The sequence below is a fragment of the Watersipora subatra genome, chromosome 2, assembly GCF_963576615.1.
Source record: "Watersipora subatra chromosome 2, tzWatSuba1.1, whole genome shotgun sequence".
Taxonomy (NCBI): domain Eukaryota; kingdom Metazoa; phylum Bryozoa; class Gymnolaemata; order Cheilostomatida; family Watersiporidae; genus Watersipora; species Watersipora subatra.
The window spans coordinates 14,928,413-14,995,555 of record NC_088709.1 but is presented as its reverse complement, the minus strand read 5'-3'; the positions used below and the strand labels follow the sequence as shown (position 1 = coordinate 14,995,555).

The following is a 67,143-nucleotide window of genomic DNA, read 5'->3' as shown; positions in this document are numbered from 1 at the left end:
GAGTCAAAGAAGGAGAGACCAAGTGACCACCGAGTCAAGAACGGAAAGTACAGGAAAGACTCATTGCTTGCAGTTTTCTGTTGAATGAGTACGCTGTATTAATTCACATATACTTGTTGAAATGTTCTCTCGTGTTCAATGAATTTGTGCTGTCTTGTGTCCGAAACAACATGCTATGAAATTCAATGCCCAACAGTGTGGCAGCAAAACGGCAAAAAAATGCAAACAGCAAAAAAATGGCATCCCTGGGTGGGCTTGAACCACTAACCTTTCATTTAACAGCCGAATGCACTAACTGATTGCACCACAAAGACAGTACACATCCTATGTGGAAGTATCATCATATCGAGACAATATCTATTTCATCTTTCTCATGTGTTGAGTTATACTAGTTGAGTTGTATAAATTATGTAGCAACAAATGTCTTTTAATACTTGATGTTTAGTGAGCTATGTAAGAAATAGCAAAACTCACTTCAAATCAAGTTGATGCTACAAATATCATCAAACGATTTTGTTGCATAATTGAGCAGTAACTCTAGAAAGCACAAGTCACTGAGCATGCCAAACCTGTTTTAGATATAGGTCAGTGTCAGACGTTCAGAAAACGTCTATTAATAACGGTGACATTGTTTTGGTTTTCAAGTGATGTTTTGTAAATTGGCTTTCGTCATTTGGAAAATTAGGAATACCATCGTCACTAGACTCATTTTATAGAGTATGAGATCAAAGTACATGTACATCTCTGCCCAATAACTATAATCATTCTGGTAATTTCACTATATCGTTTTTGTTGGAAGAATTTATGCCATCTTGTGGTCCAAAGTAACATGCTGTGAATTCTGATGCCCAATAGTGTGGTGAGGCAACAAATCAAAGTGTCCCTGGGTGGCCTTTAGCACCAATTTTTTGGCTGACAGCTGAATGCAGTAATTGGTCGCACCACAAAAACAGTGCAAATGCAGTAAGAGGCATCTGTTTATATCATGGCATCAGGAGGTTATCTGTTTTGTATCTTTCAGGGATTGAGGCGGTATCTTGTGTACCAACATATATTTTTAAGTATTTGATTTTAAGTGAACTACATGTATATAGAAATGGAAAAATCATTTCGAACCAAGTCAAAGCGATGAATCTTCTCTAGCGTGTTTGTCACATCAGAGCCACTATTGATGCCCAATAGTGTGGCAAAGTAGCAGAACAGGGCGCTCCTGAGTGAGTTTGAACCACCAGCCTTTCAATTAACAGCTGAATTTCCTAACCGATTGTGCCACAGAGACATTGTCCATCTTGTGTGGAGGTATCATGGCATCAAGGCACTATTTATTTTGTCCGTCTTGTAGTTGAGTTGACACCTTTTTTGACAACAAATGTCTCCTAACACTTGAAATATATAGAAGTAGAAACGCTCAATTCAAATCAAGTTGATGTGACGAATCATATCATCCAATTTTTATGACAAACATAGTGTCATCTTTTGCTGTTCGCCATATGTCACTGTCGTTTTAGTGCACCAAAAGGTGCAATATGGGTAGAGGCTCCATAAAGTTTTAACACTGTGGAAGTTTTGTCAAAGGGTATGTTAGTGCACAACTGGCTGTACACTGAGATTGACATTGTTGGTATACTGTACTTGAGACAATGTCAAATTCTAGCTCCAGAGGGTCGCCATTAATGTATATGGTTAGCATGATGGGAGAATGTCTGGGGCGATTGATAGACCGGTTATTAAGATAAGCTAAATATGCTACCCCTTCGTCTTCATCCATTACTGCAGGCTCTTTGCGTGCTTTTATTTGCCATCGAGTACGTACTTTGGTGCTTTCCATCACACAGTCTGTCTGTAAACGGCTTTTGATGCCACAGTTGCAGCTGAAGCCTCAGCTAGGAGGTGAGGACAATTTTTGTGTGCATGTTCAGCACTGCCACATGATTGAAACAGCTTAGGCGCCAGAGTTGTGAAGTAGGAAACTAGGGCTGATGTTGCCATTGATGCTATGTGTTTTAGAATATCCTCTCTTTCAGGTCCTTTTTCGCCTGTTTCGTTCCATATTCTAACTCCACAACACGATGCTACACACCAGGTGGTCCCTCGAAGCCCATTCTCTGTAGGCCAAAGTTACAACGCTCTGATAACAACTCTAATCGAACTACATAATCATGAACAGACTCACCTTCCTGGTGATGGGGCTAGTGAAGTATAAGTTTCAGCTCTCTCAAAAGAAACTGACAATAAGTGTTCTGTTAGTGTGTGGATACCTATGCGAGTCTTGTCTTTAGGTTTATCTGGAGTCATGAGGCTGTGCAATAGCTGGTACGTTTTTAGCCCTACCTTGAAATTTCAATACCTCTTCTGTGTTCAATGAATTTGTGCCATCTTGTGTTCAAAACAACATTTTGTGAATTCTGATGCCTTATATTGTGATGCGGCAGTAATACAAGGTGATACTGGATGGGCTTGAACCGCCAACCTTTTGGTTAGCAGCTGAATGTGTTAACCTAATGCGCTACAGAGACAGTGCAAATTCAATGGGAAAAAAACGTGTCATACGGAGAATATCTGTTTCATATTTCTCATGTGCCGAGTTGATGCCTTGTGGATGGTTCATACATTGTAACGATCGCAGACTTTGAAATGTCTTGAGTTGTCTATAAGTAAGATTAATACAGAGTTGAGGCTATAAGAAGCCAGTTCTCCTAAAATGGATGGCAATTGAGTCTTTGAAAAAATGAATTAAAATGAGAGAGAGAATTAAAATTGGTTTTTTCACAAGGATTAGTTTTAAAAGCATGGAAAGTGGCTTGTTTAATACATGTTTAAATGTGATTGGCTTGAGCTGATTGCGCCAATTTTTGTTGACCAATGGGACGCGTCCCATTGGTCTTATATAGTAACTCAAAAATGTGTCAGCACACCAAAATGTGTGCTGACACGTTTTAAGTTCTTGCTGCCTTAAACCTGCAGTCAGTTTTTGCTACTCCGTGAGACAAATAATTTAATGTCTGCTTAAAACGTATTTAACTCAATGTTTCAGTTTATAGTACAAGTAATTTAATAATAATTTTGATAATCCAGATTTAATAGTGAAGGAGGCAAAGGTCAGTAGCGTACATTTATTATATTTTAAATGTATGGAAATGTTTACATTTTAGCTTGTATTGAATGTTGTTTGAAAAGTTTTACATGTGCGATTTTACATTAGTGTGATTTGTAATAGCATGCTATGTAATTTTAGGTTTCATGGCGGTGTTGGTGTGATGCCAGTGATGCAGTGTTAGTGAAATAGTAAAATATAATACCGCACACTCATCTGTCATGGTCCATGCCTTTCTGGTTGAGAACAGCTTAACAATTAGTTAAAGTGTCTTGCCACTAAAAATGGCTGTATTTAAATTTTCCAAGATTATGAGTAGTACTCAAAGTTAAACTTACACCCAAACTTTTTTCTATTATTTATAAATTCTGGCAGACCAGACTTCATCTCAAAAATAGAAAACAAAAACTACCAATAATCCATAGCCACACACTTGAGTCTGATATGGCTTCAGCATGCTCTAACGAGCACCTGCTTTAGTGTGTCAAATGACAATAGATCAATACTGAGCAAAGAGATTACTTCAGGAAGAAATATTGAACAAAAGTTGATACTCAAGGTGTCAACTTTCAAAATAAAAATGAAATAAAGGATACTTGCTATCATATTTTTGTTAGATTGAAACACAGGGTATAGTTCTAAGAGGGAGTTAAATGAATGCAAATTTTTGTAAGGAGTAGATGGTGACACTTAGCAGAACGCAAACACTCAAGAGCCTCTTAGAATGCAGTTTAAGCAAGCTGTACGCTTTTCTCCTTTGTCAATACAAATGTCTAAAAAAAAGCCATTAAACGCAAAACTTTTATAAAATGAATGCTAATTTATTTATTTATTTAAATGAATGCAAATTTTTGTACAGAGTAGATGGTGACATACAGCAAAATGCAAACACTCAAGAGACTTTTAGAACGTAATTTATGCAAACTGTATACTTTTCTCCTTTGTGAATACAAATTTCAAAAGCGAAGTCATTAAACACAAAACTTTCATGTGTAGGGTTCACATATTTTATAGAGAAACAATTGCCTTTGGTAATAAATATTTGTAGAAAGAAGAAGGTATGAAGTCTCACCAAGGTAGGTGTAGCTGCTGCAGATTTGAACTACTTGTGTAAAAAAAGTTGTATATTGCTGTACACTTGGGTAAGGGACTATTTATGCTGTAAACTTGGGTAAGGGACTATTTATGCTGACACTTGGGTAAGGGAATATTTATGCTGACACTTGGGTAAGGGACTATTTATGCTGTAAACTTGGGTAAGGGACTATTTATGCTGACACTTGGGTAAGGGACTATTTATGCTGACACTTGGGTAAGGGACTATTTATGCTGACACTTGGGTAAGGGAATATTTATGCCGTACACTTGGGTAAGGGAATATTTATGCTATAGTTGATTTCATGCGGACACCTTTCAAGGTAGGTGACAGTTGATAAGAATTATTAAAATAACATATTTTGAGTAAAACTTTTATGAAGTTTTGCCAATGCAAGTGCCCAATCTTGCCCAACCTTAACATCTTACTCTAAAGACTAAAAAATTCTATAGTGAAGCACTTTGAGTGATTTATAATTATCCAGGAACTAAGAAAAATACAGTTCATGTGTTGGCTCACCTCACAGTGTAAAATCTTGCCAATTGTTATGCCAGTAGATTTTAGTAAAATCCGTTTGACCTAATCTATATATATATATATTCGTTTATGGTTTGTAGATATGGCAAATGGAAGTAAAGGCGATTGCTGTAGAGACCACAGCAACAAACACTTGACTAAATTATTCTTGCGCGCAGCGCACCAAAAGTTTGCAAATTAAAAACATGAACAAAAGTCAAAGTAACTTTCACTATACACAGCGCACGGTATTTACCGATATTCATAGACTTATCAGCATTTTCGATGTTTATATTGTTTTTACCACAATAAAGATTCCTGGACTGGCGCAGACAAAAGTGGTCGTAGACAATTTTTCAATCACGATAGCAATTCAATTCATGATAGTGGTTGATATCAATATTAACGTTATTTGTTGCTGTTTACTATTAGGTTTATTATCTATAATGATGATTTGTCGTTACTTTTTTGCTATTTATGAGTGATGACTCATACTGCCCTTGAAATAATAATATAATTATTTTGTTAGTCTACCAATCACTGATTACGCTCTATCGCTAATTTCCGTGCCAGTTGCGTCTGTGACCTAACGCGTTCCTTTATAGATACGCACATGCACACTTGCTCGCGCTTGAGCATATGCATATACATACACGTACATGTATACATATATAAAACTATATATAAAATTTTAGCCATATTTAAAAAAATTGTGTTTCATTGCTAAATGAAAGTCAGACACCGTCCAATGATTATGAAAATCTCCTGAAGTAGTCATGCCAACTAATTTTGTCAAGGCTAGGTAGCGTTTTCCTTTGCTTTTATGCTGCTACCAAATGTAATTTTTAATTTGGTATATTAATTTTCTTTTGCTGTTTTGCAGTGATAATATTGATGTTACACATGCTTGGCTTTCACTCAGCTCAAAAGCTGTTTAGACAAAGCATCTCACTATTGGAAGAGTATGATGATATAGAGGTTGATTCGGAGACGGTAGCCTCTAGGTTACATACATGTGCTGCCGATTGTCTGGAGTATGACAACTGCATAGCATTTGCCTTTAATCAATCGCAAAACAGTTGCGTGTTGAGTACCTGTCTGAGACCTGTTAACTATACAGACATTCTCAGCCAGAAATCTGATGACGGGCTATTTATGCTTTATCCTATGAGGGAAAGCAGAATGCTTGCATACGGTAAGTTTTTATTAAAACGTTTATTCCCGTTTAAACGCCTGAAATAATTACTAGTTAATCTACTAGATTCACTAACAAAGGAACTTTTAGGTATATTTTGTCCAAAGTTACAACCAGTGTTGTCTGCACCCAATCATTTTTACTTGTTAAACGGTGCATCTTAAAAGTTGACTTGTAACAAAATTCACATTACCGTTATTTGATATGAAAAGTTTCACCCTGTCTTACTCTGTTGTGTTGTAGGTGCAAAATATGTGGGAATGTGATTACAAGCTCTTAAAAGCTCAAAAACTATCAGAAATTCGCAGCCACTCGAGACCGCCGTAGTTTGGATTCCCTTTCCAAAACGGCTCAAATGTGATGTAGTTGTGAGAGATGGTTTCTGTTTACACTTTCTTGCAACCTTATTCGTCGAAATATTTTCACAAATATACTTCACGCATTCAATAAAACTATGTCTATTGTTCTTACGCGTCTGTTTTATCGTCATTGTAATGCTGTCACTTTTAGCACTGATATCTTATAACTTACCGTAAAAAATCGTCAAACTTTTTAACCTTAGCTCGAAAGAGTACATATCATTGTCTGATAATCATGACGAGCCTGTTGGTCACCTGTGATAATCGAAAAGTGCTGCAGAAACTATTTGCGAATTCTTGGGTCACATGATCACATTACGACTTGACGATTGAAAAATGCCGAAACAAAACTGTTAGGTAGTGAGCATCTATATTTGATAAGGGGTCTTCGGTAAAACCCAAAGTGTTTGTCATAAACTAGTACTACGATAAGTTTTATATTGAGCTTTTTATTGGCCTTTCAATTTACGTGAGAACATACGTGACAAGACGATAACCAAATTTCGGGACTACGTCAGAGAAATAAAGAGATTTCAATTTACGGCGGCTTTTTGTTTTTGAGCGTTTATGAGCTTTTAATCACATTTCCACATATTTGGCACTTACAACACAACAGAGTAAGACATGGTGAATCTTTTGATACCAAATAACTGTAATGTGAATTTTGTTGCAAGTCAACCTTTAATTTAGCTAGATGCTCGAAAGATTTTCTAATAATGGCTTCTGAAACAAGTTTTTGTAAATAGTAACTAATATATAGTCAACAAAACATATTTTATTATAGCATTGTTTGGATGAAGAGAGAATCGTCCTACAAAATGCCAATTTTACTACATTAAAATCATGTAGAGTTGTGGTAATCGTTTATTTTTTATAAAATTTTGTATTTGTTGACTAGTGTAGAACAATATTGAATGGTGTTGATTAACTGTATTATTTTGATATTTTTGATGGATAGTATGATAGCTAGTTCTTTTGAAAAGTTTTAAATTTCAACGATGAACATGCACAAAATTTTAGTAGATTTTATCAGAAAGTGGCAGTATTTTTCTATCATTTGTGATTGTTTTCGATGTTTGAGGTGATCTGACTGCCAGGATGTTTCAAGATTAAAATCAACAAAACTTGATCACAGCTAAAATGCTCAGAAAAAAATACGTACGCAATGATGTCACTAGTTGTTATGGTTGTTATAGTTGATATCAGCCTATTACGTTCAAGTTGCAGCATTACGAGTCTCTATTCTGTCGGTCTCTTTGCAACTATAATTATGCTTTTGCGTGATCTGAGCAATTAACTACGATTAAGCTATATTGATTTTAATCTTGAAACATCCTGGCAGTCAGATCACCTCAAATGTAAAAACAATCGCAAATGATAGAAAAATACAGATACTTTCTGATAAAATCTACTAAAATTTTTGCACAAGTTGATCTTTGAAAATTAAATTATGATTTGGTTACACAGGTCGTGAAGCAGAGATGTCCAGTGTATATAGCCCTACAAAAGCTGGGTCTAAAGCGGTTGATGGTATCTACGTTCCTGAAGGGGATGAAAACAAATATGTGGCGCACACGAATATGGAAGATAAACCTTGGTGGAGAGTTAATCTTGCTTCTTCACACTGCATTTGGGCAGTTAGAATCTTGAACAGAGGTTTGTTTTTCATGCAGTCATTTATTTGTAATAATTTTCCCTTTTAAACAATGTATATTCGTGATGATTTTCATCAGCTAGTTGTTTTGCCTTTTAAACCAAATTAAGTAGAATCCATGTTGTCACCTAATTTTGCTTAATTTCTGGATTTCCTATTTATCCGCTAGTTACCACTTCATTTAAGTTTTAAGAACTGTTGTGGAATGACAACCAACCATAGCAAATGGATCACTAAAGTCTGCTTTCTCAAACAGAACAAGCTTGGTTCCACGTTGCAAATATAAACAAAAACTCCATCATTTTTTGTAGGGCACTAATTATAATAACAGACATCAGTTTAATTCACCATACACGAACAGTGCACTTAATTTGAAGTCTGATTTCTTATGTCACTTAGTAGATGTCTTTGCTGAAGTCTTAGGTGAATCTCAATGTATGCTAGTACCATGGCAGTCACATACAAGTATGTTGTGAGAGATTATGTGAGAGATTATCATCTGTAATAGCTATGTGCACACTTATTATTAAGGTAGTTAAGGGGTTGAAGATGATAGCACGCTTGGCTGGGAGTCCAAACATCTGCGTTCATTTCCTGTTTAGTTTCTTTAGTTTTTCTAGCTTTGGACAGACGATTGGGTAAATCTAATACCTAATAATGGCTAGTAATAAATAGCCAAATGGGTATTGAAAAAGCAGCTTATTAACAGTGGCAGGTAATGTAGTTGCCTGCCACTTGCCATTAGCCTGGCACATTGCCAATGACTAATTTGAGTGAGCTACTATCCTTACTGCTAAACTTACTAACAAGAGCTGTGAGAGCAAGATTTAGTGACATTGCGTAAGTAACTCGGAGCGCTATGTGTATTTTAACCTACGTAATGACTCATATCGCCTGATGAATCCATTGCATTTCGCGTAGCTTAATTAGTTAGGTTATCGCCTGGTAAACAGGAGGTTCTGAAATCAAATCTAACACCAAGTAGATCTTTCATTCCTAGGTTATAATAGCTATTGCTAGACAGACAGGATGACGACAGACTTTGAGATTTATATATGTGGATTTTATTTGTAGCTTTACAAGGTAACTGGCAAAGGAATGAAAATGTCATAGTGACTGTTGCTGACAGCAAGGCCGTTGATGTCATATTCTATGAAAATAATCCAAAGTCATTGTGTAACTATCATGATGGAGCGCTAAATCGGTACTATACTACCATCAGCTGCATTCAACCAATGAGAGGACAGTTTGTTCAACTGCAGCTGAATCTGACGAGTTTTATTAACCTTTATGAAGTTGAAGTACATGGGTATGAATAGGGAGGGGCTTATGTTTAGTTTAAACAGAAGTTTATATACCATATCATATCGGCTGTTGTGTTATCATAACGTAAATATTCTGCATTATATTTGTAGAGCGAATAACATTACATAGTTCCTTGTCAATGAACAAATAACAACACAGCTCACAGGAACTTTGTATTTCTATTACGTTAATAATTATCAGTATTTTATTCACGGAATAAGACAAACGGCAAAATAAATCTAATAGTTGTTTTATATTTTGCCCCAACAGGCACTTCAGATTTCCTTTTCAATAGAAAATATTTTTAGTATTTTAGGTTGCAGGAAATTTTACCATTTTATGATTTCCAAAGAGCATTTTTCTAAAACTCCATTAAGTTGTGAATGAATACATTTTAATATCACTTCTGTTTATATAACAGATAGTGCACAAGCTGCTATAGAACAGTACATGTTGTTTTGTGCCTGCCATGCATTTAAAGAGATAATGTCAGTTTTAGCAATACATTTACAAAATGTAAGTAAGTTTCCTTGAAAGGTAAAATGATAAGGTTCAACTCACCTTATCTTTAGAGTATAGATGTAGTAACGGAATGCCCAGCATCGCACGGGTATTAAAAATTAACTTATAAACAGTGAAAAGTAATGTAGTTGCCTGTCACTTGCCATTAGCCTGACACATTGTCAATGGCTCATTTGAGTAAGCTAGTACTTTGAGTAACTTACTAATAAGAGTCAAGAGAGCAAGCATAAGATGACATTGCCCCGTAACGCAGCACGGTATGCGTATTTTCACCTACATAGTGACAAATATCGCCCAATGAATCCATCGATCTTGCGTAGCTTAATAGTTTAGCATACCGTTTATGACTGGGAGGTTCCGAGATCAAACCTTCTGCGATACGGAATTTGCGTTCCAAAAGTTTAACAGCTATAGCTGGACAAACAGAAGCACCCACAAACTTTGAGATTTATATGGATATAAGTAAGAGTTACTGCAGTAGTTTCATAGCAGCAGTGGAGTTCTGTTGAAGAGTTACTGAAATTGTTTATTATCCTGTAAAACTGAAACAATACATCATCATGATTAGTAAACCAAATATACAAAAAAACATAACACGCCGATTAAACCGTAGTCTACATAGCATTAGAAGCAAAAATCATACAAGCTGTTTTAAATGGATATAACATTAGAGGCAACAAAAGGCGCAACATGCAGGCCACACTTTCATTAATTCAAAATTACATAACAAAAATTTACAAACATCTAATAATAAAGTGATATACCTGTATCCAGATGTACACTGGCAGAACATTAAGTGAACAAGTCTTCTAGGTTTGCATATACGCATAACAAAATAATCTTCATACATTAAAGAAAAGTAGATGTACATATGTACATATGTGTCTACAAGCATAGCCACTGTAGCTAACTGATAATAATAAAATGGGTGTTTGAATTTATACAACTAAAAAAAGGCTTTACAGTAATTGGCTATAGCTATAATTTTCACTGACAGTAGCAGGGTTCTAATCCGCAAGGCTTTATCTAGAGTATTAGTACAGTAAAAAAATGCCAGATTAATTTTTAAACTCACAAACACCAGTTCAGACAAAAGCACTTGTAAACCACAAGCCTTGCATTCCTCGCTACAGTGTACATGTATAAGAGTTACTGCTTGATGCAAAATAATAATTTTTTTCTTATAATGCTGTTCTTTTTATCTCCAAACTATACAGTAGTTAACAAAATCTCTTTTGACTTAAAACTATTGATTTACCAATTTTGAGATTTTAGTTGTATATTTAAGCACCATAGGCTTTTGTTAACAAAGAATTGTACTCCATGAAAGCTTCAGATTTAGTTGAGATATAGCTCAAGGTGTGAGCTCTTTGTTTCTTTATGTAGGCAATGTTTATTTTCTTGCATGTATTATGGTATCAAATCGTATTGCCAGAAACTATATCTGTCAAATAGAGCCTAAAATGAACTTTAGCACCTATGTGCTGTTTTTAGCACCTCACCTTTATAAGCTGTTTTTATTACTCGTGCAACGCGGGGCATTCACCCAGAAGGCCAGCTGGTAATCGTTACTCATGACGCAACGTCGTTATGTATATTTTGACCGATGTAATGCAATCTTTGCTATTACTAATCGCTATGCTCAGTTAGACACGCAGTCTAATGGGTTAGCTCGCAGCCTCCAGAACTGAAGGTGGTTACTTGAAATTGAGTACGAAGTGCATTTTTCAATTCTAAAACTTTATCGCTATAACTGAGACAGACGAATGGCGCCAGACTAACACAAAAAATTTGTACATATAGATGTGTGTATCTCCGAATGGCAGAAGAAACAATAATATTCATTGACTTATGGCTAAGCTACTAACAGTATAACAGCTCAAGCCACACAAAACTAAACTATGACACTGAGTTAGGGCAAATTTAAAAACAAAACAAGTTATAATCGTGGGTAAAACTTCAAAACTCATCAAGGTCGAGTACTCAATATCTGGTTGGCTGAAAGAATGAATTTTTGCCAATTAATACCAGGAGCACTGTTTGGTACAGCACAGCAGTAACACTGATTAAGTTTCTATGTTCAAATTTCTCGTATCAAAGTTTCAACAAGTTTCAAACAACTTTCAAAGTTTTTGAAACTTCAAATTTCGTGTTCAGAAATTCTGTAGGCAAAAAACTAGAGACAAAAGTACATTATTGAGATTTCAAGCCTTAGCTAAGAAGCCAGCTGACTCTTATAGTCTGGTCTGTTGACTCCCCAAACCTCATATAGATATCAAGAGCCACTGGTCAACTAAAATAACGTTACTAAGTGTAATTCAGTATACTTGAACACCAGCCTATCACCTCACTGCTTGGCCATTTATTATCTCTCAGCACTCATCATTCTACTGTACTGAATAGGGAGCGCAATGTTATCAGCTATAGAAAAAGCTCAACCCCTATTATATCATAGGCCAATCAAACAAACATTGGCAACTTAAGCACACTCTACCAGTTACTTGTCAGGGCAGTTGAACAGATCGACTCTCCTAGTAGTGAGATCATCAATCACCACAATGGTTGAAGGAGCGTACTGGCAGCTTCTGCACTATTCCATCCATCTTATAGCATACTTCATACTTAGCTGCTGGCAGAGCCTCTCATGGCGGATTACTGGAGTGCATAGGCATATAGAGGCTAGCAGGAAATCAGAGAATTATGGAACATCAGCTCAACTTCTTAAAGTGTGGTCAAGGTCAAGAATGCTGCATCCAATAATACCGCAGTTACGTCACTTCTTAACTTCTCATATGAAGTTTGTACATCCAGAATTCGCTCTACAAAGACACATCGCGATACTGAGTGTTAGCAGAGAATATGTATTGTTCAGTGTACCTAGGAGAGATGTTGATGTTTATGATATGAACAGATATTCATTTTTATTTGATGCTGTGTTCGAGAAAGCAGAGTACATCCTTGTGATGCCAACAGTCTCATTCAATAAGCTAGCCTCATCCATTCCTCCGACTAAAGCCAAAGTTTTGTGGATATACCACACAGGAAGGTGCGGCTCTACTGCCTTAGCCCAAGTTTTCAACTCTCTCCCTGATGTTGTGGCAATGTCAGAGCCTATGACTTTTACAGCTTTACTTCACTCCTTTAGGGACTACAAACTCTTTAATACGCTTGACGTAAAAACAATAAAACAGTATCGCACGCTGTTCCAAAGTCTTGTTCGTATGACCTTGAAGCCATCTTTAAAACGAGTTGATATTATTGCCATTAAATCTCCAGCTTTTAATGCATTCGCTGATTTTGACTTGATGACGGAGATGTTCCCAGAAATAAAGATAATATTTATGTATAGAGATGTGATGCCACAGGTAACTTCGAGGTACAAAGCGTTGCAAAGTCAACAACTGGCAACGACCATAAGCAGACTGGTTGCAGGCAGCGTTTTGCTGTCTAAATTATTTCCCAAAGTAACATCCATAAACTCAGAATATAATCGCTGCTATTTAACCAGAGAGCATGCTCAGTGGATGGCATGCAAAGAATCTAGTGCACCCCTTACTTTGTTTGCTGAACTTGTCATTAGCTATGCAGAGTCCTGCCACCACTACGGAGACATCATGAGACAACATGGCTCTTCTATTCCCGCTTTCAAGTTTGAGAGGTTCATGTCTGATAAGAGAACACAACTCTTGACTTTGTTTAATTACATTGGTGAAGATTTTACAGAAGAACGATGGCTTCTGATGCAAAATGCTTTCAAGTCAGACAGTCAGCTGAGATCATTTATCAGCAGAGAAGTGGTAGCCAAGCACATTGTGAACATAACTCCTGAGATGATCACTGAGGCTAACAATTGCTTAGAGTACTTTAATTTACCAAGATGGGGAGAAAGAGTAACTCTTCCCAACACGGTGATATAATCAATGACGCTGCCAAAAATCTGTTATAGCCAATCAGAATCTAATTAATTTTAATCTGTACCAAAAGTTTCACATCACTCTCTTTTTATCCTTCAATATAATATGCTCTGATGGTGAGATAACCGATGGAGCAGAAGCAGGTTTCACCCAGACTTGTCCTTACTAAACATAGACAGTGTCTACCGTGCTTTGAGCCTGATTCTTTAACAGAGTGTGTCAAGGTATGATAGTCCAAGCAGTTTGTTTAACTATTACTAACCAGTTTAGTGATGCGCTAGCCAGGAGAGAAACCCTTAACTCCCACATTAGATAGAAGCAACTTGGCCTTGGGTAAGCTCTAAAATAGTGGCAATGTTAAACCAGAAGGCCTCCAAGTTGTATGTCTGCCATTGGGTATATATATATAAGTCTATTTAACCTGTGTTTCTGCACAGCACTTTCAATAATAGAAAAGGTTATTTGTCTCTTGCTTTAGCAGGTGGACGTCGCGTCCGCCATATGGTATCCTAGGCGATGTCTGTAAATCACAGCTAACATTGATCATAGTCTTAGAGTTACCACTTTCTAGGAAAAACAGCTGAATCCAACAAAGAGTAGGATAACATTCTGTTAGAAAGTTGATAAATCCTTGGATTGAGTTTTTTCAGATGACAGAATTTACAAAAAATTGATTGATCAAGTTAGAGGCTACTTGTTTTTATTGGGATGAATGTGCTGGTTTTTACTATTTGAAAGCAGGCAGCGAAATCATAACTATATCAGTAATTATATACAAAGTACAAACAAAAAGTACGGAAATTTCCATTGCATGCTGTGACATAATACTGAGAGAAATGTGGCTAGAGGCTCTAATTCTGTAAAACTCAAGATGCATGGTACACAGGACCCATGCTTTATTTAATTCATCAACTGTTGTTCCTTGTACTTTATGTAATTCATCAACTATTGTTCCTTGTGCTTCATCTAATTCATCAACTGTTGTTCCTTGTATTTTAACTAATCCATCAACTGTTGTTATTTGTACTTTATCTAATTCATCAACTGTTGTTCCTTGTACTTTATCTAATTCATCAGCTGTTGTTCCTGGTACTTTATCTAAATCATCAACTGTTGTTCCTTGTACTTTATCTAATTCATCAACTAATGTTCCTTGTACTTTATCTAATTCATCAACTGTTGTTCCTTGTACTTATCTAATTCTTCAACTGTTGTTCCTTGTACTTATCTAATTCATCAACTGATGTTCCTTGTACTTTATCTAATTCATCAACTGTTGTTCCTTGTACTTTATCTAATTCTTCAACTGTTGTTCCTTGTACTTATCTAATTCATCAACTGTTGTTCCTTGTACTTAATCTACTTCATCAACTGTTGTTCCTTGTGCCTTTTCTAATTCATCAACTAATGTTCCTTGTACTTTATCTAATTCATCAACTGTTGTTCCTTGTACTTTATCTAATTCATCAACTGTTGTTCCTTGTGCTTTATCTAATTCATCAACTGTTGTTCCTTGTACTTTATCTAATTCATCAGCTGTTGTTCCTGGTACTTTATCTAAACCATCAACTGTTGTTCCTTGTACTTATCTAATTCATCAACTGATGTTCCTTGTACTTTATCTAATTCATCAACTGTTGTTCCTTGTACTTTATCTAATTCATCAGCTGTTGTTCCTTGTACTTTATCTAATTCTTCAACTGTTGTTCCTTGTACTTTATCTAATTCATCAACTGTTGTTCCTTGTACTTTATCTAATTCATCAACTGTTGTTCCTTGTGCTTTATCTAATTCATCAACTGTTGTTCCTTGTACTCTATCTAATTCTTCAACTGTTGTTCCTTGTACTTTATCTAATCCATCAACTATTGTTCCTTGTACTTATCTAATTCATCAACTGTTGTTCCTTGTACTTTATCTAATTCATCAACTGTTGTTCCTTGTACTTTATCTAATCCATCAACTGTTGCTCCTTGTACTTTATCTAATTCATCAACTGTTGTTCCTTGTACTTTATCTAATTCATCAACTGTTGTTCCTTGTACTTTATCTAATTTATCAACTGTTGTTCCTTGTGCTTTATCTAATTCATCAACTGTTGTTCCTTGTACTCTATCTAATTCTTCAACTGTTGTTCCTTGTACTTTATCTAATCCATCAACTATTGTTCCTTGTACTTATCTAATTCATCAACTGTTGTTCCTTGTACTTATCTAATTCATCAACTGTTGTTCCTTGTACTTTATCTAATCCATCAACTGTTGCTCCTTGTACTTTATCTAATTCATCAACTGTTGTTCCTTGTACTTTATCTAATTCATCAACTGTTGTTCCTTGTACTTTATCTAATTCATCAACTGTTGTTCCTTGTACTTTGCAACATATTGCAGAATTCTAACTCAAATAGCAAAAAGTAGGATTAAAAAACATGAGAGATTGCTCATATAAAAATACAAATTCATAGTTTGTAATAAAATCTATTCTATTAATCAATAATACTAATCTACATGCATGTATTTATACATTATATAAGGATTGATACTCTGCGCTATTCCATCCATCTTATAGCACACTTCATTCTCACCTGCTGGCAGAGTCTTTCCTGGAGAATTACTGGAGTGCATAGACATATAGAGGCTAGCAAGAATTTAGAGAACTATGGAACATCAGCTCAACTTCTTAAAGTGTGGTCAACGTCAAGGATGCTGCATCCAATTATGCCGCAGTTACGTCACTTATTAACTTCTCATGTGAAATTAGTACATCCAGAATTCGCTCTACAAAGACACATCGCGATACTGAGTGTTAGCACAGAATATGTATTGTTCAGTGTACCTAAGAGAGATGTTGATGTTTATGATATGAACAGATGGTCATTTTTATTTGATGCTGTGTTCGAAGAAGCGGAATACATCATTGTGATGCCAACAGTCCCATTCAATAAGCTAGCCTCATCCATTCCTCCGACTAAAGCCAAAGTTCTGTGGATATACCACACAGGAAGGTGCGGCTCTACAGCCCTAGCCCAAGTTTTCAACTCTTTCCCTGATGCTGTGGCAATGTCAGAGCCTATGACTTTTACAGCTTTACTTCACTCCTTTAGAGACTACAAACTCTCTAATAAGCATGATGTAAGAACAATAAAACAGTACCGAGCGCTGTCCGGAGTCTTGTTTGTATGACCTTGAAGTCAACCTTGTAGCGAGCTGATATTATTGCCATTAAATCACCACCCTTTAATGCATTCGCTGATTTTGACTTGATGACGGAGATGTTCCCACAGATAAAGATAATAATTATGTATAGAAATGTGATGCCACAGGTACAACTTTATTGTTTGAGGCCATTGAAGGACAGGAGCTAGCAACAACAATATGTAGCCTGGTCGCAGGCAGCACTTTGCTGTCTAAATTGTTCTCCAAAATAATATCTATAAACTCAGAATATAATCGCTGCTATTTAACCAGAGAGCATGCTCAGTGGATGACATGCAAAGAGTCTAGTTCGCTCCATACTTTGTTTGCTGCATTTGTCATGAACTATGCAGTGTCTTGCCACCACTACGTAGACATCATGAGACAACATGGCTCTTCTATTCCTGCTTTCAAGTTTGAGAGGTTCATGTCTGACAAGAAAAAACAACTCTCAATTTTGTTCCAATTAATTGAAGTAGAGTTCACAGAGAAATTATGGTTCGTAATTTAGAATGCTCTTGAATCAGGCAGTCAACTGAAATCATTTGTAAGTCAACAAAAAAATCTTTAATCACATTGTGAGGATAACTCCCGAGATGATTGCTAATGATTGCTTGAAGTTTTTTAACTTACCAAAATGGGGAGCAGCAATAATACTCCCAAACACTGTGTTATAATCACTAAGTGTGTGAGTAGACAAGCTGCTGGAACTGGTGATTGGGGTGCCTCATTTTAAACCTACACTGAGAACCTTCCTTTGAGCCCCATCATCGTTTTATGAATCATAGATTATCTAAAGCTATGCTTGTTTTTTAGAGATAATCAATAATACAGAACTGTTTTTTATTATTCTGCACGCTGATGGTATCTAATCTTTTTGAGATCCACATTAAATGTTAGCAGCCTCATGAAGCCACAAACTTTTAACTAAAATTTATTTTCTCATGAATACTAGTGATGATGATGATGATGATGATGATGATGATGATGATGATGATGATGATGATGATGATGATGATGATGATGATGATGGTACTAGTGATGATAATGTTTTTACCAAACATCAAAGATACAGCATCAAATGTAAAAAGAGAGCGATGTGATCTTTGAGTTTGGCACTTTTTATTAGGATGGCGACTTCTCTGATGCAAATGTTACTCACATATACTTACTTAACTTATTTGTCTATGTGATCAGTCGCTCTTGTTATACTTGAGCAAAATTTACTCTGATTTTTTGTATGCCATTCATATAATAGAACGCAAAAATAATAAATATTTCTGAATACACATGTCTATGTCTATACATATGTCTAGGGGAGTCAAAGATATAATATCTGGAGGTGGAGATTTGGCTCACTCACAAATAAAAGGAACATCCGGACTGCTTTGAAATACCTGTGTGGGACACAGAGTCTATAATTAACAACCCAGTTAAGCTGATTGTATAAAGGCCTATTGAGTTTGTGTCACCAAGGCGCAGGTAAACACCAAACTGAATCTGCTCGGCAGCACCAGCATTTTCATCAGTCAGCACTTCTGTGGGTCCAGTTGAAATACACATCTCTGTCCAGTTTTAAAGCATACCTAAAATTTGCTGATTAGGATTGTAGTAAGTGATAAGTACTTGTTGGCTTTATAGACCCAACAAGTTCATAACACGCTCACCTCAGTTGAACTTTGATTAAAAGTCGGCGAATTGACCCAAATTGGAAGATAGAACTATAAGTTGAGTTAGGTGTTCATTACTTAAAAAGTTCATTTACAGAAAAGTCAGGTAGAAGTGTTAAAAATTTCAAAATTATGGATTGAAAATTCAAAAACAATAGAACTGCAGAAAATTTGCACAAACAGCTAAAAAATTTTAGTTTAAAGTTTAGGGAAAATATGTAAACTACCAATATGTGTAATTGCAAAACTAAAAACATACTCAGTATTTTTAATATAATTAACCATCTGATCACAAAATTGAGAGCTAATAAAAATTATGCGTGCTCATTACTTGCAACGTTCATTTGCAGAAAATTCTAATAAAAGATTTAAAGATTATTTCAAAATTATGGATTGGCTTCTGGTGTATATGCATAATAAAAAACAGCATAGAATTTGCACAAACAGCTAAAGCTTTGTTTCCAGCTTTAAGAAAGATATGTACACTACCAACTACTACAACTACCAATATGTACACTACCAACTACTACTACTACAACTACCAACATGTATACTACTAACTACTACAACCACCAATATGTATACTACCAACTACTACTACTACAACTACCAATATGTACACTACCAACTACTACTACTACAACTACCAATATGTATACTACCAACTACTTCTACTACAACTACCAATATGTACACTACCAACTACTACAACCACCAATATGTATACTACCAACTACTACTACTACAACTACCAATATGTACACTACCAACTACTACAACCACCAATATGTACACTACCAACTACTACAACCACCAATATGTATACTACCAACTACTACTACTACTACAACCACCAATATGTACACTACCAACTACTACTACTACAACTACCAATATGTATACTACCAACTACTACAACTACCAATATGTACACTACCAACTACTACTACTACAACTACCAATATGTATACTACCAACTACTACAACTACCAATATGTACACTACCAACTACTACTACTACAACTACCAATACGTACACTACCAACTACTACTACTACAACTACCAATATGTACACTACCAACTACTACTACTACAACTACCAATATGTACACTGCCAACTACTACAACCACCAATATGTATACTACCAACTACTACTACTACAACTACCAATATGTACACTACCAACTACTACTACTACAACTACCAATATGTATACTACCAACTACTACAACTACCAATATGTACACTACCAACTACTACTACTACAACTACCAATATGTATACTACCAACTACTACAACTACCAATATGTACACTACCAACTACTACTACTACAACTACCAATATGTATACTACCAACTACTACAACTACCAATATGTACACTACCAACTACTACTACTACAACTACCAATACGTACACTACCAACTACTACTACTACAACTACCAATATGTGCACTACCAACTACTACTACTACAACTACCAATATGCGCCATGACAGAACTAAAATATACTCAGTAACTTTAATAGTGTTAACCGCCTGATCACAAAATTGAGAGCTAATAAAAATTGTAAAAATAATAAAAATATCAATCTTTAGGAGCAGATAGCAGAAGTATTTGGAAATTAAAGCATATAGAAACTTAATATGGACTAGTATTACCCAGAGTGCCCAGCATTGAAGACGTCAATATTTACAAAGATTAAAGGAAACACTTGTGACAATCAAAAATAAAAACTAAGACAAATAAAGTATCAGAATCAGAAGATCTGACTACACAAAGAGGCCTTTAAAGGTGAGATATAACTGTAAATTTATATGAAACTGTTAGTAGGCTCTCCAAAGATTCCACCTAATTATAATAAGATATGTTAGATTGCTGGGGCTTTGATTATTTGTAAACACCAGTACAATGTTTAGTTAATTTAGAAGTACAGATTTATATCTACATTTGTTTAAGTGTAAAACAACATCACCAACATTGAGATTAATTAATTTTGTGTTTGATTACAAAAGTCTGCCAAAGAGAGTGATAAAGTGTAAGGCTACACTAGAGAATGGTGAGCATTTCATTATTCCACCAAATCAATTTATGTCAAAAAAGCATTCTATTTTACACATAATTATAATAGCATAGCGTGGAGGACTGGACAAACGTACTAGCTATGCTCTTATCCTTAGATATTGGTGTTCATTATTACAACCCTATGTGTGCTTTTCTATTATATCATATTATATAACACTTTGTATCTAGGCCTGCCACACAGGCCTGCCGCAACGCAATTAGGTGTTATGTAATTATTATGTAAGTGGGCGGAGAAAGACCAGTATATAAGGAGGAGGCGCAAGCCACCTCATGGGGATAATTGCGAGCTCGATACTGTTTGATGCTGTTTTACACATGTATTCATGATTATATATAATAAATAGACTAAATCCACTCACACGGACTGATCACGTTTATGCATGCCTGAGTGGCTTAGACAGGACCATTCTACCAGAACTGATCTGGCTCCGGATAAGAACTGCCTGAGAGATACCTAAGGAAGGCTAGGGTTGGGCTACGCTACAACTGGACCTGATCAGAGATGCGATAGCATTAGAGATCAAGCCCTACAGTAAGCTAGCCCGGGACCTAGGCTAGCCAAGATAGGGACTCAGAGGGCAGGCTGTGTTAGTGTTCCAAGTGAGCCTGAGATTGGGCAACAGCCACGGCCTGATCGGACCACTAGGTGTGTCAGGCAGGCCGACGAGGGGAAGGCCCAGAGTTCAGGCTGCACCGGCTTGTTAGGATAGTAAGGCTGGCTCAGCTACCGGGGCCAGGCCTTTACAATATGTTAGACAGTTGGGGCTGATTCATGTTCATTTGGAACATCTTCAATTTATCTTTGCTATTCATTTGTAAACCATCTACCATTTCTCTGAGGGATTAATATCTGATCTTTGACATTATTTGGCTAGAAATGTAACAGATGAGTTCGTGCTTATTTTGGCATAACAAGTTCTGGTTTTAAGCTACTAAACAAGGTAGCTTAAAACCAGAACCATTATTCTAGTTTTAAGCTACCTTGTTCTGTAATAATAGTTCTGGTATAGTGTTCAATAATAGCGCTGCACGCCGTGCAGGTCACGCACGCCGCGGAGGTTGTGCACGCCGCAAATGCAGGCCCCACACGCCCTGCACACGCGGTGCTCGTTATGGGCCCTGCACACCACGCGCACCTCAAGTCACACACCACGCATTCACTACATACCACATACAGCACACTACACACAACACACCCCACACAACACATTATACACAACACACCACATGCCGCACAACACTTACTACCCACCAATCACACGTCCTAAATAAACGACAAACACACAATAACAGCGAGATTTATTAATACATCTTAGACACTGGGATTTACATAACCACAAATAGTAACAACGTTTTATGTTACAAAAACTAAAACAACTTTCGGATTTATTCAAATTCATAATTTAAAAATTCACATAATTTTAAAGTAGTATTTTAAAGGCAACTTCCCATTTTTGAATATTTACAGACACTAGCCTTCATAAATGAGTACTGACAGATGTCCTTGATCTTAAAACAAAATAGCTTTTTTCTATTGTTATTGGAGTATCCTTTTAAAACTGTTTGTGTTCCTAAACTATGCAGTCTATATGAAAACTACAATAATTTAAACACTAGAGTAAAAGAACCATACTAAGTCATTCGTATAATTTCAAACAGAAAGTGACAATTTCTTGTTAATCTATTCAACATGTCATTGTTTCCGTTTCTCACATCTAAAATGTATTCCAGTTCCCCGTTGGACTCACCATCAAGTAATCTGTCCAGAAACCAGAAGAATGAGGATAAATACAGAGATTAGCAAAGAGAACACAATAAGTAAGCTAGCAACAGCATTAAATACGTCTGCTTGTGTGTTCTATAGACATGTCCATGTACATATTCTTTCTCTACTTACTGTAGCTGAGTGTTTTATCAACATAGTTGTTGATTTAACTGTTTGGAACACTGTAACAAAAATGAGTGTTTATATTTAGTAACTTTATCAGTGATTCTTCAATCTAATATTCTCGTGTAAATACCACGTTGTTAATTTTGTGTGTCTCAGGATGTTATCTTTCTCTTTTCTAAGAAGCTTGAGTTAACGCAAGTGTTTACTTTCTCTGTATGAAACTTATGTTATAGCCCAATTTTGGAAGAGAGAAGGCAACTTCATGTGTAGAAAGCTCACATACTCTGCCCAATCCATTGATCTAAATGTTACTGATGCATATCTAAAGCCTGGGCTGAGAGTACTAGATGCCAAGAGTAAGACACAACGTTCAGTGATGAGATGATCAATCAGTTTTTTATTTCTTTAAAGCTTTTTGAACTTAGATTACCCTGACTACTCAAGCAGCAATATATGTACACCTAGCAACAATCTATCCAGGCCATCTCTAATAATCTAACAAATGGGGAAGAAGTTTTGGATAACAAGGAAGTTATGCTAACAAGGTAAAATTTTGAAGTTGACTGTTTGCTAATGAATTATATTTGGGTTTGCTGTGACAACTTTGCTAGTAGTAATGCTAAATTATAGTTTGCAAAAGTAAAGCTTTTTTTAACAGTTTTTCTTAAACAAAGACTTATGGCTTTATAAAATCTCTATCACGCAGCTGCAAATTTTAGCCCAAGAGCAGTTGTGCATAGAAGTGGGTAATTACCCGTTGTGAAAACTCAGGCAATGGCATAAAATAGAAGAACTTGTCATAAACAGTTTTCATCTTTGAAAGACACAAAGTGCCAAATAGTTGATCTGATGCATTAGTTGATTGCATTAGCACCTGAGAAGATAGAATAACGACGAATGCTAAAAAGCTAAGAAGGTCAAAGGTGAAAGCAATTCACAATGCTCGGGACAAAAACTCATAATAGGAACAAAAACCTTAAAAATAGGTTAAATCATGCAACAATTTCCATGCTAACAAAAAAGACAAATGCAAAATAAAAATAGAATAGCAACTTTGCAACTGGTAAGAAAGTTTAAAACTTGAGTTGCTAAAAAGAACAGAACTGCCATGTAAATACACATACCGTAAAACCTCTATTTGAATTTCATCTTTATTTGAATGCCACCACTAATTGACTGCCACTATAGGCGAAAGGTTAAAAAATTAAGCGCCACCGTTTAATAGAACGCCACCTCTATTTGAGTGCCACTTTGAAATTCTCTTATTTTTACGAATCCATTATAGAGAGTAATTTGTAGAAAAGTGTCTACAAAATAATCAAACATAGCATAAATAAAGAACTCAGTTACATAAATAACAATCAATTCTTTTGTTGTAGCTGTTAGTATCGAAGTCCGTTTTTGAGCTCCAAAGTTTACAGGTTTTTTGATACTTTAAAACCAATGCCATAGCAAAAGTTAATTAATATATCACGCTAATAGTTGTTTCTTTTTAATGCGGTCTTAATACTTCGATGTGTGTACAATATGATTTACAATTATGATGGAATTTGTACTGCTATTTTCAGGCTAAGCTTGTACTAAGCGTGCATGCTTCTAAAGGTTTATCATTGCTGCAAAAAAACTTTTTAAATGCCAACACGTAAACGTTTTGCTCTGCTAAAAAATTGTTTGCATGCTAATCTCTGCTAGTTCAGCAGTGCAGAAAATGGAATGAGGTCAAAAAACAATATACATGTAGAAGGCAATGAACAGCCAGAAGAAGATGAAATGATTCCATCTGAAAGCAACAATCAGACTGCAATTTGCTGAGCAAAGGATGCAAATATTTTTGTTTCAAAAATGTTAATTTTTGTTTCTGCATGTATTGTAATTATGGTTTGTTTATGTCACTTATTCTTGAGTATATGTTTGTAGCATTTGATAGCAGGCCTGTATTCCCTGATTAGAAGTTGGGGCAGCAAATGCCAGGCGACTAGAGGCATCTATAAAAACCTGAGGGTTTGGGGGGCAGTGTAAGCCCCCCAACAGGGTTTGGGGCAGCGCCCCAAAGCTCTGGACTTTTTAAAGATCAACAACCCTCAAAGTATGCATAAATGCAATCAATTGTAAGCATCAAAATCTACATAGATATAATTATTGTTTATAGTTCATAGAAGGCAAAACTTTTTTTATTCAACGAATAAAATTACGATATAAAACTCTTGACACAGCAGATTTCTGTAAGGGACATTGACAGAATAAGAGCTATTAATTTTTTATTGCAATAGTTCTTGTTCTGTCAATGTGTCCTTGGCAATAGTCTTTCACAACTGATTCTGTATCTATTTCAACATCTTTATATATGTGTAATATTAGAAGATTACGTAGACGAGCCTGCTCTCCTCATCGATGTTTTGATTCGATTATGTTATGATAAGGAAAATGCAAGTTTGGGGGTCTTCTTCACACCCCCACTATAAGCAATAAAGTTCAGTTTCCAAATCTTAACAAATTCTCACAAGATCACACATTTGGCGAGACCACCACGGAGACATTAGAACGCTAGTTGCTAGTAAATTGGTGGTAGGAAATTCCAAGTGAATGAGCTTAGACTGCAATTCTTAGTACTTATAGAGGCAAAAAAGCACTAAAAAGTTGAGGCAGCTCAGCCGGCGGAGCCGCTCCAGGGAATACGGGCCTGTTTGATAGATTGTTATTATTATGGGCCTGTTTGATAGATTGTTATTATTATATAACGTATAAATTTGCAGGCTTATAGCATCTTATTTGCTAGCACCATTGTGGTTATCTAAAGTCAGTTTACAATGAATCGAGGCTCATAACTCCTCTTCTACTGCACATAAAAGTCAGTTTTGCCTGCAAACTGTGGCAAACATATCAATGAGTGCAATGAGCTTTAATACAACAATATTAAATTTATATATATATAAATCTCAGTGTTTGTCTTTTTGTGCACCGTATGTCCAGTTGAAGCAATTACAATCTAGCAACGAAAAATCCTTATTACAGAGGACTTGATCTCGGAACCTCCCGTTCACAAGGTGACAATATAACCCAATAAGCAACACAAGATACCATGGATTCACTGGGCAGATAGTCATTATCTGGGTTAAAATACATATAGCGACTCAGTGTTACGCGCAATGTCACTAAAGCTTGCTCTCACGGCCCTTAACAGTAAGTTTAGCAATACATATACATGTACTAGCTTACTCAAATTAGCCAATGACAGCTACATTACCTGTCACTATTTATAAGCTGTATAATAACTGTGCAATGCTGGAAACTTGGCTAGTATACTGTAATTATAAAATAAAAATATGCCTTCAAATTTAGAATGCAACAGAAAATTGAAAGCTCTGCAAATTGCAACGCAGGCTATATGATCACAAGTGAATTGCAAGCAATAGGTATCAGCTGATAGAAATATTTCCAGCTTCCCGATGTATATCTATTTAGAGATCTATGACAAGTTAGAGCTAAGTTATATCAGATTTATTGCACCCAAAAGGTTTAATGTCACTCCGCTCGAAGGAGTGTACAAAATATGACAACATTCCCTTTGCCCATAAAAGAGTTAAATTTAGCATTCCAAAATTCTGATGAGCTATTTGAGAAATACAACGTCACCCTCAATAAAATGCCACTGCAGGAGAGGCGTTGAAACATAGAGCGCCATGGCATTAAAATAGAGGTTTTAAAGCGTGTGTCTATCACTATGTTTCCATGACGAGCACGAAGCTCATCATGTAAATTTGGAGTTGTCTGCAAGTTGCGTTACCATGCGAATTAAGTGTTTCTATGGACATTTGAATGATGCGGATTGACTTCTGCGCCTTGTTAAAAAGGTAAGGAAGTGTACGCTATCAGTTAATAATTAGCGATGCAGCTAGCGACTCACGTGTCAGCGATGCCAACACGTGAAACTCCATCGACAAAGGACGACGGAAGTATTGAAAATATTTAAAATTGAATAGCTGGCGCGATATTTTAATGCGCATCATTCGCAAGTTCTGTTTTCATCATTCGCAAGCGTAATGAATTCAATAAAGTTTTGCGAATCGCAAAATTCGCTTAGCTTGCGGATTCATACCATTTCCATGATGCAGTTAATTTGCGGACTGGCTCAAATTTGCAAATCATATGCATCCATGAAAACATAATGTATACTGAAAGTTGGCAGAAAACCAGGAACTGTTTTCTATGTAATATATTTAGTACAAAAAGCTGTCAACTTCTACTACAACAATCAACTTACAAAATGCTAGTAGTACTAAATGATTGCTTTTTTAGGGCACGGCAACCATGGATGGCTAGCGAAGACTTTGAAGCCTACCTACGCTAAATATCCTCGATTTGTATTTAAGAACCACAGTTCACTAACCATTTTGTTATAAATCTCTGGTGCAAAAAATCCATATGGAAACTTCAAAAACTGGTATCAGCAAAAAGGCGTCGCGAAAGTTGTAAAAAATCGCTTTTTCTGTCAAGCTCATGTGAGTAAGACAACTTCAAAAAAATATAATGGAAGGTAAAGTTTTCTCTCTTGATGAACTGGTTCTTTTTAGTAGCATCAAAACAAGCTCACAGATACCTGCATAGCTTGAACACATGGATGATAGGGTAGACCTAATCCATTGAATTTCTAAATTTGGCAAATTTAGATTTGATTTTGCATACTGTTAAATTTTCTGAGTTTAAAGAAACAGTCTTTAGGACTTGCACAACCGGTTTGCAGTCCTTTTAGCTTATGCGATCACTCTTTTTCAATATAACAGCTGGAACAGTTCTCCCCAAACTATTCTGCATCAGCGTGCCTTACATCCTCACATGTATGAAAGTTGCCTTTGACCAATAGTTCTTTTAAAGTTGATAGGAACCTACCAGATAACTCATCCTCATGCTTTATGTAACTGTAGAACTCACAGTGACCTCCTCTTTCACTTTCAGAGTAAAGTGATTCTGGTATGCAGCCAGATCTGATTCAATGTTTTTCTTGTCAATGTCCGACAGTTCAAATGTCCAAAAAAATATTTTGTTATACAAACAATACATAAACAAATATTATCAGCAAATTGGCAGTTCATAAGCTCTCCTCTGTTTTATTTTTTCAGTCATAATACTGTAGCTAAAGTTATTAAGGATCTACAATGGTATTAGACCTCATATTTCAGTTGTATTTTATTGATTGAACACACAGAAATACCTTAACATTTGGTTACCATGTCAACCGATTAAACATTGCCATGAAGCATAAAATGCGGTACGTGTGCCATTTTACCAAATACTGCAGAGTAATACCTATTAAGCTAATTTATATCAAGGAGATAGATCAAGGGACTATAGAATATTCCCTTTACTCAATATAAACTTGATAAACTCTCATGGAAACAATTATTTGCGGGCTCTAGCTACTCCGGGTAAGTTTAGATTGTTTCCAAGTGTTGACAAATTTCCTCCGTTAGTTAAACTTTACATGAAGTTGAATTTGTAAACAGTAACTATGGTAATAAGCATTACTTATGCATTAATAACTACTAATAGGCATTACTTATGCATTAATAATTACTAATAGGCATTACTTATACATTAATAATTACTAACAAGCATTACTTATGCATTAATAATTACTAATATGCATTACTTATGCATCAATAATTACTAACAGGCATTTCTTATGAGTTTGAATTCTATAAAATGGCCATATATGGTATGCCACAGTTTTAAAGATAGAAACAAAAGTTTCACAGCTTTTCTCAAAGTGTGGAAAAAGCAATTATTAAGCATGGAAGACATGTACATATTGCACATTGCATAGTACTTAATATTATACATTCTTTTTATTTTTAGTAGAAAAGCATCATGAATACAACAAATGAAGTGGAACTATTGGATTGTGATCTTCAAGTAGGAGAATGCGTAGTATATATGCTATAGCACTCATTCTCATGGCTATTATATTGCATGACAGTTATTTAGTTTATCATTTTAGGTTTACCCTGATTACAGTTGTTACACGTTAAAGTCTTTTGGTAAATGATTGTTGTTATCTGATTTTACAATGTTGCTGTATTTTGTAAAATTTTCTCCTTGACATTGTTATTATTGGTAATCATGTTTTTATAAGCCCATAGATAACACAATTTTTTACAGGAAATCGCTCGGAAAGTCAAATATGGGTTGAGCTCATTATCTGTTGTGGTTCTTCTGATGGCTTTCTCCTGCATTTTACTGCTCAGGAGGTTTCAGCTATCCCATGAAGTAAGTTACGGGGTTGACACTTTAATTTATTATGGAAGGAAGTCATATTAAAAATTAATAAATAGATGTTTGTTTATATATATGATTTAGTTTATATCAACAGTTATAATTTATATAAGTTTAAAATGATGACATATCTTTATTTCGATGTACAACTGTAACATATCATTATTTTATTATGAGGTGAATGCCCGGCATTGCACGGATATAAGCTACACATTCGTTCAAGATTTAAAACAGCTTATAAATGATGGTGGGTAATGTAGTTGCGATTGGCTAAGTTTTTTTACCCGATGAGTTTGAGTATCTTAAGCTAGTAACAAAAGCTAGTCTAGGCTAAATCTTCACTATAATAAGAGCCGCATCCATTCATCTGAAGTAAGCATTAAAAAATGGCATTTTACTGGAACCGGCTCCATACATTTGGCAGATGCTCAGATTGGAAGCCACTTTGCCACGGTTGGGAATAGTCGTTCTTATAATCGTTACGCATCATGATCTCTCAGGCAATCATGGTCTTTAAGCATGCTAGTGGTAATCAATAATATTTTTGCAAGTGCAAGCCTTTGGGAAAGTCTGGGCACGTATTTTACTTTTGCGCCCATAAAAATGGCAGGTGTAATAAGTATGTTCACAATTATTCTATAGTATGGTAAGGTTGTCGTGTGGTGCTATGGTTAGTGCGCATCTTTGCAAAACTGGTGTTTCTGAGTTCAACTTCAGTACAAAGCATTTTTGGTTTGTGCATATTTTATTGCTATAACTAGACATACGACAGATGACAGACAAACGCCAGACAAACACTTAAGTTCATATATATAGACTATTACTGAAAGAATTATTGTTACAGAAAGTTTCAAAGTTATTCGTCAATATTTACTAGGAAGCAAAAGTTACTAGTTATGAATTTTTATACTATATTTTAATCTGTATGTTCTTGTTTTTTATTTGCTTCTAATTGTACAGTGGAAACTTGGCAATGTTGCTATTCATTTGACTAGCTTTGGACTTTTGTATTGATTACATGTACTTGCATTAGTTTTAAGATTTCATGCTGGTGTTGTGGTTGAAAGCTAAGGTTCCAAATCAATAAAGTTTATTACAACCACATGCATAAATAACTTCGTAATCTTTCTAAAGTTCTATGCCCTAGCATTTATTATTTTAGCGGATACTATGCAACCTCCTTCTGGCAACTTTTGGATACACAATAACATTTCTATCTGTAAGTATCTAAAAACTGTAATGCCATAAACTGCTCATCCCTAAAGTACAGTTCGAAGATTGTTTCTTGCTTAAAAAGGTTATTGGTGATGATGCATCAGTTTCTAAAGAGTTATACTTCTTCTCTTTGTTTAGTCACATTGTCAAACATGTTTATAAATCTATTAATATTAAATTAAATCGATCAACTTAGATGATGCCTGATTTGATATGACTAAATTCGAAAAGCGATGTAAAAATGTAGTATTGTGTATGATTAGTGCTGCACGATAACACGATATAATTCGATATGATGATATATTTCAGTGGATGATTTTATATTTGGTCAGTTTTCAAGTCGATTTGAATATCGAAGCCGATATTTTATCGAAATATCGGCTGATTTTATTTTGCAAACATTGAGTTGTCTATTTTCTTTATTGTAACGAGGTGACAACTCCTGTTTTTCAACCGATATTAACCAATATCCTCTCATATTGTTCATGTTAAAGCCTAACACTATATTTATCGAAAGAAGACAACTCCAATGTTTGATATTTTTTGATATTCGATATATTTTGAGACCAAATAATCGAATGTACATGCAAAGATATCGTGCAGCACTATGTATGATCTGTATATAGTATTGCGAGAGTTGCTTTGGGCGCAATGTCACAACAGGCTGTATAATTTGTGCTCTCTCCGCTGTTCTTTTAAAGTTTGAAAACATTCAGTAAAGCAATGACTGATAAATCAAAAGGGAGGGAAAAATCATGTTTTGATACTAATAAAAAAGGGCAGATAGATGAATTAGACAGTCAGACTTCTGAAGAAGAAACAAGTAAAATAATAAAATCCAGTCGGCTTTCATATGTCTTGTCTAGGATCATATGTTTGCACAAAAAATAGATCACACCAAAAGGACTAAAACTACCTACAAAATTCTGGGTAAGCTTGAAAACCCATAAAGAATAATATGTTGCACTGCTGCCATTCATGAGGTTGAGCTTGGTTTTATGATTTACTTATCATTCCACTATAAAGTGGAGTCGATCAAGAAGAATATAGACCATTCTGGTCTCGTTGTTCACTCCAATATTCCAACATTGTATAATCTGAAGTTTTACAACACTACGAGTAAAATACTTGTGAACAAGCTTACAAATCTTGACATCTTTTCCCACTATGAACAGATATTAACCACCTTTACATACGATCAAGAGAAGCTCTTAATGAGCAAAAAAACAAAGTTCATTGGTGAACTTTCAAAGTTGTCTTCATCCAATTCTTCATCATGTATTCAATCAGCGCCCCCCACCTGTGTCTGTCTACAATTAATCATGAAGCCTCAACAAGTGCTTCATACACTACTTTGAAAAAGGCCACAAAAACATATAAGAGCTGCTTGAAATTGACTACTACAGTAGAATTCCTAATCTACAGAGTTGTTGAGTTGGAAGCAAAAATTGACAAGTTACAATCAACATCTACTTCCACAAAGAATCTTAAGGCTGAGTTCATCAACTGTTCATTATGGTCATCAAACCAGTTTGATAACAAACTACTAGTTATGCAAAAATCATTGCCTGATGAGCTCAAGGAACTTGAAAGTTCTTATACTGAAACAACAAAAATGAATCTTCAGTGTTTCCGGGGTGTTTGACCTTAGAAATGTCTAAGGTCAAACACCCTGGAAACTATCAACAAATGCCACAATGTGTTTAAACCCAAAAAGTAAATCATGCAACAAGCTAAATATGGTTTCAACTTCAAATATTACCATAATGGATGTTGATCAACAGGTTCAAGTCACAGCTGTCAAACAATCAGTTCAACGTAAACAACAGCAAAGTGCTTTTGTTGGAAACAACAACATTGGGGTTTCAATTCTACCAAACTTTTCTTTACATAGATAATTTAACCAAGACACGGTACGGAAAGCTATTAACAGTCAGTGCGGGCCAACGATCATTGAACCCGTAACTAGTTACAACTTCAAGTCAGACAATCCTAGGATTATGATTTAGTCCCAATCACTAAACATCGCTAAAGGAGTTACGCATTGCTGGAAATCTGATCCGTTTGATGTTTGATGTTTGATGTTGTCATGCAGACTGTTCATTGATCCGGATTCTCTTAAAAAATGTTGTTATTGCTAAGAGTGTGCCACTCGATGTAGATGACAATAAAATTAATCAAGGTATCAAAGATATTGACCCTAATGCCTTTATCTAAAGATTGTTCAAAGATGGTAAAATATTGAGGTCCTTGAAGGTTAAGCTTTCTTCATCCCTATTTTACCAAAATGCCATCTCACATGGCATAAGTATACCATCAGTATACCCTCTCTAAAGGATTTTCCATTGCCCGTTTGAATATTAGAGGATTATTTTCTGAAATGAATCAAGTTAAGTATTTGGTTTTCAAGTATAAATTTAAAGTTACCGGTATTTATTTTTTGAGACATTTTTTGAAGCTGACATGGTGATGATTACTTTAAAATTTCCGATTACGATATCATAAGAAATGATAGGAACTATACCCAGGATAGTGGCTTGTTATGCTATATTCACCGCTTCATTAATTTCAAGTGTTTAGAATTTGCAATTAATGAAATAGATGCTGAAAGCCTTTCCATTAAAGTCATTCCAGTCTTTTCGCGACCTTAAATAGTGTCTTTTGTTTATAGGCTTTTAAATTCAAGAGTAGATTAATAGAATTTTTTTTAGACTTACTGAAAGAGTGTCACAGCAACACTAAAAAAAATTTGATATTGAGTGATTTCAATGTCAACTTGTTGAACAAAAAAGAGAGCTCTAGTTGGAAAGCAAAATATGTAATTCTTCGTTTTTAAAACATCTGATTGGTGAACCAACAAAAGTACCTGCAAACGTTTCAACATTATTTGATCATGTGTACAATAATTTCTCCTATCACGCTAAATCTTTTGAAGTAGGCTACTTAAATTGTCTATGAGTGATCATAATTTGTTATTTGTTCTAAGAAATATTGGTGGCACACATAACTCATTTCTCCGGAAACTCATCTATTGGTATTACTCCAGATTTGTACCTGACAATATTTCAAATGAGTTTTCCTCCATCAGATGGAATGATATTCTGATTGAAAATAACACTAATGACAAGATTAGTCTATTTATTCAAAAGTTTTCTTTAGCTGTCAATAAGTTGGCACCTCTTAAACTAGAAAAGTCAATCAGAATTTTTACCTATCTGGTTTGACAGAGAGGTACAGCAAAAGATAAAGTGGAGAAAAAGCTGAAAAACTGAAAAACTGGACTGCTTACAAAAACATTTTGCCACTAGTTTTATTAAAAGGAAAAAGAAACATATTGTATTGACAAAATTTTCAAACAGTCAAGGCTTGGGGATGCGCGTGAACCTTGGCAAACTTTGAATGTGAAAGATAAAAAACCTCAAAACTGTGGCACTTGTTTGGCAGCTTCAGAATGAAACTTGCATTTTGTGTCTGATGCAAGTAAACTTTCAAGCTAAGTTTTACTGTCAGCTAATTCTTATTTGTCTTGTCAAAACACTGATTTGAAAAGCACATTTAAAGAGTTTTTAAAACTTATTTCTCGTGATATGGTAAAATGCATCAGTAACATACCCAATTTAAAAGCAACAGGCTTAGGCAATATTTCTGTGAAAATGTTAAAAGCAACTCTTTCATTCATTGTACCTATTATTGCTGATGCGTTTAACAGAACATTGATTGATAGCTGTTTTCCTTCAACATGGAAGCATGGATGGGTTACTCTTTAGTTCAAAGGAAGAGATAATAAGACCCATCAAATTTCAGCCCTATCTCACCACTCCCTATTTCATAGTTTTGAAAGTACCTAAATATCCACATCTACTCTTATTTGCCCAAAAATGATATTTTACATCCTTATCAGTGTGGTTTCAAAAACAGTCACTCATGCCCTGATGCTGTTCATAAACTAATCTCAGACCGTATAGACATTAAAACAAGAGATAAAAAGATTTCCTTAATGCTTTGGAATTTTAGCAAAGCTTTTGACTGTGCCAATCACAAAATATCATTTCATAAGCTAAAATTTGCTGGTTTTAAAAGTAATTCCTTGCAAATACTTCAAGCGTATTTTTACAAAAGGTTGTCATGAATGACAAAAAATATTTGACGCAAGAAATAGATGTTGGTGTTCCACAGGGTCTCTTATTGCTCCAGTACTATTTTTAACAGTATAAACAAAATAAGTCTGAGAAGATTATTTATATATATAAATAATCTTCTCAGATTTATTCCAAAAAGCTTTGCATACGCCTATGGTACTGTAAACCAGGGTGTTTAATAGGCTGAAGGTCGAGAAAAATGAGCTCAAAAAACGCGATTTTATCACAAGCTAGCGTTGTTATCACGCTTTTTTGAGCTCATTTTTCTCAGCGTTCAGCCTATTAAACATCCTGTAACAGGCTACGAGCAATGTTAAATAGCTTATCTACATTTCATAAAAAACCGAGATTATTTTGAAGGCTGAAATTAGATAAGAATGGGTTTTAAGACACCCATCTCTATCATTCTAAATCAGACTAAATATCCCCAACTTCCGTTCCTAAAAAACTAGCATACATCACATATTTATGGGCGAAGCTCGTTGTGTCGATCGTGTTGTTTTCGACACTTATATTGAAGCGCTGTAAAAATGCCTTCATGGCTGAAAGTTAGTGGACCAATCTTTACTTTGAGTACAAAATCGGAAGCAGCATGTCTAATTTGCTTAGAAAGAATGATGAAAGCTGTACGTGACAGTTATGGTTTAAGTTTAACAGTCAATCTATCACTTGTAGATTGCCTAGGATTTGCTAGGATTTGTTTTGACTGACCGACTTTCTTGGAGTAATCATCTTGACACTATTTGTAACAAGATCAATAAGTCATTGACTCTGCTTCAGTGTGCAGATCATACATAAACTCAAAATCTGCCATTGTATTTTATTATCAATTTATCTTTTGCCATATTATCTATGGTATACACATTTATTATAATCTAGATCCAAGATATGTCACAAATGAGCTATTTTTGTTGCAAAAAGAGCATTTCGACTAATTGCAAATCTACATCATATTGCAGCATATCTTAATCCAACGAATGATCCTTCCAAATCTTTGCATCTTATGACTTTACCTATGGTAAATGTTGACTTTACTTCAATTACTAGTTTAAAGATCTTTCATGGCTTGTGTCTTCATTTTCTACATGACATTTACAGGTTTTCAATTTATTTCAACTTACGTGATATGAGCAAATTGCATACAACCACTAACAATTGTTTTGAAAATATCATTGCTAGCTGTTTTAACAATCTTCCACATAATAACCATTCTCTTAGCAAAAAAAGCATTTGTAACACTTTGTCAAACCATTTGTTCAATTTTAGTAGCTCACTGTTGCCTTTTTTCTTTTTTGGTTAATTATTGTTGTATAGCATAATTTGAAAAACATTTCTATTTGAGAAGCTATCGCAAATAGAGTAATAAATATGCTGGTATATATATATTACTATATATATATCTAACTTAAATGAATTTTACTTACTAAGCACATACTTGAAGGGAGTTTTAGTATATATTTTACAAAATTTCAAACTTTTAACTAAATTTCTATCGCTTATCTGTTTGCGAATCCATTTTTACCATAATGAATAACGCTGAACTGAGATAGCGAGCAATTCATATTTCTTATCGGCGTTGTGGGAGGTATTTTGGTGAATAGCATATTAAAATTTTAGCGATTTCATTGTAATCAGTACAACAATCGCCAAATTTTAATTCTGAGAAAATTTTTTGTTGATATCGTATGGCGAAAAACAAATTCGCCCCAGTGTGGCCAGGATGAAAAAACATTGTGTTTCATAGAGGAAGGCTCAAGGGAGCAATGTATCAATTAGTACACCATTTAGCATGTGCAGTTGGGAAAAGGGTATACGATAGACGCTCCTATAACGTAAATTCCAGATATCATAACGTCAAAGAATTATGTGAATTTTTTTCTTCGTACTGCGTAAAAAATTTCAAATAACGTAAAGTGTCAAACTGGGCGAGTTAGTTTGTCTCGCCACACTTGCGAACATGCATATAGCATTATATTTATTATATATAACTTTTGTGACATTCTAGTTTGTCAGAATAGATCGTCAAAGAAGCATAAAGTAGGATAGCTGCGCAATTGTTTATAAATACTTAGAGACGATCGATTGGTGCAGGTGTTACATCGTCGGTCTACCAAACTGAATGGCACAAGTTGGAGTATTGTCGAAAGTTATATTTTATCCTAACCTTGACCCCTGGGTACAGATGGACGACAAACAGGTAGTGTAGAACAGTTTTTCATAGTAAAAAGATTCTGTTATTTTGCCTTACTGTATACGTACAAAATATTTGTTATTAGTTTTACTTTGCAGAATAGACTTTGTTGTTTAAAAAAATAGGCAATTCGTTGTGAATAAACGTCGAAAATGTGCAGTTCCATCAACTTGTTGTAAAATTACCGCAACATCGGTTTATAAAATCAGGATATTGATCATATTAAGGAGAAAAGTTGCCAATGCAAACCAATAATACTGCAGTTACGGTACAGTCTACAAATTAAAATAGTTAAGTAAGGTTTTTCTTTTTTTGCATGGCCAAAGGGGCGAGTTTGGAAAGATCTTGGAACGGATTAGGCAGTTTACATGTATTTTACTGTTCTTATATTGTAAATGTACTATAGAGTAAACGTTTCTAGAATGAATTCTTCACATGATAATGAATAATAATCTGAATTGGTCTACTCATATATCTAACATACTAAAGGACCTTCGTCCAGCGGTTGGACTTTTCTATAGGTTATCAAAGTACTTCCCACGAGAAATAATGATTACATTATATAACTCCTTAATGAATTCTAAACTGATTCACTGCCTCGAATCTTGGGGCAACTCACCTGACATATTTTTAAATAAAATTAAAGTCTTTCAGAAAAAGCTAGTGCGAATTATATGTCATAAACCCTTTGACTATATATCAAAAGAATTGTTTACTCAAACTAATATTTTACCAATAGATAAGTTATATACGTTAAAGCTGCTGCTAAGGGGTCATACTGTATTTCATTCATCTGGGAATGGGAGATCACCACACTCTTATAGCACTCGTCACTCTCTTCTAAATCTTCATATTCCCTTATTTACATCTAGTGCTGGGCAAAAAACTATTCAATATCAAACAACCCATTATTGGAATAACCTACCTGAAAGATTGAAGAAAATTGTAAACAAATTTGACTTTGAAAAACAAGTAAAATGCTATCTCCTGTCTCTTTGACTGGGATGGGCTGAGGCCTGCCTTTGTTCTGCTGCTGTTGGCTGTTTTTGGGGCTTGCGCGACATTAGCTGGGCTACAGTGCACCTATGGCTCCATCATCATTATCTCGTGCTCAGGTTGAGTGAATTTTGCTATAGTTTTTCATTTTTTCACTAATTTGTATTTAACCTGATATATTTACTAATATGCAGTTTATTTTTCTGTATTGTTTCTGTTGATGAAAATAAACACACACGCGCGCACACACGCACACACATTGTAGGAGTGCTTACAGTATATGGTATGAGCGATAGAATTGAAAGAACCGCATAGCCTTGTGGTTAGACAGCATTTAGAAACTGGTTACTGCAATCTTTGTGAGTTCAAATCCAGCACGAAGCTTTTCATTTTAAGATTTTAATAACTATAGCTGGACAGACAGGTAATGACGATGACAGTCAATGACAGTCGATGACAGTCAATAAACTTTCACATTTATATATCTTATTTATATATTTATCAAGTTTGTCATCTGTCATCATCGGTTTGGATTTCTGTCCACCTATAGTCATTATAATCTTGAATTAAAATCTCACATCCTACTGGATTTGATCTCTTGGTTATTGCAACTGCAGGTTTACAATCCAATTGTCTAACCACCAGACCACAAAGGCTTTTACGACTCAAAGCCCTTACTACATACTTTATACACCCTTTTCCCGATTTCATACACTAAATGACATAATAATTGAAACTCTATGAAACACAATACTTTTTCACATTGTCGCGGACGTCTATTTCCGGTTTTTGTTAGGTTCTATTGCTAAATCGCTAAATTATTAACACTTTTCACGCGGACAGTTGTATTATATTGTATTATATTATTGACATTATATTGTGTTATATTGTATTATATTGCATTATATTGTATTATATTGTATTATATTGTATTATATTGTATTATATTGAGTAGGAACAGCCTCTCCATTTTCTCACCGTTCGGTCAGATAAAGTACCAGACAGAGACACTCCTATATCTCATTTTTACATTTGTACCAGTATCAAGAAGTACCGGTATCGTCGTATTCAAAGTTTTGATGGATAGCTTTTGCTAGAACAGTAACCTTTTTTATACACAAACACTTCTATGCACAAATTGATATTCTTAATTCAGCATATTCAAAATTTTTATTTTTTTTTCAGTTTGTATTAATTGTATCATTACCAAATCATCTTTTGTTGCAATCGTAGCAAAATTAATTTAGCCTAAGGTAGCAGACTTAATTTAGCTATTATTTGCTAATTATTTCACATTTACATTTAAACACTTTTATGGTTGTTTTATTTTGTTTGTTAATTTATTTGAGCTGCACAAAACATTTTTTTCATGATATGAAGTTTGAAAGTTACAGTTGTTTGACAAAGTTTGAAAACCTTCACGGTTGTTTTATTTTTTCTCTTGATTTATTTAAACTGCATAAAACATTTTTCTCATGATATGAAGTTTGAAAGTTAGAATGGTAACTATTGTTATATGTTAACTATAAATAAGTTTTCTGTGCAAAGACTTTTATTAGCCGGCCAACGCCGATCAATCACCTAGTATATATATATGATAATAACAAATAAATATATTCTAAAAAGCCATCACCAAAAATGTTTTTAAATGAAATTGAGATTTTATGTTTGACAAATGTAATTAATCACAGCTAGCTAGATGTAGTGTGAATGTTATTGCTGTTCCTAACAGCATACAATTATTGTCTACTAATCTACCACTGTCTCTTTAAGTCTGCAAGTGAGTCTGACAACATGATTCAGTCAACAGAATATCTCATGTATCATCCTGCTATATATTCCATTTTAGATAGACAAGCGGAGTAATAAGTGTTGATATTTCTTTATTTAGAAAGTTTCAGTTGAAGTGGTTCACTGACAGTTGCTAAATATATTACAGTTTTCTGGAAGACCGGAAGATTCTGGGACACCTTCTTGTCGTGCTCAAGGATTCTTCCTTCAATTTTTCTGTGAGATATCAATCAAAAATATGATAATTTAAATTATTTTGGAGTTTGCTTTTGCATTTTCAAAACTTGCATATATGTTCTAAAAAAATATTTAAAAGTTATTTTTTATACATTTTCCTTTAACAGGTTTTGCTGAAATGATCTGGATTTGCAATCTGACCATCTTTGTTTACTTTATCATGATCAAGGAGAAAAACACTTCAAAACATGAAAAGTAAGTGTAGTTTACTCCCTATTAAAGGCCTTTTTTAATAAGATTTCATGATTTATTTTTGACGTTGGAAAGTGGTAAAAGAAACCTTGCATGTTTGACAAAAAACTATGATTTAGCAGCTGTGATTATACTTACTCAAGCTTTATATTAACTGGATTATGATCTTAATTTATTCAGACTCTACACAGTTTTGGGATGGATACTACCTGCCATAGTCGCGTGCGTACCCCTGTTCACAGACGACTATAAGCTATCGGCTGCATTTTGTTGGATCTCTTCCTCAACCACTGGCAACATCTTTCGCATATTACTGTGAGTCGATAATGTTTTTAAAACCTATTTCCCTTTTGCTTAATTGACAAAATACCATAGAAAATAGTCTGACATAATCCTAGCATCTGTCATTGTTCTATACCTTTAGCTATACATATTCAGTCAAATGCAGACATTTTTAGTAAATTTAACACTTTCAGTACAATCAAATGTCTCTTCAGTTCACCAACTATAAAAGAACTCTCACATGAAATGAATTTTAAAGATATACTTATAAATGCTTTCAGACAACAAGCTCGAAAATCTTGCTTTTCTTGCACAATTAACAAAACAGAGCACTGCGGAACATTAAACCTTGACACAGCCTAACTATGATCTGATTATAATATACGTGTTCAATAAACTTTGTTTTATGTTGTAGATATTTTGCTCCAGCCATAATTGTAGACATTGGAATGGTTGGAACATTTAGCTATGTTATTTGGAAAACTCGGAAAAGGTCAGACAGAAACAGAAGCCTGACAGAAACCAATAGCCAACAGCTAAAAGTAAGGAAGTACTCCCACATGAAAACTATATAGTGAGTTTCCTCTCCACATAGGGTTTCCACAAAACCTAAGTTTAACTTTAAACCAATCCAGATATAAAGAGAGTTGGTTCATTATAACATAGTTTGATACCAATGAGTTTCTTGCAAAACTTTGGTATATTTTGCCTGGAGTAAACATGGTGACAATTGCAATAATAAGTATTTTCAGAGCACTTTAAATTTAATTTCATCAGCTTTATAAGGTTCTCAATGCAAGTTTTCATTTAGTTTATTAAATTGCTCTTCGCCAACATTTATGAAGAGCAGATGCTATAACATTGTTTGTTTTTGACACAATAACAATATACTGAATTTATACTACATATATGCCATGCTTGAAAGCTGAGACAGAGGTACTGACACAAGACATAATAATCTAAGATATTATATGCCATATATTTAGGGTTTAGAATAATCATATATTTCTCAAATAAATTTGGTAGAAATTAACCAGATGATAAATATGTTACAAATTCTTACTGTTTGTAGGAGTATTTTGTTCCATTGGCTGGATATGCGGCTGCCTACCTTCTCCTCACCTTGTCTCTATTTATCACCAGGCTGACCCAAATTTCACAGACCACATTTGGAAATGCGATGCTTCTTTTGGTCATCAATAGTTTGTGGGGTATGTTTTATCTCATACACTTCTATATTGGATGCCTATGATAGGACCTCATTAGACGAAACCACACAAAAGCCGGTAGGTCTTGGATCTTGAATTGCAAACCTACAGTGAACACATCTACACAAATTAAAAATAAAACATTATATGTCAAAGTCAAGTATAATAAATATGCTAGTTTTGTTGTTCAAAATTATCCATACATTGGGAGTCATCCTCTATAATGGCTTGAAAAAGCTTATGTACTTTTACATAAAGTGCTACGGCCTGGTTAAGATTTGAATATTGATTATTAGAAATGGAAATAACAGAGATACTGTCTAAACTCAGTGACCGATAATCTTTTCACCGCTAATGCTGAGCATCTACTGATGTGCTTTTTCTGCAGTTGTTATATCATCCCTTGTATAGCTGTCTTAATTGCTTTAGGAACTATCGTAAGCTGCTTGGTCCTTCTCACCAGTAATCGCTCCAACTTTACGAGAAAGCAGTTTGCTGGAGGGCTGAAGTATTACAAAACTCTACTAAAGAGAATAATAAGCCATGAAGCTTCATCAGGAAGTGGTAAGCGTCTATTTATTTAACAACAAAAATTAATGCCTAAAAACCTTTTTGATCCAAGATTTTTAAAACTTTGTAGTATTTAAGTTGTCAATGTTTCTACAAAAGTCACATCTGCATTAACATGTTTTCCTTTTAGCATTTATTTCAAGCGTTTACAACAATCGTAATAAAATATTTATAATCCAGATATGCTGCAATAAACCTAAAAATGATTTTTGTTTAAATTGCATATCGCTCATTATTTATGATCTAACTCTGATCAAGCCTTAATACTATAATAAATGGTATATCTTTGGTATTAATGTTTTTGTAGCCTGAGCTAACGAATCAATACAAACTAATACACAAAACAACTATTGGTTATTTAGTAAAGATGATGTATCCTTCATGCTGGTTGGTTCAGAAATCAGAGTATCTATAGTTTGCTGTCAAGTGTACTACTAACTTTACAAATATCATCAACAAGAAAGTTTTAGAACTTTTACAAATTTATCAGCTGCAAGCTTTGTATATCAGATTCTTTTGGGGGGCTTAAATTAAGGTTTTTATTTCATTTAGTGTATCCACTTTATTTTGTTGTTCATTGAACAGAACTAAAAAGTGAATAAAAGTTAGGTTACATTTTAAAGTTTATGTTCCTATGAGCTTTGTACAACATAGTTTTGTTTAAACTTTGCAAGTCTTTTGTTGTACTATGTAACAGAGTTTCATATATAAATACACCAGAGTATGAGACATACCTGTAAGTTAATGTATTTTCATGAGTTAAAACAGAAAAACGCAAATATAATTCAACACATGCATATAATTTCTGCATTATATAATGAAGTTTCTATGTTTTTTGCAACTAAGAAATCTTTTGTGATGCAGGGCTTATTGAAGAATACACGCCCGGTACACCATTGGACACACCTGCAAGCACCCTGCCCAGAAACCAGAACAATGATAATTAACACAGTGATCGGCAAAGGGAACATGACACAAAGAAAACTGCCACTATAATTTTGTTCTAACGACACGCACATATTCTATCTAGAATTATTGCAGATGAGGGTTTTATTTCAAAAGTTGTTGATTTAACTAGCTCAAATATTATGATAAAATTATTTAAACTTAACATTTTTGGCAGAAATTCTTTAATCTTCTAATCGCTTCCTTCTAATATTGTGTATAAAAATGAAATACAAACAATATATATATTGCATATATTATATTAAATATATATTACAATATACATGTATATTGCATATACGGCAACTGAAATAAATTTTGTCAAGTCCAGTTGATGTGGACTATTTCTGAAATCCACTGTATTACGGTCAGTAAAACCATAGACATCTTTTTATACTTAAATTGCAACAATGAGAAGTTAATTCCAAATATTATTATGAAACTGTAAACTGCTGGCAAGATACAGCAGGTACCATTGAAGGTAAATTTGACTGCTATATGTATGTTAAAAAATCAATCTTACCGAATCAACAGACTGCATACTTGGATAACTGATTAATACTATTGACCATAGAAATCCACAACATTCAATATAAAGCTTTATTTGTAAAGCTGTCTAAAATAGGAGACAGCAGTGAAGAGATCACACTTAACAAAGTATGTACCAACCAAAATGCTTTCTTTATTTATATTTAGGATATAGCCTAACTGCTGTAGCTTGAGTTCTTCATGTCATCAGATAAAATATGTAAGACCCAAATAGTCAAATACCCAAAAACACAAGTAGATGATCTACTTGGGAACAAAATTATTACCTCGTTGGTAAGCTTTAGCAATAATATACTTCGAGCCAATATTCTATAGAAACTTTTATTTGATTATACAATAACTTATTAATTATTGTAACATTTAATATATTTTGCTTTCAAAAATGTTCAACTTGAATTGAATCATCATATCATGGAACGATAAAACAGGAAATAAGTAATTCAGGTCTTGCCACTGCGAACACTCCTTTAAGGCTTTCGTTAGGAAGTTTAATTTGGTTGTTTTTTGGTCAGAACTTTCCACTCTCATTACAAAGTTAAAGAGGTTTTCAAACTTTCAAAATGATTTTTTTCTTTAGGACAGTCACAACAAATGAGGAAAGTTTAACTCATGAATACCAAGTACAATTATTTTAGAGCACAGCCTCCAGTATATATACACATGTATATATATACTAGCTGCAGCTAGTATATATAACTCTGTAAATAAAACCGAGTGTTAAAGACGTTGTTTCTAAATAATTGCACTCCATGGTGGTAAACTGCAGTGGATTATCGTTCTTGGATGCGTTTGACGTTGGAAAAGAGCTTGAAAAGCATTTGCGGGTCATAGAATGGATATAATTTGTCTTTAAAATGTCACGTTTCTGTAAACAGGAATTCATTAAAAGAGTAGGCCTATGGCACTAAAAGGGTTACATATTGCTTTCGTTCTTTAACTGTACCTCTGTGCTTCAAGAGAAATACAACTTTTAATATGATTTTTTCACGTATCACAGCGATGTTATCGAATGTCTTAATAACTGATAAAAACACCTTTGCTGGTTGAGTGAGCTTTTGCTAATAGAATTGAAATGGCTTTGAAGCCATATATGCGTGGAAAAAGGTGTAAAGCATGTTACCGAGTAGTAGTATGTGTCTTTTGATTTCATTACCTACTTCAGAGGCATTGTTGATAATAAATCTCATTGCGAGAGACTGTGTGTTGTGGACAAACGGAGTAATGGTGAATCATTAATAGTTTTTTACTGCCACAAAATAGAGAAGACAACTCTGATGTGACAAATTCATACAAGTTTGAACGCCATTTCCAAAACTTAATTTGAAGAATTCTTTCTTTGCCATTATTTTTGTCTCTAAAATTTCATAAAGATGAAGATCTATACGCATATATCAAATGAGTAAAGACATGGTTGTTAGTCACTGAGCTACTAAACTTGTTATTCAGTTGGAAAATGTTGAGCAATATTAGTAGTGACCAACCAGCAGTTTTTAGTGGCCAGATTTAGGGTTTGCAACTACAAGGTTATCGGTTCAATCTCAGTCCAAGTCCATCTGATTCATTACCATATAGATAGTTTATCGATTTGTTGTTTGCAAGATCTCTAATGTGGTTTGTTTGCGATTTTTTAGAATGAATCTCACAAGATCTGGCCATTATCCTTGCAACTAATCGTCTAATCGCTATCTAGTCAATCACCACTACTATGGTCAATTTGCCAACCATACACAGGTTCGGCTCAACAGTGAATTCTCCATAACCAATTGAATCGGTATCAATAACTGTGGGACAGGTGAGATCTAGACATATTTCTTGCATTTTTCCATCACTATTCCAAACTTTCCATTTCTGTGTTTTTATTATACATGTTGTAGGCTTACTAATATGTTATCAATATGCTTTAATTCAGCTACATGGAAAGTTTGTTTATTTGTGCCATAAGCCCTTAACGTCGTGACAACCATATCAAATTCGATAAACATACCATATAATATTCAGTACATAAGACCAGTCCTTCTACTGCAATGTCGCCTCGCGCACTGACCAGTGTGTTTTTATGCTACACCTACAAGCTTCCAGCTCGCTGCGCTGGAAGATGTGACCATAGAGCATTTGTGTTTGAATCCCAACAGTGACTTCGTTTCTTTCATGAATTTAAATAGTATTGCTGCGGTGTCTGCACAAAAATACGACGGTAATGTAATTCATGGCACGATTTCTAGTAAAATTCAACTTTAAAAAACCGTTGCAAATCAAAATTACATGATATCACATATAGGAATTTATTTATAAAATAGTGAAATACCAGTAATCCTACTCAATGTGAGCTGATTGGAACACCAGGTCCCCATTATTCACCATTCGAAATGTCATCACTAGGATTCTCTTCTGGAATTACGTGATATGTTTTGAATTTGATGTTGGTTTTTGTAGTATCTGCCTACAAGGCCACACTTCAGTAATCCATTTGACACATCCACTATTGGGCATTCACACCTTTTTCTTGTACATGAATCAGGATTTCTGACAGAAATCTGTCTTGCGGCATTGCTACTCTGTTGAATACCTATTATCCGAGGTAGCGGTTTTGTTCTTGTATTGAGGTGAACCAGTACGTTGGTTAAGTGCTTGTTTTTTGTTCTCTGTGATCTTCACTATAACATGCTACTCTCAGGCTTTTGTTAATTGTAGTATTCCCGACGGCGCCAAAAAAGGCGTCCTTACTAATGGTGTTTTGAATGCCATTTCTTCAGCTACGCATTGCCCGCCTCTGATCCCGATTGAACTATTAGCGAATAAAAGATTTGGGCCATGGAAGAGGTCACGGTATGTACATGTCAAAACCAGGATTTTCGAACCAAACTTCAGATCTCGACTTGTACTCTGGAATTTACGATAGATCTATAGTTACTCTCCCTTTAACTGTGATTTTTGTTATTGAAAGTTGGAAAAATTAGTTTCAAATTTAGAAATGCTGTAGTACAAAACGTAGATTTTTTTGGCAGATTGGAAGCACATTTCAACACTAACTACCTAGCGCATCAGAATTTTAAGCAGAGAAAATATGGAAATCTAAGAGTTGTGTGCACATGTACATAATTAAGAAAGCAACTCTTGAAAGTTTGCATTGTGTTAGATTATGTATAACTTGTGATAAGCATGTTAGGTTGAAAATCGTGCTGCCTTTTACCAAAACGTCAACTTAGAGCTAGTTTTAGCTTCTTTTTCTCTTTTTATGACATGATTTTCAGCTATTTGATTGTGATATAAGATAGGTATGATTGAAGAATTTGACAATATGTAAGAGGCAACAATAGCCGATTGACTATGTATTTTTAAAAGAGCGTACGCGCTAATTCAAACAAGCTTATAAAGGAAATTGAAAAGGCAGGCTGCTCGCATACTTCTAGATCAACTAAAACTTACAAAATCTTATCGTTTAATTTTTCATTAAATATCTGCACGGCGTTTCTTAAAGCTTTGGAACAATCTGCAATAGCATTAGCAGTGCTTCTCATTTACCTGCGTATATAGCTGTTTGCACATATAGCGTCTCATCAGAAAGGTTTACTCCAAGTGAATAACTCGACTAATGCGGAGTTGTTAGCTTACAGTTTGTTATTATTTTTTAATGGATATGTCCAAGTTCGTGTTTTTGGCTACATGAGATTTACTAATTAATTTACCGCATTGCTATTCTACAACAACTTTTTTTTAAATTTCAAATTATTAAAATGATAATTCAGCATAAGAACAATGCGACTAAGACATTAGTTGCTTCTGAAGCAACTTACTATTAGCGCAACCCTAAATATGATATGCTTGTGCATTTTTCATAATATGCCAATATGAAGTTGCAGCCTTATAAAAAGCTCAGTTATGAAGCCATTAAATAAAAAGCTGATTAAGATGATTTTGAAAATATGGTGGTTGTGCACTCTTGTATCCACCTGTGCCTATTATGAGGAATCGCGATTCCAAAAACTTGAATGAGTGGACAATATTACCTTATTATAGAGTGCCCACAAATAGTGAAAAGAAAAGTATTGCTGGTACTATTTCATGTATCTAGCAAGTGACACTGTGATGTGGCAAATCAACCTCGATGTTCATAATTACTTTGTTAACATGTTGTTGCCATATTTAGTTTATACTCATATTTGCTTTGTTTGTATTCTGTACTTTTTAGCAGTTCTCATCTGCTAATATAAATGCTTCTTCACATTTCAGGCCTTAAAGGATTGTACTGTAATCTGAATTGTTGGATGAAAGAACAGCCTTCGCCACCACAATCCAAGGACGAGCTGGAAAAACTTTAGTCTAATGTGGTAAAGCATTTGGTGGACTGTAGCATTATTCACAAATATGATCATAGCTTTGCTTGTTTGTTTCTGTGTATCATTGATATATAGTTTATTCTGGTGTAAAGGTTGTGGTATTTTTCTGCCATGTTTTGATGATGACAATATATATAGAGTTTAGTCATTTTATAGCTATATTTTTATTGTGTTTCATATTATTTTCTGTTATTATATCATGCAACTGTTTGTACCAAAATATACAGCTTCGGAACCATGCCCTAACTATTGAGATGCTCACAAAGAATATTTTAAGAATAATCTAGTAATAGTCTTTGTATATATCTAAGGTGCGATATTTGTTGAATGTCCGTCAGCCTTGAGAAGAGATGTTGTGTGAAGGTTAAGCATGGTACATTATAGAAAAATTAGGTTGCGTCGGAGACGTAATGTTGGTGGAATGTTGTATAGCTTAAGGAAAAAATATTGTCGACGGTTATGCTCGGTACATTGTAGTAACATTGTACGCAATTCATTAGAGGAACATTCTGTGAAACATCAAAATGTTAGAAATTGTCTACACAGTTACACCCCACTAATGTTCTGCACGAAAACGTTCCTGGGATGTTAGCTAATATCTTTGAGGCAACATCATGAAAGGCATGCTTGTGGAATATTCTGTAACATTCTCCCCATGTCGCAGGAATTTTGCACCAGATCATCTGCTGAATGTTCCATAATGGTGAAACGCCATACTGTTCCGAATATATTAGAAGACAATATTATGTGAATGTTTATACCCAAACATTTCAAAGTAGCAATCCTGTAACATTGCGGGGACATTCGATAACAATGTTTTGTAACAACGTTATAATAACGTTAGCAAACCTTTTCCTCTAACGTTCTAGCTAGAATGGTACAAAAACGCTTGATTTAATTTTTAGAAGTTGTCACCCTTTCATAACAAAAAATTATTTAAAATGAAGCAAATTAAAAATTTTATAGATTTTTCATTACAGATATAAAAACAAACAAAATAATGAAAAGAAATAATGATAAATCTGAATGATTTATGTAAATGAAATAAAAACCACTACAAATTTCAATTTTCGCACTTCATTAGACATATCGCAAAAATGACTAGGGTCCATTAGGCTCTGGATATCCGTTATGTAGAGGGCCCAAATAGGACACGACAGTGTGAACACGTCGCAACAGACCAGGTCACCACATATACACTTTGTGTCAGATGTGTGGTGATAGTCTATCTACCGATTGATTAACGCTACGTGTCGTCTGACAAGCTGACGCGTATGTAAATCATTTCGTTAGTAGAGCGAACCCAATGCCCATCACCTTGTATGCCTTTAAATTTCTTTTTAGCTCAACGAGATTACTGCGGCAAGGAAAGCAATGCGCAGTAGCTAGGAATATTGTATAACAAAGATGGAAAATCCCTACGCATGTCCCACCAATGTTCTACGCGTAACCTTCCTGGGATGTTAGCTAATAGCCTTGAGACAATATTATGGAAGAAATGTTCGTGGAATATTACGCAATGTTCTCCCAATATTGTGGGAATGTTATGCGAGATCATTTGGTAACATTCCAGCAACGTAATTCCCACAACGTTGCTGGGACGTTGTGGGAAATACGTTCCAGCAACATATTTCCCACAATGTTGTAGGGACATTATGGGAAATACGTTCCAGCAAAGTATTTCCCACAACATTGATGGAACGTTGTGAGAGTTACGTTCCAGCAATGTTTTTCCCACAACGTTGCTGAATCGTTGAAAATGTGTCTACAAATAATCTTGTGACAACGTTACGATGAAACGTTTCTGGGACTTTTCGGAACATCCCTGGAACGTTCTGGGAACGTAAAATTGTTAGTTGGGTGTGCCACCCGCCGTCGCCCGTGTAATATTAGTCTTTGGACAGAAAATTGATTTGTATTTAACATATAACAACATTTGCCATTGTAACTTTCAAAGTACATATAAGGAGAAAAGTGTGTCGGGTAGTTGAAAATAAATTAAGAGAAAAATAAAAAGAACTAAAGGTTTTAAAACTTTGTCAAACTACTGTACCTTTTAAGCTAGTGGCCTGGCATATTGCCAATGGAAAACTCCACTAAGCTAGTTAATAAGGTTAGGCTTCCAATGACGGTAAGCCATGACTTTGAGTCTGTATTGTTGTCCAGCTCAGCTGTTCTAATAATATAACTATAGCCGGATTTCCAACAGACAGATATACTGTATACTGTATATAGATACAGTGAAACTCGTACTGTATATAGATACAGTACGAGTTTCACTGTGTCTATATACAGTGAAACTTATTTCAAAAACGTCCGCTGTATATAGATACAGTGAAACTCGGATAAATCGCCCTCGGATATATCGAACACATGGTTAACTCAAATGGATTTGCTTGGTCCGTTCCCCCGCAATGATAAATGGCTTTAGATAACTCGACCGAAACTCCGTTAACTCGAACAGTTTTTTTCCAAACGGCTACCGAGACGGTTGTTACTATCGCTTTAGAATATCACTTTATTCCAAGCCATAGAGATAAACATCGACTTTTAGTAGCTCTTAGGCTGCGTTATTACCAACATCGACAAATATTTTCATTAACGACTTTTCTAAAAGTTTGCAATAATCAAATTTTACCAAACATCCGCTTAGCGATAAGCCCTCCGAATGCAAAAAAAGCAAGATAAAATTTGGATAACTTTAAAGTAATATCGGCAAAATTTATAATGGGTTTTTAATGGTAAAGCAGTTTTGTAATAATTGGCTTACTGCAAAATTGATCTTGGTTAAAACACCCGGTAGAAAAATATGTATGTATTTTTTCTGAGTGTTTTAACCGCGATCAAGTTTTGCCAATTTTAATCTGAGAATGTCCTGGCAGTCACATCACCTAAAGCAACAAACAAATCTCAAGTGATAGAGAAATATCTATGCTTTCTGATTAAAAATATTCAAAACTTCACACGAGAGACCCTTTAACTTGCAACAATCAATCTATGCTTTTAATTGATATATAGTTTGTATATGTACATGTATCTACTGATAAATACGTGCACTTATGACTGTCCTGATAACTTGAACGCTCTAATAACTCGAACACTTTTGCTCGGTCCCTTGAAGTTTGAGTTATCAGTGTTTCACTGTATATAGATATATACATATATAGATCTTGAAATCTATATACATGTATATATATACTAGCTGTGCCTTCTGGCGTTGTCCGGGTATTAAAAATCAGCGTATTAACAATAAGATGCTGACTTGTGGTCAACATTTAGACATGCACAAAAGAGATCTAGCGCCGAATTGAGTAAATACGTATGGAGCTTTAAGGAGAACAACATTGATTTTAATATAAGATGGAGAATTGTTAGAAAGGCAACATCATTTAAATGTTCAACTAAGACAAGTAACTTGTGCTTGTGAGAAAAGTTTTACATCATTCGAATGCCTGAGTTGGCTACACCGAACAGGCGAAATGAACTGTCATCTACATACAGACATGTAGACAAATTCTTGTTATGCAACCACAAGACATAAGCTGTAGTAAGACCATAGACTCTATGTAGTTAAAAATTTCAATCTGTTAGCTACCTAACCTCTATTATATAAAAACCTGTAGTTGATCGACATATTTTATCTGATGATTGCTCCTTCAGATCATGAAACTAGTAGTAATAAAAGTGTTTTAACCATAAGTTTTAAACTTCCGTTTCTGTATAACAGGCTCTATTTTATAATATCTAGCACTCTGTGTGGAAATTTTACTCGAAGTTTATATATATATATATCATCATATATACTGTATATATGTATATATATATATAGCATCATATATAGCAGTACCCAATGACTACAATATAGCCAGCAGAGAAAGAGAAAAGGTAGAGAAATATCTCCCTCTTGGAGAAGAGATTGAAAAATGTTGGAATGTGGAAACAACTGTAATCCCAGTAGTCATTGGGGCACTGGGTGCAATAACACCGGTGCATAAAATGTGGCTTGCCCAAATACAGACAGGAATCAACTCAGGTGAGTTGCAGAAAAGTGCGCTATTGGGAACAGCTAAGATCTTGAGGCGAGTGCTCAAACTCCCAGGTCTCTGGTAGGAGACCCGAGTTAGAGCAAAAATTACCACCCATATGGGTTAACCGGGGTGAGAAAACAATTATATATATAAAAAATTGTTTCCTCACCCCGGTTAACCCGTATGGGTGGTAGTCTCTGCTCTACCTCGGGTCTCCTACCAGAGACCTGGGAGTTTGAGCACTCGCTTCAAGATCTTAGCTGTTCCCAATAGCGCACTTTTCTGCAACTCACCTGAGTTGATTTCTGTTGGTATTTGGGCAAGCCACATTTTATGCGCCGGTTTTATTTCGCCCAGTGCCCCGATGACTACTGGGATTACAGTTGTTCTTACATTCCAGCATTTTTCAATCTCTTCTCCAAGAGGGAGATATTTCTCTACTTTTTCTTTTTCTTTGCTGGCTATATTGTAGTCATTGGGTACTGCTATATCTATTATAGTAGCCCTCTTGTTCTCCTTGTCTACCACCACTATATCTGGTTGGTTTGCTAGGACATGCTTGTCAGTTTGGATGTAGAAGTCCCAGAGGATCTTAGCACGGTCATTTTCGTTGACCTTACCAGGAGCTTCCCACCAGTGTTGTGGTTTATTAAGGCCATACTCATCACATAGACTTCTATACACAACACCTGCGACATGATTATGTCGCTCAGTGTATGCGTTTCCTGCTAGCTGCTTGCATCTACTGATGATGTGTTGGATGGTCTCAGGTGCATCTTTGCACAGTCTGCATCTAGGATCGTCTCTAGTGGGATAGATTTTCGTTTGGAGTTGCCTTGTTGGGAGCACTTGCTCCTGGGCTGCCATGATTAACGACTCTGTATTGGTCGTTAGGTTTCCTTTGTTCAGCCACATATATGTCTGGTGAAGATCGCCAACCTCAGATATTTGTCAGATTGCCAACCTTAGATTATATACATGTATATATATATATATATATATATATATATATATATATATATATATATATATATATATATATATATATATATTCATGCTACAGACAGTACTGTTTTGGCTATTGAAGCCTCATCAGTGCAGCTCAGAGCTTAGGCAAGGGACACAAATCCCATTACCAAAGAGAGTTGACTTTCTGCCACGAAACAACTAAGTTGCCTCTCAGACATTAAGAAAGTCAATGTGCTGACACCAGAGTGCTCAAATCACAAAAGTGATGAGCTTTGCACAAAGGCTATATGGATATATATATATATATATATGCGCAAAGGATATATATATAAATATATATATATATAACCGGGGTGAGGAGACAATTTTATATATAAAAAAATTGTTTCCTCACCCCGGTTAACCCGTATGGGTGGTAATTTCTGCTCTAACTCGGGTCTCCTACCAGAGACCTAGGAGCTTGAGCATTCACCCCAAAATCTTTGCTGTTCCCAATAGCACACTTTTCTGCAACTCACCAGAGTTGATTGCTGTCGGTGTTTGGGCAAGCCACATTTTACGCGCCGGTGTTAATGCGCTCAGTGCCCCAATGACTACTGGAATTACAGTTGTTCTTACATCCCAGCATTTTTCAATCTCTTCTCCAAGAGGGAGATATTTCTCTACCTTCTCTTTTTCTTTGCTGGCTATATTGTAGTCATTGAGCACTGCTATATCTATTATAGTAGCCCTCTTGTTCTCCTTGTCCACAACCACTATATCTGGTTGGTTTGCTAGGACATGTTTGTAAGTCCGAATGTAGAAGTCCCAGAGAATCTTAGCTCGGTCATTTTCATTGACCTTACCAGGAGCTTCCCACCAGTGCTGTAATTTATTAAGGCCATACTCATCACATAGACTTTTAAATGCACAACACCTGTGACATGATTATGCCGCTCAGTGTATGCGCCTCCTGCTAGCTGCTTGCATCCACTGATGGTGTGTTGGATAGTCTCAGGTACATCTTTGCACAGTCTGCATCTAGGATCGTCTCTAGTGTGATAGATTTTTGTTTAAAGTTGCTTTGTTGGGAGCACTTGCTCTTGGGCTGCCATGATTAGTGACTCTGTATTGGCCGTTAGGTTTCCTTTGTTCAGCCACATATATGTCTGGTGAAGATCGCCAACCTTAGATATTTGTCCGTGATAGGCGCCATGAAAAGGTTTCATGTGCCAGTCAGTTTCCTCATCATCACTGCGAAGTTCCATTGTCAGAGCAGCCGATTGAAATTCAGCTAGAAACTTATCTGAAGTTGCCATGGAGGCTGCATAGGCTTTGACGCTTTGTTCTTCCTCCTTCACTGTCTGCTGTAGACTTTTGAGTTCCCTACCACCATTTTTCCTATCAAGATACAATCTAGTAGTATCAGATTTTGGGTGGAGTGCTCCATGCATGGTCAGCAGTTTACGAGTTGCTATATCTGTTTCCATGATGGCTTGCTCAGTCCACCTTATTATGCCTGCTGGATATCTTATTACTGGCAGTGCGTAGGTATTTATTGCCATGACTTGGTTCTTGACATTGAGCTGGCTCAGTAGGACCTGCCGAAGGCGTTGTTTGTATTCAGTAATGGCTTTGTGACGTACCTCGGCTTCATGGTCGATGTTGCTTTTCATAATCCCCAAGTACTTGTACCTTTGAGGATTATGCTCTTCTCTTCTATTTAATTATATATATATAATTAATATATAATTATATATTCAAATGTATATATATATATATAAGTGACAGCATTACGATGACGATAAAAGACACATAAGAACAATAGACATAGTTTTATTGAATGCGCGAAGTATATTTGTGAAAATATTTCGATGAATAAGGTTGCAAGAAAGTGTAAACAGAAACCATCTCTCACAACTACATCACATTTGAGCCGTTTTGGAAAAGGAATCCAAACTACGGCGGTCTTGTGTGGCTGCGATTTTGTGTTCGTTTTTGAGCTTTTAAGAGCTTGTAATCACTTTTCCACATATTTTGCACCTACAACACAACAGAGTAAGACATGATGAATCTTTTCATATCAAATAACGGTAATGTGAATTTTGTTGCAAGTCAGCCTTTAAAACCAATACATTATCAGATTCCTTTTAAAGCCACTAATAATGATCCAACAACAGATATTCTAAACGAATACATATAGAAATGTTTGTCTTTAGATAACTTATGAATGTAGCCAAGCAAACAACTTAACTACAATGGTTGTTTTGCCCTGAAAGGCAACCCTTTAGTACCACTATAACTTTGTAAGTTCATTGTTACAGTTGAAGTTGACATTTCTTTGTACTAAAACTATATATAAATTAATTTAGATAAACCATCTATACACCTATATGTGTAAATCTCAATGCTTGTGTGTCTTCTGCAATTCTGTGATTGGTGTGTCCAGTTACAGTTGTTAAATGCTATTAAACTCTTGGGAAGAAAAGCTCACCTTTTGCTGGATTTGAACTTACGAAGATAGCAACCACAGGTTTGTAAACCAGTTATCTAACCTCATGTCTATGAAGGTTCTTATGATTCAATCGCTCTTACTATGTACTGTATACCTGCTTCCCGATTGCACACGCAAAATAACGTATTAATTGATACATTGCGCCCACCGGTTACAATGACTTTATAAGAAAATGTTTTTGCTCTCTATGAAACACGATGCTTTTTTGTCTTCGCCATCTTAAGGCAAATTTATTTTTTGCCATGCAATATCAACAAAATGTTCTCTCAAATTTAAATTCGGCAATTGTTGTACTGACTACAATGAAATAACAAAAATGTCCTTATGCTATTCCCCAAAACACCTTCTACAACGCTGGAAATTGATATACGTCAGCTCAGCGTCATTCGTTAAGGTTAAAATGGATTCGCAAGCAAATAAATGATAAAATCTTAGTTCAAAGTCTCAAGTTTAGTAAAATACATACTAAAACTGCCTTCAAGTATGTGTTAAGTAAGCTAAGTTCATTCAAGTCAGATTTTATTACACTTCTGCCTCGAAGGTAAGAATCAGGTATGTATACTGCCCATAGTACATTGTAATGTTACATTTTCTTGCAGATCATTACCACTAAATCCACTTAAGTTACCATAGGTAACTATAGTTACTAAGGTTAACATATTGTTTTGTTACTCAATACTAATAGGGATGATTTTGATGATTTTTACTAGGAGGTGTTTGTATTAGATAATTACTATGGGTTTCTATACCACTCTAGACGATATCTTTGCCTTATGATGTCAACATTAAAATGAATTAAACCATATCATTGTATACCAAATAATTGTTCATTATAATTGTAGCAAAACAGGTTATATTTAGCCATTACTTGTTAAGGATTTTACATTCACATATAATTACCTTTATGGTTTTATTTTTCCTCCTAACTTATTTCAATAAAACACTTTTTTCATGATATAAAATTTAAAAGTTAAGAGTTGTTTGAAAAAGTTTGAAAACCTTTACAGTTCTTTTATTTTTTCTGAATTCATTGCAGCTGCACAAAAAACACTTTTCTTATGATATGAAGTTTAAAATTTAGAATGGTAAATGCTGTAACATTGAATAAAAATAACTTTCCTGTCTAAAAACCTTTTTATTAACCGGGTAACGCCAGACATTCACTTAGTATATTACATAGCAATCAGCTCCTGGCTTTCGGCTGACTCTAAGTATAATAGACACATAATGTAAAACCTTTATTTTAATACCTTGGCGCTCAATTTTTCAATCACTCTCTTGTAGTGGCGTTTTATTGAAGGTAACATTTAAATGAAGGGAGGCATTGTGTTTTTCAAATAGCTCATCAAAATTTTGGAACGCTAAATTTAACTCTTATATGGGCAAAGCGAATGTTGCCTATATTTTGTACTCTCCTTTAAGCGGATGACATTAACTCTTTTGAATGTAATAAATCTGATATAACTTAGCTCCAACTTGTCATGGATCTCTAAATAGATATACATCGGGAAGCTGGAAAATATCTCTACCAGTTGATATCTATTGTTGCAAATCACTTATGATCGTATAGCCAGCTGCGTTGCAATTTCCAGAGCTTTCAATTTTCTATTGCATTCTAAATTTGAAGGCATATTTTTATTTTATAACTATACTAGCCGACTGCCCAGCATTTCACGTGTGTTAAAAAAACTAGTTTATAAACAGTGACAGGTTATGTAGTTGCCATTGGCTAATTGGAGTAAGCTTGTATACATATTTTGCTAAACTTACTATTAAGAGCCGTGAGAGCAAGCTTTAGTGATGTTGCGCGCAACACTGAGTGGCTATATATATTTTAACCAAGATAATGATTATCTGTCTAATGAGTCCATTGTATCTCAAGTTGCTTAATGGGTTATTTTGTCACCTTGTGAACAGGAGGTTCCGAGATCAAGTCCTCTGTAATATGGATTTTTCGTTGCTAGATTGTAATCTCTATAATTAGACATAGGGTGCACAAAAAGGCAAAAAGATAAACGCTGAGGTTTTTACATATATAAATTTAATAATTTTATATTAAAGCTCAATGCACTCACTGATATGTTTGCTCAGTTTGCAGCCAAAAGTGATTTTTTATGTGCAATAGAAGAGGAGTTATGAGCGTCGATCTATTGTAAACTGAGTTTAAATAAAAACATCGATGCTATCAAAAAATATGCTATAAGCCTGCAAATTTATATGTTATATAATAATAACAATCTATCAAATGCTTCCAACATATACTCAAGAGTAAGTGGCATAAACAAACCATAATTACAATACATGCAGAAACCAACATTAACATTTTTGAAACAAAAATATTTGCATCCTTTACTCGGCAGGTTGCAGTCTGATTGTTGCTTTCAGATGGAATCATTTCATCTTCTTCTGGCGCTTCATAGCCTTCTACAATGTTTTCTGACCTCAACTCATTTTTTACACTGCTGATCTAGTCGATATTAGCATCCAAACAATTTTTTAGGAAAGAAAACTGTTTATCTGTTGCTATTTGAAAGATCTATTCACAAAAATAATGATAAAATTTTTAACACATGCGCGTTAGTACAAGCTTACAAGTTCCATTGTGATTGTAAACCATTTTTCACATAAGCCGAAGTATTTAAACAAAACCTCTATTAGTCTGATACATTTATTAACTATAGCTATGGAGCTAGTTTTAAAGTATCAAAAAAAACCGTAAGCTGATTAAAAAACGTTCATTAGAAAACATTAGTTCGTTAAAAAACGAACTTCAATACTAACAGCAACAACAAAGGAATTAATTGTTATTTATGTAACTGAGTCATTTATGTTATGTTTAGTTATTTTGTGAACACTTTTCTACTAATTACTCTCTATAAAAGGTTCGTAAAAATAAGAGAATTTCAAAGTGGCGCTCAAATAGAGGTGGCGTTCTATTAAACGGGGGCGCTTGATTTTGAACCTTTCTCCTATAGTGGCAGTCAATTATTGGTGGCGTTCAAATAAAAATATAATTCAAATAGAGGTTTTACTGTATATGTATTTACATGGCAGTTCTGTTCTTTTTAGCAACTCAAGTTTTAAACTTTCTTACCAGTTGCAGAATTGGCAGTCTATTTTTATTTTGCCTTTGTCTTGGTTTTTAGCGTATAAATTGTTGCATGATTTAACATATTTTTAAGGTTTTGGTTCCTATTATAAGTTTTTGTACCAAGCATTATAATTTCCTTTCACCTTTGACCTTATTAGCTTCTTAGCCTTCTCTGTTATCCTACTTTATCAGGTGCTAATGCAGCACATCAAATCAACTTTTAGGCACTCTGTGTCTTTCAAAGGTGAAAACTGTTTGTGACAAGTTCTTCTATTCTATGCCATTGCCTGAGTTCTTGCAAAAAGTAGTTCCTCGCTTCTATGCACAACTGCTCTTGGGTAAAGATTTTCAGCTGCGTCGTAATGATTTTCTAGGGCCGTGATTCTTTATTTAAGAAAAACCGGTAAAAAGCTTTACTTTTGCAAACTATAATGTCGGTACTACTAACAAAGTAGTCAGAGCAAACAGTAGTTCTGCAATTCCTTAGCAGAAAGTCTTCTTCAAACTTTTTCCTTGTTGAGCTAATTTCTTTGTTATCCAAAACTTCTTCCCCATTTGTTAGATTATTAGAGTTTGCCTGGATAGATTGTTGCTAGGTGTACATATATTGCTGCTTGAGTAGTCAGGGTAATCTAAGTTCACAAAGCTTTAAAGAAATAAAATACTGTTTTATCATCTCATCACTGAACGTTGTGTCCTTCATTTGACATCTAGTCCTTTTGGCATTGGCACCAGTTGTACATTAGTAACATTTAGATCATTGGTTTTGGCAGAGCGTGAGCTTTGTACACGTGAAGTTGCCCTCTCTCTTCCAAAATTGGGCTATGACTTTTTCAAATAGAGAAAGTAAAAACTTGCATTAGCTCAAGCATTTCAGAAAAGAGATGGATAGCATCCTGAGACAAACATTTAACACTGTAGTATTCACACGAGAATATTAGATTGAAGAATCACTGATAAAGTTACTAAATATATACACTCATTTTTGTTAGTGTTCCAGACAGTTAAATCAACAACTGTGTTGATAAAACACTCAGCTACAATAACTAGAGAAAGAATATGTACATGGACATGTCTATAGAACACACAAGCAGACGTATTTAATGCTGTTGTTAGCTCACTTATTGTGTTCTCTTTGCTAATCTCTTCTCTTATCCTCATTCTTCTGGTTTCTGGACAGAGTACTTGATAGTAAGTGCAACGGCAAACTGGAATAGATGTGAGAAACAGAAACAATGACATGTTGAATAGATTGACCACAAATTGTCCCTTTCCTTTTGAAATTATCTGAATGAATTAGTATGGTTCTTGTACTCTAGTGTTTAACATGATTGATGTTTTCATATAGAGTGCATAGTTTAGGAACATAAACAGTTTTAAAATGATACTCCAATAACCATAATAAAAGGCTATTTTGTGCAAATATAAAGGACATCTATCAGTACTAATTTATGAAGGCTAATGTATGCAAATATTCAAAAGTGGAAAGTTGCCTTTAGAATACTACTTTAAAATTATGTGAATTTTTAAATTATGAGTTTGAATAAATACGAAAGTTTTTTAGTTTTTTGTAACATAAAACATTGTTACTATTTGTGACTATGTAAGTCGTTCTATCATAGGTGTATTAATAAATCTCGCGGCCATTGTGTGTGTGCGTGTGCGTGTGTGCGTGTGTGCAATGGTGGGATGGCTTTCACTGCATAGTAGTACCTCACAATAAATGTAGAAGTACCTCACAATAAATGTAGAAGTACCTCATAATAAACCTAGAAGTACCTCACAATAAACATAAAAGTACCTCAAAATAAACATAGAAGTGCCCAACATTAAATATAGAGGTACTTCACAATAAACATAGAAGTACCTCACAATATAGACAGAAGTACCTCACAATATATATAAAATATTTTCTAATACGCAGATATGTACTTTACAACATACATAGGAATACCTCACTGTGTACATAGAAGTACACAACATTAAACATAGAAGTACTTTACAATAAACATAAAAGTGCCCTATAATAAACATAGAAGTTCTTCACAATAACTTACCCTAGAAATTAGTAACTGATTGTTTAGGCCCAGAAAATGATGTTAACTCGACTCTGGCCCTAAAATAATAGTTTGATTTAAACACATTCAGTTTACACTTTCACCAAATCCAAGCTCTGGCTTAAAACAAGAACCGGTAATAACAAAATGAACTCAAACCCCTTTGCTACATTTTTAGCCGAATAATGTCAAAGATCAGATATTAATCCCTCAGAGAAATGGTAGATAGTTTACAAATGAATAGCAAAGATAAAAAGAAGATGTTCCAAATGAACATTAATCAGCCCCAGCAGTCTACCATATGCTACTGTAATGATGTGGAACCTTTGGAGAGCGTACTAAGTTTCATATAAATGCGAAGTTATATCTCACCTTCAAAGGCCTCTCTGTTTAGTCAGATCTTCTGATTATGTTAGTTTATTTCCCTTAGTTTTTATTGTTGATTGTCACAAGTGTTTCCTTTGACCTTGCGTGGATATTGATGTCTTCAATGCTGAGCACTCTGGGTAATACCGTGTTTACTAAGATTTTATATGCATTAATTTTAGAATATTTTCCGTTTACTGCTTCAAAAATTGCTATTCCCGCGACCAAACACGAGCGAAGCGATTGTTTAAGAGCTTTATAATAAATGCATATGCACACACAACTCCCGAAAAATTATCCGTCAACGGTCGTTACCAAACCCTTGTACGGAAATCCCATCAAAAAATTTAACCATTTTTGCGTAGAGCCGTTTAAGTATAATAATGATACAAAACACATATAAACATATTTAAATATGTTACCAAGTCTTTGAAAAGTTGACACATTATCCTAAAACTAACCCATCTGATTGGATTATACATAAATAGACAGATTAATTTGGCCTAAAATCGCTATTACAACTTGACAAACCTTTTTATCATCAAAATTAAGACCGGCTAATGAAACGCCGATTAAGCCATGCGACAGAAAGTAGAACCATTAAGTCGTGGGTATTTTACAAGAAAAACGTGCACATTTCACCAGTCTATGGCATTGTCCAATTGCCAAAGGTTTCTGTAATTAACGTAGAAGTACTGAAAAGTAATCGTTTTGTTTTTGCCGAATCTACCGAACTCTGACATTTTGGACACTTATAATGAGTACTTTGTTATTCCAACTGATGTCCAAAGCAGTGAAAGTAAAGAAAATGATGATGACATTTTTCTAATGATTCTTATAAGATTATTACAATATATAATTAACGTAGAAGTACTGAAAAGTACCTGTTTCTTTTTTGCCGATTCTACTGGACTCTGACAATTTGGACACTTATAATGAGTACTTTGGTATTTCAACTGATGTCCAAAGCAGTGAAAGTAAAAAAAATGATGATGATATTTTTCTAACGATTCTTATAAGACTATTACAATATATAATTAACGTAGAAGTACTGAAAAGTACTTGTTTCTTTTTTGCCGGCTCTGCCGGACTCTGACACTTTGGACACTTAAAATGAGTACTTTGGTATTCCAATTGTCTAAAGCAGTGAAAGTAAAGGAAATGACGAGAATATTTTTTTAACAATTCTTATAAGATTATTACAATATTTAATTGTAAGAATAATTATTCGAATTTATAAGATTTAGTTAAAAGAATAATTATTCGAATTTACAAGATTGAAGTATATAGTGACCGATGGTGTGCAATATGTTACTGTCATTATTTTTCTAAAGATTTTGTTGATGGTACTACGGCTGTGCCCAGTATTGCGGTATTACCAAGCCGTTTTTAATATCTGCAAATTTAAGTAATAGGCCTACATTTTCTTATAGATATACATCTATTTCTATGACAACCAGCTAAAATCTGTTTAGATTTTTAAATTCAGCATAATTTTTTAGATATAAACACAGAAATCTAGATAAATATCATAACTTTTTGATATTGGTTGCTATGACCAATGATATACAGCCCCCAGCTATATATATTGATATATATATATATATATTTATATATATATATATAGATATATATATATATATATATATATATATGGTATATGGTGGTTATAGTAGCCCTCTTGTTCTCCTTGTCTACCACCACTATATCTGGTTGGTTTGCTAGGACATGCTTGTCAGTTTGGATGTAGAAGTCCCAGAGGATCTTAGCGCGGTCATTTTCATTGACCTTACCAGGAGCTTCCCACCAGTGTTGTGGTTTATTAAGGCCATACTCACCACATAGACTTCTATACACAACACTTGCGACATGATTATGCCGCTCAGTGTATGCGTTTCCTGCTAGCTGCTTGCATCCACTGATGATGTGTTGGATGGTCTCAGGTGCGTCTTTGCACAGTCTGCATCTAGGATCATCTCTAGTGTGATAGATTCTTGTTTGGAGTTGCCTTGTTGGGAGCACTTGCTCCTGGGCTGCCATGATTAGTGACTCTGTATTGGCCGTTAGGTTTCCTTAGTTCAGCCACATATATGTCTGGTGAAGATCGCCAACCTTAGATATTTGTTGGTGGTAAGCACCATGAAGAGGTTTCGTGTGCCAGTCAATTTCCTCATCATCAGGGCGTAGGTTCGCTGTAAGAGCAGCCAATTGAATATCAGCTAGCAACTTATCTGAAATGACCATGGAGGCTGCATATGCTTTGATGCTTTGCTCCTCCTCTTTCACTGTCTGCTGTACACTTTTGAGTCCCCTACCACCATCGTTCCTATCGAGATACAATCTAGTAATATCAGATTTTGGGTGGAGTGCTCCATGCATGGTCAACAGTTTACGAGTTGCTATATCTGTTTCTTTGATGGCTTCCTCAGTCCACTGTATTATGCCTGCTGGATATTTTATTACTGGCAGTGCATAGGTATTTATTGCCATGACTTGGTTCTTGGCATTGAGCTGGCTTCGCAAGACCTGGCGAAAGCGTTTCTCGTATTCGGTAATGGCTTTGTGGCGTACCTCGGCTTCGTGGTTGATGTTGCTTTGCATAATCCCCAAGTACTTGTACCATTCTTCTATATCTTTGATGGTACCATTTGGCATTCTTACGCCATCTGTGAGCATAGAATGACCTTTCTTAAGAATTAGCCTTCCACATTTTTCAATACCGAAGGTCATTCCGATGTCCTTGCTGTATACCTGAGTGAGGTGTATTAGCGAATCAATGTCCTTTTCTTTGTTAGCGCACAGCTTGATGCCATCCATGTAGAAGAGGTGGTTTATCTTGGTGCCACTCTTAAACTGGTACCCATATTGAGTCTCCTCCAGCATATTGCTTAGAGGGTTTAGGCATATGCAGAAGAGCAGCGGTGATAAGGAGTCACCTTGATAGATGCCTCGCTTAATTTGTACACTCGCCAGCTTTTTGCCATTTGCCTCCAGTTCCGTCTTCCATTTGGTCATTGACATCTTGATGAATGCCACAAGAGCAGGGTGAACATTGTACATGTATATATACATTTACAATGTACACGTATACACGTTACAATATACATGTAACATTGTATATATATATATATATATATATATTTATATATATATATATATATATATATATATATATATATATATATATATATATATATATATATATATATATATATATATATATATATATTTATATATATATATATATATACATATATATATATATATAGCTATATATATTACTAGAAATTCCACTGTCATACAGCCCACGACCAAAGAGATGGCCAGAGATATTGGCAAAAAGAGAAAGGGTACTGATGGTTGAGAAATGCAATATTAACAGTCAAATGGCTCTGCAGTGCAATAGGATAACTGCAATGGTAGCTGTAATGTACTGGGTGTGGGTGTTATTATATACAACAAACAGCAATAATGAATGGAAAATACGTTTATATTTTCCCCCTGCAATAGGAGAAATGCAATATTGGCCAATATTAGAAGTAAAATGCACTGATATTCTTAGAATAATCAATGTTAATAATATAGTAATAATAGAAAACCAATGCACAATTTTGTTTACATTTCAAAACGTCATAGGTAGCAATATCGAGAAGTTGTGGTATTTATATAGATTTTTAGAAAATTTATTTAAAAATGTTTGGTCATGACAAACAGCAATAATGAAGGAAAATATTATACGTTTATATCTCTTCCTTGCAATAGGAGAAATGCAATGTTCCCCAATATTAGAAGTAAAATGCACTGATATTATTAGAATAACCAATATTGTTAATATAGTAATACAGCGATAATAAAAAACCTATGAGCGTTCACGCATCTGGAAGATTTCTGCAAACTGCAGCAAAATAAAAGCTGTTATAAAAGTGTTTTAAAGCTGTAGGCCTAAATTACTGTAATGTATGTAATTTAACAACAATAAAAAAATATGTTTATTATAACTCTGAATTGCAAAATTAGAAGTAAAATGGCAAGCTACTGTGTACTATGCACAGTTTGAAAGTTGGTTGCGTTGAATGTAGAATGGTTTTGATCTTTAATAAAAAGCGAGTATGAGCATTCACGCGTCTAAAACTGTAGCAAAATAAAAAATGTTCTCGTCATGAAGGGGCGTTGTAGTTCGGCCTTAGCTTTTACATAAGTTGTAAAGAATTTTGGCTAACGTTTTAAATAATGACACCTTCGGTGATTGGACAAAAAACACAGGCTGATAAACTGTGTTCCACAATTTCATACCAGTAAATCGGTCTACGCCTCAAACGGTCTACGATTATTACAGAAACCTTCGAATAAATTCTATTACAAGTAAAAAATTCCATAGACTGATGAAATGAGCACGGTTTTCTCGTGAAATGCGCACTGCTAAATAGTTCTACTATCTGTCGCACGGCTTTATTGGCGTTTTAATTTTCGGTCTTAACTTTTATTAAACCGAGCTTTTCAAGCGTTTTGTGGCAATTTTCATCCAAATTAATCTGTCTATTTGTGTATAATCCGATCAGATGGGTAAGTTTTAAGATAATACCGACGGTTTACAAAGACTTGGTAACATATTTAAATAGGTTTAAAAGGGTTTTGTATCAATATTATACTTTAACGACTTTACAAAACGATGCTTAAATTTGTTGATAAAAGTTCTAGACAAGGGTTCGTCTCATTGTTGATGAATACTTTTCGTAAGTTGTGTGCACATGCAATTATCATAAAAACTCCCACACTTCGCTCTGCTCGTTTGGTCGTGGGAATATATATAGCTGGGGGCTGTATATCATTGGTCATAGCAACCAATATCAAAAAGTTATGATTTTTATCTAGATTTCTGTGTTTATATTTAAAAAATTATGTTGAATTTAAAAATCTAAACAAATTTTAGCTGGTTGTCATAGAAATAAATGTATATCTATAAGAAAATGTAGGCCTATTACTTAATTTTGCAGATATTAAAAACGGCTTGGTAATACCGCAATATTGGGCACAGCCGTAGTACCATCAACAAAATCTTTAGAAAAATAATGGCAGTAACATATTGCACACCATCGGTCACTATGTACTTCGATCTTGTAAATTCAAATGATTATTCTTTTAATTAAATCTTACAAAATCGAATAATTATTCTTACAATTAAATATTGTAATAATCTTATAAGAATTGTTAAAAAAGTATTCTCGTCATTTTCTTTACTTTCACTGCTTTAGACAATTGGAATACCAAAGTACTCATTATAAGTGTCCAAAGTGTCAGAGTCCGGTAGAATCGGCAAAAAAGAAACAAGTACTTTTCAGTACTTCTACGTTAATTATATATTGTAATAGTCTTATAAGAATCGTTAGAAAAAAATCATCATCCATTTTTTTTACTTTCACTGCTTTGGACATCAGTTGAAATACCAAAGTACTCATTATAAGTGTCCAAAATGTCAGAGTTCGGTAGAATCGGCAAAAACGAAACGGTTACTTTTCAGTACTTCTACATTAATTACAGAAACCTTTGGCAATTGGACAATGCCATAGACTGGTGAAATTTGCACGTTTTTCTTGTGAAATATCCACGACTTAATGGTTCTACTTTCTGTCGCACGGCTTAATCGGCGTTTTGTTAGCCGGTCTTAATTTTGATGAAAAAAAGGTTTGCCAAGTTGTAATAGCGATTTTAGGCCAAACCAATCTGTCTATCTATGTATAATCCAATCAGATGGGTTAGTTTTAGGATAATGCGTCAACTTTTTAAAGACTTGGTAACATATTTAAATATGTTTATATGTGTTTTGTATCATTATTATACTTAAACGACTCTACACAAAAATGGTTAAATCTTTTGATGGGATTTCGGTACAAGCGTTTGGTAACGACCGTTGACGGATAATTTTTCGGGAGTTGTGTGTGCATAAGCATTTATCATAAAGCTCTTAAACAATCGCTTCGCTCGTGTTTGGTCACGGGATTAGCAATTTTTGAAGCAGAAGACGGAAAATATTCTAAAATTAATGCATATAAAATCTTAGTAAACATGGTATTACCCAGAGTGCTCAGCATTGAAAACATCAATATCCACGCAAGGTCTAAGAAAACACTTGTGACAATCAACAATAAAAACTAAGGGAAATAAACTAACATAATCAGAAGATCTGACTAAACAGAGAGGCCTTTGAAGGTGAGATATAACTGCGCATTTATATGAAACTGTTAGTAAGCTCTCCAAAGGTTCCACATCATTATAGTAGCATATGGTAGACTGCTGGGGCTGATTAATGTTCATTTGAAACATCTTCTGTTTATCTTTGCTACTCATTTGTAAACCATCTACCATCTGTTTGAGGGATTAATATCTGATCTTTGACATTCTTTGGCTAAAAATGTAGCAAAGGGGTTTGAGTTCATTTTGTTATTACCGGTTCTTGTTTTAAGCCAGAGTTTGGATTTGGTGAAAGTGTAAACTGAATGTGTTTAAATCAAACTATTATTTTAGGGCCAGAGTCGAGTTAACATCATTTTCTGGGCCTAAACAATCAGTTACTAATTTCTAGGGTAAGTTATTGTGAAGTACTTCTATGTTTATTATAGGGCACTTTTATGTTTATTGTAAAGTACTTCTATGTTTAATGTTGTGTACTTCTATGTACACAGTGAGGTATTCCTATGTATGTTGTAAAGTACATATCTGC

General features: G+C 34.8%; 1 protein-coding gene and 2 long non-coding RNA genes across 3 annotated transcripts; all 3 read left to right on the top strand.

The window, feature by feature from the left end:
* The first annotated feature begins 28,350 nt into the window (after positions 1-28,350).
* On the top strand, positions 28,351-29,978 carry LOC137388760 (uncharacterized). The gene is made up of 3 exons (XR_010978022.1): positions 28,351-28,423; positions 28,655-28,762; positions 29,931-29,978. It is a non-coding gene; the product is annotated as an uncharacterized lncRNA (long non-coding RNA).
* Positions 29,979-39,268: 9,290 nt separating this feature from the next.
* LOC137388759 (cyclic AMP receptor 1-like) lies at positions 39,269-42,558 on the top strand. The gene is made up of 7 exons (XM_068075209.1): positions 39,269-39,318; positions 39,445-39,532; positions 39,710-39,844; positions 40,227-40,353; positions 40,884-41,022; positions 41,449-41,583; positions 42,454-42,558. Exons 2-7 carry the CDS (start codon positions 39,456-39,458, stop codon positions 42,534-42,536), a joined length of 696 nt encoding a protein of 231 aa, XP_067931310.1. The 5' UTR covers positions 39,269-39,318; positions 39,445-39,455; the 3' UTR covers positions 42,537-42,558.
* Positions 42,559-44,155: 1,597 nt separating this feature from the next.
* LOC137388686 (uncharacterized) lies at positions 44,156-47,649 on the top strand. Its single transcript, XR_010977993.1, has 3 exons — positions 44,156-44,875; positions 45,775-45,909; positions 47,314-47,649. It is a non-coding gene; the product is annotated as an uncharacterized lncRNA (long non-coding RNA).
* Positions 47,650-67,143: the final 19,494 nt, after the last annotated feature.

Excerpts from the sequence above, each read along its gene's own strand:
- LOC137388759 (XM_068075209.1), top strand. The coding sequence starts at position 39,456 with ATGATCTGGATTTGCAATCTGACCATCTTTGTTTACTTTATCATGATC. Across the intron at positions 39,845-40,226 it reads AACATCTTTCGCATATTACT|ATATTTTGCTCCAGCCATAA; the intron begins GTGAGTCGATAA and ends TTTATGTTGTAG. Across the intron at positions 41,023-41,448 it reads GGTCATCAATAGTTTGTGGG|GAACTATCGTAAGCTGCTTG; the intron begins GTATGTTTTATC and ends TAATTGCTTTAG.